Below are 72089 nucleotides of genomic sequence, written 5' to 3'. Positions count from 1 at the left end.
TAAGAGGTTGACAGATGCCCGTACGATATTGTTGACTACAATGTTAGCAACAAGGGGAGGTCTAGCTGGTAAATCCTTATTTTGCTATATCTGGTTTTGTGTTAATTATGAGTTGATAATATATACTTTAATCTTGGGTGCATCACATAGTGTTTTTTTCTTTTTGTGGTAGGAGATGCACCATCTGGTACACTGCCAAATGTGGATCATAGTGCATGTATTGGTGATAATTCACTGTCATTTCCTGGAGCTACCCGTATTTCTAGCACGGGAGCTATGTAGACATTGTTGTTGATTGACGATAATGAATCAATGCCTTTGAAATGTCCTAAGATTCTAAGTACTTTAAATAATATTATTTTATATTGTAATAAGGATTTTCTTGCAAGACATAAACATGAGAGGAAGTGGTGAATGCAAGGGCTTTTGATGTGGAGTGATGCCTCATGACCTTCTTTAGTATGTTGTATTGTGCAAGTTGTTTAATTATTCTAGAATTCCTTTTTATTAGGGGTTTGGTAGGATCATCTAAATTATCAATGACCTTTTGTCTATACCAGTAATTCTCTAATTTAGTAATTCGGTACATTGCAATTTCATGCTTTTAGTAGAAGATACTAACCAATTTTTTTATAGAGAACCAAAAGTGGGAGTCTTCTTTCATATTCAATGTTCAGTTTTCAATGATTTCCCACATCATTGCTATTTCCTGTTAGAGTTTTAGAGAGCTCACTTTTAGCTTCATTGTCTATTTTAGCAATATTTGTTTTCCATAATATCCCAGGTACAATCAATGACAACATCAATTAAGAATGACAAAAAATGAAGGTCATGGCAAGTTATATGTATTATGCACTATATTGTTTTTCAAGGTATACTGATTAATATAGTCACCATACATTTTTTTAGTTTCAGAACATCAACAACAGAACCCTGGTAGAGTTTGACTGGTTTTAGATATTTTAAATTTAATTCCAAACTTCTTTTTTGGTCAATTTTGGTCAAGTTGATCCTCCAACCCTAAAATAGATCACTAAAAAGATGAAATGTATCTCAGTTTATGTATTTGTTATTCACTATGAAAAGTATTATTTGCATGATTCATTTTAATGGTTCTTACTATTAATTATCCGATGACATTTTTTGTAGGAAACGATACATTTTATAGGAGGCTTTATGACCTCACACTACGAAGATTCGAGCCCACCATACGTAAAAGGTGGAACATCATAACTAAACTAATTTTATCCCACTATTTTTTTTCATATCATTAATTGGTGCAACATTTTTCCTTTCATTCGGGTCTTTTCTTATACTAGCTATATCTAACAATTTTGTGTTTTTTCTCAAAAGGTGGAACTACCAAGATCAAAAATTAAAAGATGAGCTCATCAAAGTTATAGAGCATGAGTTTGGTAGTAATATTTTTTATCATAAGAAATTGTTACAAAAAGCTTCCAGACATCTTAAGGTTGTGAGGGACACATATAGAAAGAGCCTCATCCTAAACCCGAAGTACAAGCATCTTCCCTTTGTTCTAGTGAGGGATTGAAATGAGTTCATTTTGGATGCAAAGGAGAAAAGGGAACGTCCAAAAGAAAGTACACCAGCAAATCCGAAAAGGTATGCAATAGTATTAACTGCTAGTACATTAGTGAGCAAATTTAGGGTTCAACTTCAATATCAACAATTTCAACTAGCTCAATTTAATCTATCTATTGATGAAAGGTATGTAATTCATATGCTAACACAATTGCTTATAAATCTCAATCTCAATCTGGGCATAAATCCTACATAAGATATAACTGACACAACTGCTTATAAATCCTAAATTCATATGCTGACACAATTTCTTATAAATCTCAACCTCAATGCTGACACAACTGTATATATCGCAATCTGGGCATAAATCCTACATAAGATATAAATAGTGTGCTTATAACTTCACATATAGCTATATTATGTCTTGAAAATATAGTAATGCTCAACTAAATGTACCATAGTTGTATGTGTTAGCAGTATAGGTGATAAATGATATTCAGTAATTGTAATGACAAGTACAATTTTTTTGAAAAACTTTGCAAGAATTTTACTAATGGTCAATCTCCTAAAAGTAATAAGCATCACGTTCAATGCCAGAAGCACAAGTTAATGACAACAATCACATTCCTATCTTTGAGGACTGACAACAACCCTTGTAGATTTATATTTATTGGTATTGTCGAGAGATGATCCAACCTACACTAGGTAAGACAAACTATTTGAGACTTCATTTGGATGACATGATGTATGTTACCTATAGACCATGGCTAGGCATAGAGACATAAGATGATGTCTTCTCCTAGCTAGGATTCATGTTGGTATCTTAGCCACTGAAGGTCATTCTTCATTGAAGATAGAGAGATTTCCACTAACCCATGTCTAGAGACAGTTCGACTATCAATACAGTATATCATAGGAGTATTGTAGTTACACCTACTTCACCAAAGAGGTAAAGAAAGGTTGTTCTCCTAGATTGGACCCAATTAAATGTATGGAAGATGTTAGTGGCCTTGCCATTTATAGGTGGGACTACTTTCTAGATGTAGTGAATGATGGTGTCACTCCCTACTACATAGAGCATTTGGCCACACATTCATTTACTCATATAACTAATCCTATAGGGATAGTTAGTCAGGCACCACACCCTGATGTTCAGCAACCACAAGAACATCCTTTGAGGGAGGAGAGACCATTATAATGGCCACTAGTAGTTCTTGTTACAATTCCTTCTCATACTATTAGATTGGATCTTAGATCGAGCAACAATGAATAGGCACATAGGCCTACTCATGTGAGAACTCATAGAGAGCTGAGCACCATGGGTGTAGCAGGAGGTGATGCCAGGAGATATAGGGTAGAGGAGCCACCACAATATGATGTGGGTGGAGGAGGGGATGATGACATGCCAAATTAGCCTCCATAGGTTTCACCCATAGGAGATTTATTAGCACAGACTCAAGATTCTCTATGACATGTGAGGGAGAGATTGAGGACTTCTCAGAGGTAGGTGGGAAAGTTAAAGGTGCAAGTTATAGTTAGAGATGCATGACTAGCTAGAAGAGGGGAACTGTGAGATAGTAGATCTATGGTCTGAGATCATAGAGCTAAAGAGATAGATAGAGTTAGAGAGAAATGAGACCTGACATCATACCTCTCGAGCTACTCATTATTATGTAGTATATAAAAATGCAGTACCTCTAGCTCAACATGCCTCAAGGTTCTTTGATTATGCTTGAGCTTCTGATGTTGTAGTGCCTCTTGCACGTGCAGATGTTACTCCTCCTCCTCCTCCTATTGATGAGGGGGAAGGTTATAGTTAGGTCCATGCTATCTTTTGTTCCTTTTTGTATCTTTATATTGATCATGAGATTCATTGTATATTTGATGTATCATTTTGAGACTTGAGATATTGATAGTGCTCTATATAGATGACATTGGATGTGAATTGTCCACTCTTAGAAAGCATTAGAATTATTGATTGCAGTTTGCCCAGTAAGATAATGGTGAGCTTCTATTTACCTAAATGTCTCTATTTGGAAACTGACACTCAACTTCTAGAACATTTTGCAAAAGTGAAATCGATCAGGAAAATCAATTGTTCTGATGATGAAGATTTTGCAAATGTCAAAGTTCTACAATGCTTTCCTTATTTGGAGGAGTTGTGCATGCATTCTCCATTATTGGTCGTGTCCCCTACAAGTGTAAGCATTTATGTTATTTTAATCTGCATGAAAGCATTTGTTTGCAAGCATTTAAATTTATGAATTTTTTTTTGGAAAACTCTAACCCAAATTTCATTCTTATAAATAATGCTGATAATTTATGCTATTTCTTTCCACTCTATGAAATTTACTGTTTCTTAAACTCTTATACCTTATTTATACGATCAAAATTATGTGGCATTATTAAAGTGAATGGTTTAAACATGATCACATACTAATTTTCTTAATTTCTATAGTAAAAGTGTTAAAGTTGACTTTTTGTTTTTTTCTATCCTTAATTCTCCTTTTACTATGTGACTTTTAAGAATAGTTGAAGCTTATCTAAACAGTTTTCTATCCAACTGTCAGCTTTGAAATCATTTGTTGTGGATGTAGACTATACAAAACATCCTCCAAACTATGATGTAACATTTCTGATCTTCTAAAACATATGGAATGGTGCTCCACTGCTAGAAGTAATCAAAATAAACATAGATTAAGACAAGTCTTAAGTCGTGAGTCTTCTGCTGGAACAATGCTAGGTAGTTCCTGTTAGTTGCTAGTTATCTTAGCAAATCAGTGGGGATTTTGTTTCAGTTACAACCACCATTTATAAAATCAGTTCCATGTAGTGTGGAGGCTAAAGAAGCACTTGATGCACAAAGGTGATGTCTTTTAAATTGAAAACAAAAAAATACTTACTTTTCAACTACGGGTAAAAAGGAATGCTACTAAAACAATCTAAAATCTGACATTCACCCTCACCCTCAAGTTTATACCTATTGCAGCCTTGGGGATAAAAACACTTTGAGTGTGGAACCTATGGATACTATGTACGACATCAAGAACCAGCAGGTAATCATACCAAGGTAATGCTACCAAACTCATGCCTTTCCACTAAGCGTATATACTCTAAACTGCAGTTTGAACCAGTGGTTCCTCCATGAAGCGCGCCCCCCCCCCCCCCCAATTTACCAAATATGTTCACATCCCATTCAACTAAATTGACTTATCTTTGATGGAAAAAAAATTTAATCTATAAAATCTACTAGCTGTTTGAACTTTTAGCTTATCGTTTACATTGTGTGACAATGGATAATATAGACTGTCAAAATTGATGTGTAATTTTATGGAGAGGCATTTCAGAATATGGATAAATACTTAGCATGAACTCCATGGATAAATAGCATGATTACACATGTCAATTAAAGGTATGATGCTATAATTTCTTCCCTTTTTTCATATTTTTGGTGGAACATGCTACTTTATGGTAAAACCTTCATACCAATATATAATAATCCACTATTTAGTACTGATCTTTATATCTATATCATCTAACATATTTCAAACTTTTCATAGGTTGCAGGACACATCAAAGGCAACAAAGGTGAGGCTGGAAAAGGTTGGGCAGCATAGACTTGGCTCTGGGGGATATTCGAAAATCAAAGCACATATTGTAAGTAGCAATAAATTAATTGCAAAGAAAAAAATATTTATAAAATGAAAATAATTTTTTTAATTAATAAAAAAATGCAGGGTGCTGATTTTAATCTGGAGGCCACAGAAGAACACAAAAAAATTGCCTTCAAGCAAGCCTATGCAGCAGTGGCTGAATGCCTACGGCAAACTTCCATTGCCCCAACCGAACAGTCTCCTGCATCATGTGCACAGGTAAATATGCCAACATGTATATTAGAAATTGAATACGTGAGCAAAATTTTATTTGATAATAATGTGCATGACATTGCAATGCAGCTTGCTAATCATGACACAGATCATACGCAGCATCATGAAGCCCCTGATGTGCATTGTACTATCGATGGAGGTGCTCATTTTTTATTTAAAACTAATTATATAATTATTAATATAATTTAACATCTTTAATTGAACTTGGTGTAACCTTTTTGTGTTGAGGATATAGAATCATGTCGTGTTGAATGAGTTCCGGAGGATGTTCAGACTGATCAGCAGGTAGATCATGTCGCACATTTAGGTAAAGAAAATCTATGTTTTGTTCTTTTAAATTAATTTTTTGATTTATAGTTCTTTTACTTAAATAAAAACTCATAATTCACTAATATAAAATGGTGTGAATTTAACTCATGGAGTACTTGTTATTGTAGTGGACACCCCTTTGGTGCAACCGCCTCATGATGTTCTTGAATGGATGAGGAGGAGACATGTGTTAGAACCAGTAGAGGAGGGGGATGATGAGGACATTGATATTCCTCTTAGAAATTTTATGAAAAAAAGAAACGGAAAGAAAGCAAAAAAGATATGATTATTCATGAATGACTTACTCTTGAATATTGTTAATGAATATTATTCATTAATGTTGGGTGTTAATGAATTATTTATGAATGACTTACTCTTGAATGTCGCGTGTTAAAGAATTTTGTGTTAATGAATTATTCACAAATGTTGTGTGTTTATGAATTTTATGTGTTAATGAATGTTATCATGTGATTATAATGATTGAATGTTATATTTCAAAAATGGATGAATTGAATGTTATTAAATGTTAATGGGGATGACGAGGACATTGATATTCCTCTTAGAAATTTTATGAAAAAAAGAAACAGCAAGAAAGCAAAAAAGATATGATTATTCATGAATGACTTACTCTTGAATATTGTTAATGAATATTGTGTTAATGAATTATTCACGAATGACTTACTTTTGAATTATTCATGAATGTTGTGTGTTTATGAATTTTATGTGTTAATGAATGTTATCATGTGATTATAATGATTGAATGTTATATTTCAAAAATAGATGAATTGAATGTAATTAAATGTTAATGCGGAATTTGGAGTGATGTTGAGGGGGGGGGGGGGGGGCGCAAATGAGCTTCCACCTTCACGTGGTTGGCCCTGTTAAGTAGAGAATATTTAACTATTCTCAAAACCAAGTGAAGCTCAAACTTTAAAGATAAGCTTATAATTAATAGTGACAACCAATTAGCAAGTTGAAATTAAGTTCTTCGTTACATGTACCTTTTTAGTTTTTAAAGCATGATATCATGTTTTAATATTGTATAGTTTTTTTTCTTAAGTTAAAGTATTCTTTTACTACAACAACATAATTTATGACCATTTTAGTAACTATTCTAACATCACTTTATGACAAATCCTGTTTTGGCAAAGATGGCAATACGTGGTGTTGTCTATTCCTTGGGAGATTGGATTGCATAGGTCTGTATCTCAACATCAACATGGCAAATGGTGTGAAATTGCACTTTCCTTAGTCATGGTTGCATACCTACTGCACTCTTTCATTTGAAAAATGAATAGAAATACCATATCTAGTAGCTTCTCTATGTTGTATTCATTTATTAAGTAATGATTCAATGTCATGCCATTTGATGGTAGCTTCTAGAGTTTCATTTAGTTGTAAGGTGTGTCTTATCTTTTCAAGTTTGTATACTCCATTTGGTAGTTTGGTATTAATTGATGATGTCTGGGATCTTCTACCTTCACTGTAGTCTTCATCATCATCCAACTTGTTGTTTGGTATTTTCCATGTTATCCTCTAGTTCCATGGTCTTCAGCATGGTTGTGTATTTTATCTATCTAGTTCAAAGACTCTATGCACCTAAGGTGGAAGCCATTTAGAACTAATAGTTGGAGAGATCGTGTTTCCCCCTGTAAAACTAGAAAATGTCACGAGTTTAAGGTCAAGAAGGAAGAAGTCGTAACATTTTGAGTAGCAAAATATGCTTAAAATTACATATTTAATTGATTCTTTGGTGAAGTTTCTTATTTCAATTCAATTGATTTTGGTTGCCAACCAAATTCCTAACTCCAATGTATATTGTATTTCAGTGCTACATTTTCATAGGGATCTAAGTAAAATGACAGTTGACTATTATTCATATTTGAGAATTTGTGTTGTGCCTTACTATGATCCTCTAATAATAGAGGAGAAATCAATCTGAATTTGTTTCTCATGTCCCATGTTCGATGCTTCTTCTTGTGTAACTAACCACTTTTGATGTGGGTTATGAACTCTAATGCTAGTATGCTATTACACTGCCATTTGTTATAGAGTAGATATAATAAGTATCTCTAAATATACTGTAAGGGTCTCTAAACATGAGTAAAACAGTATTACATAACGTAGATCTGAACTCAAAATTCATGATGTTTTCCACTCTGGAGAAACAGGGGAACTTAATATACTCATAATACACCCCATCAGAAGAGATCCATTGGATGGTTTTTGTTGCAGTTTGACTCTCCTGGTGTAGCGCTAAGCTAGGCTTCTAGGTGTTAGGATATTTGCTCTTGTTGGTGGTTCTAGACCCGCTGAATGCTCTAGATAATTATCTGTCAAATTTTGGTTGAAGGAGCTATGCTTGGGTTGTCAAGTCTTATGCAAAGTTTGTCCTATTTTGTGGTGATGACATGGACTTTTATCAGTGCAAAAGTATGGTCTATAAATTCTTAGAGTCTCTAGTGCCTCTAAGATTTACACCATTGGGTGACTAATTCTTTGAAGTCCCTAATGTTTGGTGACATTAGGCTATACCTATGTGAGTTATGTTTGGGTTTTCCTTCCTCATCTTCATTTCACTTTTGTGAGTTGTTTTGCCCAAGGCCATTGGAAATTCCCTTTGCTAGTTCCTAAAATTGGATGGATCTAGTACAATTTTGGGCTATTCTATGTTTGTATTCTAGTTGAAATAGAGATCTCTCCACTTCAATCATGGTTGATGAGAGGCCATGGGTGAAGCATTGAATATGAGGGTTTTCCATTTTGTTGTAGAGATTGCATCTATATAGGATACATGCCTAATGCTTGCCATTTTGTGTTGGATAAGTGTTGTCACTTGATGGAGGGCCATGAAAAATGACCATTTGACAATTAGAGCTTCTAATTCTATTTTAGATTTTCCTTTTGAGGACTTGTTTTCTAATGAAGAAGAAACTTTTTTTGATTATATTGATGCTTTGCATGCTGTTGGTCTGAGCTAGACTTCTATCACTTCCATTCTTGTCACAAATTTGGATGTTAGACCGTATTTCAGGTGCGATGCCCGCTAGCCTTGTGGCCTATGTTGTTGAAGTTACTGCTCCCACTTTTGTTTTGAACAAAATTCTACTAATAATGCTGACTCTTAAATAATTACTCTTGGGCCTTATTGACAGGTTGTAGTGGGGTTTCCTTTGTTGCAATCCTAACAATAGCGTTGCTTAGAATTTTTTCCAAGTGCATAGGAAAAGGTTTTTTTTTGTTGTGTTGTTGATGCCCTATGTTTATGCTTTCATCCCTTATTTGTGTAAAGGTTAACAACCCCTTGTTTTGGCTATTATAGAAAAACAACATATCAATATCATCCTTTCAGATTGAACAATACTAGACAAGTAATGATACTATCTTGAAAAATACAAGAAGCCAATACGACAATATACACTTGTTTGATGAAGCAAATAAAATCCTTCCAACAATAATTAGTCAGAACTATCAAAGTGAATTTTTAGGATTGTATAAACACAATTGGAAAATGGATCAAGAAGATTTCAAGTCTTTCTCATGGCAACTTTGATGGGTAAAATTGGCCTCATTCTTTTAACAATTATTTTCATGTTATCCATAGAATTTTTTTTATCATTTAAGTTTCTTGTTCTTGCAAGATGAACTACGAGATGCAATGTTACTAGTGTTTGCAAATAAGTAGGATATTCCCAATGCAATGAATGTTGTATAGATCATGATAAACTTGGGTTGCATCCTCTTAGGCAGCGACACTTGTGAGTATTACATTCTTTATAATTTTCAGTATTAAAAATTGTAGATACTAATCATCTATTATGCTGCACTATTTCTACTTTGCATATAGTTTATCATCACTCTAGTAAACGAGAAAAAAATTGGAATGTTTAGTGTTGCTTGTGAAACAGCTTGTATCATGTCCTAAGGTATATACAAAGCATCTATGATAGTTTGTTAGAAATAAATCCTTTTATTTTAGTTCTTATGTCTTTTGTTTTATTTTGCAGGTTTGAAAGATTACAGTGGAATAGGGTTCAAGAATTTTGTATTACAAAAATGACTTATTTCTTTATTGATATAGATAGATTGAGGAGGTAAAAAATCAGTTTTTATGCATACTCATATGTAGGATGCAAACTTATTTTGATGTGACATTATGTGTGTTCTCTTTCACATTTTACTATCAATTTTCTATCCAATTTAATGACCCAAAACTATTGAGAAAAACTGTGAAGGTCACAATTGCTATTAAAATCTTGTACTACCTTTTTATGTTTATCGCTTACCTATTGGCAACTCCACAATCGATATTGACAGTCTCTTGCCCTCACTGTGCAACTAAACTACTTTAGTTTTATTGATGCAGCTGAACTATGAGTGCCTTTTGTGTTCTAGACAAATTGTAAGCTTTCAACTTTTGTGAAGCCATTATAGATGCAAATGAACAACTGGTGAGGTGTCAATTTTAAGGCAATTTTTTGTTTCTATAATGTTCAGTTCAATTGCTAGAAATATTTCATCTAGATTGTTAATTGATAGATTGTTAACTTTTCATGTCATTTTCTACTTTGGTTGGTTAGTTCTCCTTGCATTTGTAAATCATAAATCTTGCTGCAGTCTTTAGCCTAATGACAGTTTGGTATTACATCCAAGGGGATAACATAGCTGACTTAAAACTTTGCATTAAAGAAAACATCAAGGGATAATATTTTAATTGTGGATATTTGTAAATTATGTTGGTTTTAGACATATTTATAGTTATAGTTATATATGTGCTCTTATGATGATGTGATTGGGACTATAAGTTTTTTTGTCACATTTATCTGTTTGAAAAATAGATGAAATTATTGGCTTTCATTCCTAACAAATAATTCTTTCCTAATTTTATTCTTCCTTGTAGGAACCAAAATTTAGACCCGCTATGCCAATTATTGCAAAGGCTTTGCTCTCATAGGAACCTTTTAAACTGCACAAAATTTGAGTTGTAAAGCATAATTGCTCGATGGAGACTCAGGATATCGTGCACATTTCTTCCTCCTTCCCATTGTTTTGTATGAAATAAATCATGTGACGAACAAAACAATGGTGTGGAGGTAGAAATGTGCACAATACCTTGACTCTCATGCACTGAGCAATTATGCTTTAGAATCAAGTTTTGTGCAGTTTAGAAGGCTCCTATGAGAGAAAAGCTTTTAGAATAAATGGGATAGCTCGTCGAAATTTCTACATATCTTGGTCTCAATTTTGACACAAATGCAATATTTTGGTCAAAATTTTGACACCAAACTGGTCACCCTTGGCGTCGTGTGTATGGCACTGGCGTAGAAAAGTAAGTTGCTTTCATCGCAATTTCGATGCCAAATTATGTAGGTTTACGTCAAAATTTTGACCGGCATCGCCCACAAATGAGGAAATACCAGTTCGGCTTGGACTAGGGAAATTGACAAAATTCGTGCCAGTAAGTCCACCTTTATGAAGTCAAAATTTTGACGCAGAATGTATTTGGCAAAAAAATTGACCAAAAAACATCGATAGCAAGCTTGGTCGCCTTATCAACCTACTCTTGTCAAAATTTTGACCTTTTCACGTCAAAATTTAGGCCTAAATTTACTAGTGGGTGATTGCCAAAGGAAAGGGATAGTTAACATGTACCATAGAGAGAGGTTTTTTGGACTTTCAGAAACCTTGTGGCCTTATGATAGTTTTTTACTACCTTTACAGTTTCATATTGGGTATATATTTCATTTAACTTACAGAGGTTGCCTTATCAACAACAAGGTGATGTTGAAAAATTTAGAGGAGTTGGTGGATAATTTAGAGAAGTTGGTGGTTGAGATGGGTGGTGGTATGGGCACCAGTGATCATATTGAACCTATGGGAGTAGAGGCTTGCATCTGCAAGAGTGAAGTGATGATTGTTTATTTGTGGGAGGGTGGCTTATTGCCTTTTATGGAAGGGACTAAAAAACATGAGGAAAACATCTCTATGCAATTTTTCAACTCATGGAATGACATAAAAGTGACCATTAATGGGATGAGTTTTGAAATCAGTAAAGAAGTTATAGCTAAGGCTGGTGGGTTTCCTATGGGAGGCAAAAACTAGTGAAAGCAAACCAGTCTATAGAAGTTCTTCAAGTTTGATGAGGAATCAATTTGAATGCATGGTGGGTTTTCAAGGAAACATCTTCCAAAGCCCTAGGACATAATATGTTATGCTACTATGAGACACATTACCCTCAAGGATTGGTTTCAAGTACTTTATTCCTACCATTTCCCCATCCTCAACCATTTCATAAATATGGATCAAATTTCCTTTTTGTTCCTCTTGTTGAGTTCAATGGAAGATAGTATTTTCAAGGATAGGAAAAAGGAGGGAAAATACTTTTATCTCATCCACCAAGGTTTTATGAATAAATTGTATATTCGCCAACTTTCCCTAAACCTATCACTCCTAGTCAATCCATTGGCTACTATTACTCCCTAAGATTCTCTAGACCCTGACCTTGGCCCTAGCCATAAAAAAATCAAGAAAAATCCCATCCCTAATATTAAAATTAGCCTCACAAATTGCAATATACACACAAGGAAGAGAAAGCAGAGTGCTCAGAGAACCAACAAAAATCTCTAATTAGAGAATTTTAAGTCGCCCCCACCCAATCAAGCTTTTAGCTTAGAGTCTACTAAAAGTGACATTAAACCCACTAAGAGGAAGAAACCCCACCAAGACATTGGTAATAAGCTTGTCTCTAGCCCACCTAGTCTCTCCCACATTTTTGATACCCTTAAAGTTAACCCTTCCCCAATTAGAAGTGGGGGGGAGGACATCACCTCCCCCATGAAAGGTACTCCTATAGAGGGGGGGAAGGGAAGCATAGCCATGGCAAGGCTTAGATTGATAGGCTGGAGTAGTCAATGAAGGAGTTGGTGGACAACCACATTGGCATCTACCAAAAATTTGAAACTCTAGTAGATTTCTCCACTAAAGTCATACATTTCATAACCACTACCCTCTATTTCTTGTAGGTAAATAAGGATGTAAAGGACCTAGGAAAGTAGAGTGAGACTACCCGCTCCTTATGTGGCTTCCTTATGGAGGATTGGCTGAAGACTATCCTAAAGAAATCTATCAAAGAGGAGGGGGTGGATGTGAATAGGGAGGAGCTTAAAGTGAAGAATGATGAGGAATCTGAGAAGAAGAAGGGAAGTTAGCACTACTATTATTTTCTCTTTTTGTAGATATCATATCGATTACTCTGAACTTGATGCCCTATGCTGATTTATTTTATATGTATAAGTTTAATTGTTGGACTTTTAGTCATAGTATGTTTCCTTACTATTGGAATTCTTTTCCTTTTTATCTACTTATTAGTAGTAGGACTAATGTCATTAGTGCAGTGTTGGATCATGTTTTCCTTTTGAAGTATAAAACTAGTATCAATTAGATAATTGGGAGGTAACCTTTAGCTAATCTCTTAGCCTTTTTGTAATCTGGGGTCAGTCCCCCGTCTTTTTGGATTCTATCTAATACTTCAAAAACTATTAAAACCAAGGATAATAATGTGATATACTTAACATCACTTTATTGATAACAATGATCACCAAAAAAATATAAAAATAAATTAAAAATAGGTTTGACAAATATCTTTAGCCAATTAGGCTATTTACTATGGGATTCTTGGCCAAGAATTTTCCAATCCAAGTCATAATCCCTATTGAAGTGTCAAGTAAACTATTTGGCTTTGAAATAGTGCTCATGCAGTTGAGATTGACACCAAGCTACTTTCACAGTGCATCTACCATAGATCTGTTATAGCCTTAGCATTGTGGCAAATGAAATTTAGTTTTTGATGTAGTGGTAGATGGATAAACACCATTTTATTCTGGTATATACTCATTTGGATTTTGAAAGACTCCATCTCTAGGTTGGTTTACTAGTTTTCTCCACTCCATTTAATGTCTTTCCATCAGTTGTCTCAATGACTCACCTTCCTTGGACTATCTTCTTCTCGTCTGTATTGAAGCCATTGTTGTAGTTGAGTAATTGTGCATGTTGAAAATACTTTATAAGGTTCTCAGTATACACGCATGGTCAAGATGGTGTAGAGCTTGGAGATTTGGTGAGACTAACAACATCATAAGAGAATGCATCTCAGAAGGGTGGGAGGGGGAAACTGTGCATGCAGGCTTGGATAACACCATGTTGAGATCAAGAAGCTCTTTCCATTCTTCATGTTTGTGGCTATGGAGGTTGGGAGCTTGTTGCATGACTTGATTTTTCTAGCCTCCACATCTTTGTATGCACTAATCTCTAAGGTGACTGGGATTCAAATTCTAGTTTTCATTTCCTTTTTCAAGCTCAAGACTCGGGGAATTGAATTGATGTTCAGGGCTATTTTGTAGAAGTTGTGCATTGAGAGACCTGGCAAGTGGTTAAATAATTTGGGAAAACATATAGTGTGACTATGAATCACAGTATCATGGTGGATCCCTTTGTGAAGAATTATTTGGTGGCAGTCAAGATTCTATGGATAGAGCTTGAAGTTTCCACATTGGGGTAGGCCACAAGATTTTTGAAAAAGCTTGGGGTTTTGGTAGGGCAGTGGAAGAAAGAGGCTTTGGAGGCTAAATTTGGCCCAGATGCTAGGCAAGACCTCCACATTGGTGATAATGAGATGAATCATCCTTTCATGTTTGTTACAAGGTGAATAACTTTAAATCTTTTTGTTTCTTTCAACATGTTCTATTCTTGGACTTTAAAGCCTCTCATTTCTTTCATGTTGCCCAGTTCCTTGGCATGTGAAGAACTTGCATCTTGTTTATTCTCTTCCCTCTCCAATGATAGATTAGATTATGTAATGTGATGTGTGATGTTGATAAAAAAATTATTTAGTCTGACATGTTTTACAAATCCTTATGTCATTTAAAGCTTTTCATTTTTTTCATCTGTTGGTTAGTGGACCTAAAGAACTTTCAAGATTATTGTTTCTTTCACCCTACCCTATCCTTGGACTTTTGAAGAGCATCAAAACTTTTTTCATCTGGACTTGTAAGGGTTTGTTCATAACTTCAATTTTAACTATTGAAAATTCATGATCATTTGGAAATTGGAATTAGATTCAAAGGCTTTTAATTTTCACTTGGTTTTATGTTTTTTTTTTTTTTTCATTTTGTGAGAAAATTGATTCCCTAGTGGGCTGCAACAATTTTTTTTTTAAATTGTCTTTTACAGTAAAGCCAAATGTTTTGTTTCTCATTAGCATCTATATGGGGTGTGGAATGAATCTAAGGATCAAATGAGATCAATGAGTTGTATGGAACTCCCAAAATGTGTATGGAAGGTAAGTTCATGAAAGGTTGAAGTTCTTTGCAAATCTTTTTTGATGTATGTGGTATGTCATAGAGAAGACAATAACAGTAATGGAAAGTTTGAATTTTTAATAAAACGTTAATTTAATGCCAAAAATATAACTTTGATCATGATATGAGTTGGTAGGTATTTTTTTGAAGTGTGTTTGGTTTCATGTGTTGTGGTTATGAAGATTGAAGCAATGCATGGATAGTGAACAAAGAGTTAAGAGTTGCATTTGTCTATGTTTTACCCTATAGACTATTGTTGTTATAAAACTTAGAAGGATTTGGAAGATCACAGGACCAATGAGGACTGTGACAATGTTCATTGTAAGAAGACTCATGAAGATTGTTAACCATTGTTGACCACAAGCTAGAAGTTGTCATTATGATCAATGTCGCAGGTTCTTGAGGGATAGATGGATTGGTGTAGCCTAGCTTAACTAGCACACTAGAAGCTTTGACTACTTCAAAAGGATGGTGTGGGCCCAATGATATTTTGTCCACTTTCTATTTGCCATTAATAATAATGCTTGAACAATATGTATCGAGGATGCATCTACGATATTCACTTTTCACTATGATGCCTATCTCTTCTATCACCATTATGTATTTGTTTCAAATATATATTCTCCCGCTCAAAATTAAATGTTTGTCCTAGTTAAATATAAAAAAATATAAAAATAATGTTGAGGAGAGCAGCAATTAAACCATGTCACTTACACTTGACAAGTGATTAAGGATTTGCCAAGGACATTCTCAATGAATGTTCCCTTATTTTTGTGGAATATTTTCTTCAAATTTTCTTTATTGTTTGAAAATGGCTTATCATACTTTAATTGTTTATCCTTTGAATTGTCTTTACGTGTAATAATGTTATATGTTGTTTAAACACTTTTTGGCTATAATGGACGCACATATTGATTTAAAAGAAGATATTTCATTTTTTGTTAATTGTTCCATATATTTGTTGATCGAGCTCCATGAAAATTTTGTCACACAAAATGTTTTAGTTTTTAGATTTGTAATTATATAATTTTTATAATAAAAAAGTTCTATTTTATTCATTAATTCTAAGATTTATGAATAACTATAATTACTTATTTAGTCTATATCTAAATATTTCTAAATCGCACTAATCAAATTATACTAACCAAATTATGATTTTTCCAACCTTTCTCCTTATAATATAAATAGGAAATGCTTTTTTCAGCATCCTTAAAATCTTAATAGGCATTAAATGTAAGTAGAGACTATTGAATTAGAGTTTTTTTCATTTTTCAAAATTATCTAAAGTTAAATAAAACATAATTATTGCAAATTAATTTTATTAAATGAATTCATATTTAAGATAAATTAAACATTTAGTAAATTTTATTATTTTCATTCACATAATGTAATTTATTTACATTAATATTTTTAAATTTGATTAATAATTTTCTACATTAAATTAATTTTTTTAATTAGATCTTGTGATCAACGTTTATCACATTAATAAATCACTAATTATATATTGTCTTTCTAAGAATAATATGAATAATATTCATTTTTTTCAAAATTATCTAAAGTTAAATAAAACATAATTATTGCAAACTAATTATATTAAGTGAACTCATAATTAAGATAAATTAACTATTTTGTAAATTTTACAATTTTCATTCACATAATGTAATTTTAATTTATTTAGATTAATAATTTTCTATATCAGACCACATATTGTGCTTTTAAACTCTACTAGAATTGCTCAGTTCTACCAAAAGCAGGATGCTTTGCATGGATTGCATTAAAGAACCGAATTTTAACTAGTGATCATCTTCATTGATTGAACATTTTTTTATCCCTTTAACTATGTGCTCTATCTGCAAGTTATAGAAACAACAAATCACCTCCTCTTAAATTGCCCTTTTGCCCAAGATTGTTGGAATTTTGTTCTTAATATAAGCTTAATTTCTATATGCAATTACCTAACACTCTATGGGATTTATTCTAGGCATGGTCAATCTTATATTTTGAATCAATGTTTTCATGTCTTTGGAAGTGCATCCTTGCATCTGTAGTATGGGCAATTTGGTGAAAAAGAAACAAGAGAATTTATAGACAAACATCATCTCCAATCCCTCATTTTATGGAAGGATTGGAGAGATCAATTGTTGAGCTTGTTAATGCTTTAATAAGTAAATATAAGGGTAAACATATTTTTTCTCATCGGGATGGCTATGTTATTCATCAATGGAATGGTTTACTTTTTCCTCATCTTCTTGTCCAATTGTGTCCATCCAAAATTCCTCTTATCCGAGCACAAACCAAGTGGATTCCTCCAAGTGAAGGTTATTTCAAACTCAATTTTTGTGGGGCCTCTAGAGGAAATGCAGACAACTTTGGCTATGGCATAGTCATTAGAGACTTCAAATATGTAATTGCAGTAAAATCATCTCCTTTCCCTCTATGTACTAATAAAAAAGTTGAGGCCTTGGCCTTTCTTTTTGGTTTGGAACTTGCAAAATCACTATCTATATCTAAGTTACATATTGAAGGGGATTCATCCATTATTATTAATGCATGTATTAAATGTCATGTTTATAATTGGTCCATATAGTATATATTGCATCAACTATGGTCTCTTCTTGATTCAATCTCTAAATGCTACATCGTGCATACTTATAGAGAAGGTATTATTTTAGCTGATTGTCTAGCTAATTTTGGTACTGATGGGGTTTATATTAACTCTTTACTTTCCGCACTTAACCTCCTTTTTTTCCCTAACTTGGTTAATATTATGAAAAAAGAATATGTATAGAATAATGTTGACTCCTTCTCATATATTATTTGATAGTAAATAACAACTTCTCTATGATTTCACATGTTTTTACTTTTATGGATCTCACTTGTTCTTTTGAGATATTATATGTATTTCAGGGTCTTGGATTGCACTTGCATCAGATGGCTTTCTAATATCATGATCTCAATTAGAGTTTTGTATGAAGATCAATTATGGAAACTTTTATGCTAATTTTTGGCTTAGCTCTTGGTTTTGTCTCTGACACCAAACAATGAATTGTATTCATATGATTTTTGGGTTCTTTGTAATCGCAATATTCTCAAATTGGGAATCTCAAAGACAAGATTCATTAGTCTTGATAGATATTCTCTCTTGATGTAGTATTTCTTCTTTTGCATCCTTTTTGTATCAGGCAATGACCAGAGTTTTTCTTTTCTAGTTCTTTTCTCTAGGAGTTATTTTGAACTAGTTATTATTAATATAAATATAATGTTTCACCGAAAAAAATTCTATATAAAATATTTTTTTTTTAAATTAATTAGATCTCATGATCAATCTTTATCACATTATGTTGCCAAGTTTTAGTCTTGCCCTTGCTTGAATTTATTGGTATTTAAGTGAGTTTGTGCTCAGTGTGATGTCTAAGGATCATTTATGTTACTTACTTGTTATCTTCCCCAAGTCCCTCTCTTTCTTTGTTTTCCAAATCTCCCTTGTATTACCTATACCTATTTCTTCTATGCGGTGTTTCTATTTTTTCGATGGGGATGGAGTCTAGGTGATCTAGGTATGGTTGGGATGTGCTCCAGCATCCTCCCAATGAGAAATAAGTTATCCATGTTTTACCATTTGCTAGCTTTCCCTATCATTCTTTTTCTTATGGATTCTAAGCAATTGAGCTAGTTTTCACTTTAGCTACCAAAATCAAGTGCATATCTGAAGAATGAAGCCATGAAAGTGATTAACAAGCTATGTATAAGTTTATTTCATGAAGGAAAGACCCATGAGTCTGTGAATCAATGCTAGGAAGAAGCTCATTCATGTTGCAGAGGAAAATTCTACCTTTAGAAGGAAAGAGAGTATCTATGAGTTTTTTGTTGCGCACTAATGGAAGCAAAGTTATTTTCTTATGCTTCTAAGGCTGCAACAATTTATGTGATATCCAAGGCTTTACATACAAGAAGTAAAGGCACAATGTTGAATAAACTATTGCGAGCTCTTCATCAGTGAGGCATGCTCAAGATCTAGCTTTGAGGCCATCAGAATGAGGTTAAAGGGTAAAGTGTTGTTAGCTTTACTTCATTCCAAGAAACATTACTGAGAGAGGGGTTTTACTTCATTCCAAGTAATGAAGAAGGCCACTTCTCTGAAAGATATGAAAACAAAAAGAAAAGCCACCTTAAAATGTGAAGATTCTTTGGAGATTCTTGAAAGATACTTCCAAAAAAGTTAGTAGTGAGAATGGGACCCCGATATAAAGGAAATGCAGTGTTAAATGCTTAAGGCAAAAAGTGAAAGAATGAAGTTCTCAAGAAAACAAAGGATCACTCTCCATGCTATTATTTTGAATAGAAGGAAAGTTGGTTTGTAGGAAAGATAAGTTTCTCTTTCTCCCTCGTAGAACTTAAAAGCTTGTTTTAAGTGGTTTTTAGTATTAGTACTTTACTTGAAGTAAATTAATAGAGCTTCCAAAAATACAAGTTTTTATGTGCAAATGGATAGAAAGTTTAAATAGTCAATGTTCATTGAATTAAATACAAATCTTGTTGTTATAATGATTGCCCAAACTTAATTTTATTCATGTGCTGCCAATGTTCTAATTCCTAAACCTGTTTCATCAGAATGACTTGCGATTGATTTCTTCAAGTGTATTAAAATGACTATTTATTGAGAATTGTGTCATGTGCAATCATAACAAATGGAAATCAAAGCTATTGTTTATGATAAATTAATAGGCTTGGAAAGTGAATTGAAATAGCTAATAGATACATCATTTAAATTATATGATTTGGGTCATCTCCATAGGAGACTCAATTCTCAGCCAATTCACCCAATCAGTCAAAAGCTTAAGGAAAGTGGATTGGTTGACATAGATGGTTTTTGAATGGTAGTGTGTGCACCTGAGCTTGTGAGGGAATGTCTCAAGAGATACAACCCAAAAACAAAGAAGATTTTCCCTGACCAATCAATCCTCATCTATATCTACACGGCACTGATGCAATATGCATTTAGAATTCCCATGAAAGAGGAGCACTGTGATGCTGATTTTGGCTCTTCCACATCTATGTCCAATGAAAAGAATACCCTCAAATGGGAAGAAATGTAGAGGACATGGTTCCAGACTACTCACTTGAAGAAGAGCAAAATGCCCAAGACCCTGTTTGCCACAAATTTGAAAAGAGAGATAGTAGACATTCTTTCTCTACTTGTTAGATTAAAAGGAAAAGAGGGGATCTTGGAGTTCACTGATTACCATTTCTTCCTAGTGCAATCTATATGTGCTGAGAATATGTAGACTGACTAGGTATAGATTACCTATGATGAGCTTGCCTCATGGTTAAATTTGGCCAAAGGGTTTAAACAATTTTAAATGTCCTCCTATCTAATTTATGCCTTGGCTACTCACCACTTGTGGCCAACCTCCCTAACATCCATAACTACAACAAGCACACTAAAGTATATGATTTCTATCCATGTCTGCAATTGTAAAGAAGTTTTGAGGAATATGTGGCTATAAATGATTCCTTCACAATGAGATTATGTTAGGAATTACAAGGATGCCATCAAAGGAGATTTTCACTAGAGGAAATTTTGGCCATCAACCAATTTATATGCTCATTCATCTAGTTTTTGAGGTTCTCTTATATTCAGATAGGATCTTATGATAGCTTTCCTAAGAGGCTTCCAAGGTATCTAGAAGACAAGGTGGTTCTAATTGAACTATATCGACAAATCCTTGAAGTAAACACCTTGTGTTCTAATGTAAAGAAGATAGTCAAGATTCCCTTCCCTATAATGGTTGGACCATATCCATGTACTTCCAGATCTAATGCTCAGAATCTAGTGAAAATCTTCAAGAAAAAAAATCAAATTGGTAGACTATGAGGTACTCAAGCCTCATTATGATCCAGTCAACTTTGTAAGGGATCACTTGAAGTTGGGATATGCCTATAGGCATGTTCCAAATATTGAAGAGTTCTAGTCCAAGTGTCCCAACAAGGTCAAACTTGGGAGAAATTTTGTTCACGATTAACAATTAATGAGATCAAGTTATATAACAAATCTATTGATGTTTTTGACCTTGCAGATGATGTAGCCTGGATGCATCCCACATCCTATGAGAAGATCAAATGCACCCCAATTTTGTCTACCCCACAAGTAGGTCCTATCATAGACACTATGGAGGTTCTTATGCAGGGAATAATAAAAAGAATAGATAAGTATTGGGTGGAGTGGACTCAAATGAGGAAGAAGAGAACTAAGATCACTAGTTCTATGATTGGAGTGTCTTTTGGAGCTGCCTAGTTCAACATAGCTACTACTTCAACATCTGCAGGCCCATTATAATCCATTGGTCAATGTGGAGACTAGCCTCTAGAGAAGAATGTCCCAATTACTCCTACCTATGGAGTTTGATCTCTTCCAGACACTGGGAAAGTTGGATTAAACCACGGACATAAATAACAATTACATGCAAATATAAATAATATTAGAAAATAATAGATCACATAGAAAAGAACACAAGGCACCAAGATTTCACATGGTTCACCCAATCCCTGGGCTACATCCACCAAAAAACAAGTCCAATATTTTTATGATCCGGTGATTACAACCTGATTACAATTTGTAATCCCTTATAGCTCAATACCACCATAAGAACCAATTTTTGCATCACCTTATTAAACAATCCCTAACCCTAAGCCCTTTTATACAAGTATTAAATCTCTTTAGGATTATAATTAAATAATTACATGTCGACCCTAAATCTCGATAAAATAGGGCCCAAAGAATTTATGAAGTATGTAGAGTACTTCCCTAATCAGTCACCACAAAATAATAGGAAGGAGAACATGACAAAGGGAAAGAACAAGAGAAATTAGTGGCCAAGCCATCTTCCCCTATCCAAATCATCAATTTGGATGGTGACAACAACCCCATGGATGGCCAAGAACAAGATGCATCTTACAAAGGGGATACTTTGGCCCTCTTAGTGACTAAGGTTATTGCCTCTCTATTGCTTCACAGAGCAAGCAAAATCCCCTACTACCAAGGAAGCTATTTGATCCTACTACCCTGCACACGACTATAAATTTGCTCTCTACAAATTGATGGCTCAAAGAGACCATTGATAGGAAGAAGAGGAGATATGAAGATGTAGCTCCATCAAAGGTCTTGATCATGAAAGCCGCCTCTTCTCAATCATCAAAGAAGACAAAGAAGTAGAATAAAATTGTTGCATTGGCTACCGATTTGATAATAGGCCATATGCTAATAGAGATTGTTGAGCCACAGATGAAAGGAAAATTCCATCAGGTTTCCAAAGATGACTTCTAGATCAGAATAGTAGATCTTGGTAACCCTATTTATAATTCCATGGTGAAAATGTAGAAGTCCATCAACAAGAAAATTGAAGATAAGTTGGAAGAGCTTAGAGAAGAGAAGGAAATCCTGAAGGCCTCAAATTGGGACTTGATGGAGTACATAAGGTCTACACTTGGGAGCACTTCATCAATTCAATTTGACCTTGAATGTAGAGGAGAACAAAAATATACTCCTAAAACTCTAACAAGAAAGGCAATTTGGGCAGGTTGGCCGAGCATGGGTAGACCAAATGAAAGCTCAAGGTCCCCCATCAATTGAAAACTTGGGAAGTTTAGTGTTCAATGCTCACAATCTCAATAAGGCAGCTTCCAATCATTAGACCACCATACAAAAGGTGCTTAACAAACTAACAGAGCAGTTGACCCTTCTACAAGAATTTATCGACATGAAGACTAATGTTGCCATTACTCATGGAATCCTCAAGACGGGCAATGAGTTGTTGTTTCACTGGAAATAATCCTTGGATTTTTTTATAGAAATCTCTATGAGGTCCACAAATGAGATCAAGGATGTACATGACCTGGTGCAAAAGGTTGTTGAGAAATTATTTCAATATCTGAAGATATTGCACATAGAATCCTTTGTGTCTGCTAATGGTTAGCTTTTGGATATTGAGAGGATGAATTCAAAGTTCTTGGTATTCATTGACAAAGCTATAGATCCCCTAAATTCCCAAATGTCAAAGATCTAGGAACTCTCAGTAGCAGACACAATCATAAGGAAAGAATTGGAGAAGTTCCAATCGAGGCTCACCAGAATTGATGAATTGATTGATATGTATGACTATTGGATGATTCAAGCTCACAACATCATCATTCCAGATGTCAAAGAGCTAGACAAGTAGTGGAAGCCATGAAATCTTATAAGGCCAAAGTAGTTACTACTAATAAGACATGATGTTCTAATGCTTTTCTAGACATCTGACATTCTCCCTCTTCTCTTTCTTTTTGTAGAAATTCATGGCATTTTGTTAGTCTTTGTAATGGACAATGATTCAAGCTTGTCCTATTTTAAGTTTATTTTGTTCAAAGATTCTCTATGTAGCAATGATCTAGTGTAATAGGCCATTTTGAGAAGGCCTATATATGTAACTTTTTGAGAAGTTAATAAGATCATCAAAATTACTTTTGGGCAAATCAAGTAGTTGGGACTACTGTATGTGACTCTAGGTCCAATTTTAATTTTGTTGTTCATTTAGTTCCAGTATAGTGTATAGTGCGAATGTTTTATTGTTGAGAATTGAATGAATGTAAATGAACTTGGTTTTGTTTCCTTCGTTCAATAAATTGTATGTCTTACTTTCTATAAGTGTCTCTTTTGTTCTTTGTGTTGTATGTCGTAGGTTAAATATGTGTAGTGTAGTTAGTTGCATAAGAGTTTTTGAGATTGGTTAATGGAGTAATTGAGAAACAAACAATCTGGGTATTGTCAAGACATCAATTACTTAGTAATATGAGAATTACCCATTGTACCATCTTTCCCTACTCTCTCAGTGTTATAGTTATTCAAGCTTGTTTTTGTATCTTGCATTCATTTTAGAATGGATTGCATTCAGTGAGTTTTTCCCCATCTTTCACTTGCCTAGGTTGTTTAAAGTGTTGAGCAATTTGGTATTTGCCTCTTCTGCTCTCTAGTTAAGAGCATACCCCCGAAACCCGAAAAACATAATTCATTGCAAATCTTGCATGTAAAAGGGAGTTGTACCTTTCAATTTAGGGGGTCTTTGATAGATTACTACATTGACCCTTTATTTTGCTAACTTTTTTCTTCTATAAACCATTGGGAAATTTAAGAGTCAAGGAATAAACCAAAAAGATAAGGAAGACAAACTGTTAACCAACACATTAAGAAATAACTAATTATATTTTGTCTTTATATGAATAATATTCATATATTTAATTTGTGAGGAATTAAACTTAATTTTTTATTCAATTTAGAATAAATAAATTATAAAAATAATTTATAGGTGTATTTATTTCAATGTAAAGTTATATTTTCAAATTTTCTTCATAAGAAAATTAAGAAAATTAAATTGTTTCAAAGCGTGGATAAATAAAAAATTAAATTAACATCTTAAAGATTGTTATTATTAAATACAAAGTTGAGAAATCAAATTAGTTAATGGGTAGTTGTGCCTTATAGGAAAATATTAAAAAATAATGAAGAAGTTGAAAGAAAAAATTTCACAACCATAAAACTAAATATAGTTTAGGACTTATTTATATTTTTATTGATTATATTTCTTTTAATTAATAAAAATATTTCTCATACATATATATGATTCCACTTAGAAAGAAAGGGAAGAGGGTTTGATAAGAAAGTTTGAACCCAAAACCTCTCTAATGAGATACTCACAACTTACAATGCATTATAAGACCTTGCCTAAATAATAATAATGATTAATTAGAACACATAATAATAATAATTGATTTTAAAATTATTTTACTTAACAAAGAATATTATAATCTTAGTTTTTTAATATAAATACTAGCTTTATACATGTGTCTTATATCACTCTTGCTTAGAAAAATATTAATGATAAGATAATTTTACAGAAAATTTAGATAATATATTATTAAAAATCATAATAATAAGCACTCTACTATAAATTTCCATGCACGGGACATTTTTCTAATATGGAATATTTTTTAATAAAATTATAAAATAAATAAACAAGTACATAAAATAAGGAAAAATGAAGATAAAATAAATACCTTTATTTTTAATACATCTATTGTAACTAAAGAGTGGTTGAAACATCTACTAATACTTTTTTGAGATCAATTCAAAAATTCAAAAGAAAATGATCAACAAAAATAGAAGTCCATAGTTATGAGAAAATCAAACATGGTCAAGTTGGGAAAGGCTCTAGAACTCCTAAATTGCTTGTCAACTGTAGGGGAGAGGACCCATTACCTAAGCACGTTCCAATGGTTGTGATAGGAGTTGTTAACTTAACACCCACACTTGCAAATTTAATATTCAACATTTTTTACAAGATTGTACCAATAGTTGTAGAGTGGTTGAAACATCTACTAATACTTCTCTGAGATCAATTTAGAAAATCAAAAGAAAATGATCAACAAAAATAGAAGTCCATACTCATGAGAAAATCAAATGGTCATGTTGGGAAAGGCTCCAGAACTCCCCAATCGCCTATCAGCTATAGGGGAGAGAACCTAGTACCTAAGCACGTTTGAATGGTTGTGATAGGATTTGTTAACTTAACACCCACACTTGTTGATTTAATAGCCAACATTTTTGACAAGATTGTACCAATAGTTGTGACTTTAAAATTGTCCTTACTAATGATGACTACCCATAATTGAATGAAATATTTCCATTTTCCCAAAAAAACTAACCTATAGTGTGATGTCACATCAACTGCACAACTATGGGGGTCTCTAATGTACTATGATTGGTCTCACTTTTTTTGGGTTATTTTTGGACACCTTCGCAAAAAGCATGTTGACATGGCATCGTATTTGATGACGAGGCTTTAAAACCTTAGTTATAAGCAAGGGACTTGCCAAGTAAGCTATTGTTAAAAATGAGAGTGATTTGAACTTTCCACATAGGACATTGAGAAGCGTGAAGTCAAGGCATTCAGCTACTTGGTCCTCTACCCTAACTGATATGGTGTTATTTTCCTTGCTCTTCTCATGAATATACTTTTTTGTTGTTTTTAAATTTTTTGGAGTGGATAAATTATATTTTATGTTTTTTAAGAGAATGTACATAATGGTGATAGCAAAGATAGACATCGTATTGACAAGTCATGCAAGCATCCAAATAGTAGATGCATGAACTAAAACACATTGTTATTAACGACAAATAAGAAGTGAAAAAAATATCATTGGGCCCTACGCTAGCCACTTGAAGTAGTCAAAGCTTCCAATATGTTGTTTAAGCTAGGCTAATGGATGGAGCAAGTGGACTCTTGAGTTTGGTATTATGGGATACTTGCAAGATAATGGATAATGATTGGTATTGTAGAACAACTAGCTTATGGGCCTAAAACCTTGAGATAAAGATCAAAATATAGACATGATCTTGAAACATGTAAATCAAATGTTGTTTTATGAATATACAAGTTAATTGACTAGTAATCTTTTGGGTAAAGATGATGCTTTCAATCCTAGCATGATGAAGGGATAGAGTGAAGATAATTAGGTTGATGATCAGTTTACACTTCTAATATTGATGAAGTTGGTGATTACATGATGGAATTGGGAATTGTGTTCAGATTAATGAAGATATGGCATTCATATTATTATGATCATTTATTGTTGATGGATTTTTTTATGAAAGTTTTGAAGTGCACTCAATGATCCAATGATCCATCAATTACACAGTATGAGAACTCACCAATCCATCAATTACATTGTGTGAGCACTCAAAGTCTAATATAGTGTGATCTAAAACATTCATGCAATAAAAAACTTGCACTTTATAATCCAAAAGAAAATTGGCAAAATTAGAAATATGTTAGGGAGAAACTATTATCAATTTAGCATACTTCCTAAATTGTTATGTTAAAATTGTTTATATACTATGCTATGTGTTTTAAGTTGTTGATCATACATATTACATAATGCTTTGGATGCAAAATATGAATTATAGAAATCAACAAACAAGAGAAATTGATCATTTTTATTCAAATTACATACAAGTACCAAAATAGTACACTTTTATTGAAATATATTTTAGAACTATTTTATAAGTTACAAAATGTTCAAATTTTAGACAGTACTTGATGCAATGCATTCAGATACCACACAAGTCGTGGCAGCTCCTAATACACTATCTGAATAAACACATTGCTTAAATAGAAAAGTACTGGAGAAATAAGGGGAAAAGCCTCCATTGCCTAAATGGAAGGGTCGTTGATCTGAATTTTGAAGAATATTTGAGCTAGCATCTCCATCTTTGAATACACCTACAAAATTTAAAGAGGGGGGTCAGTTCATACGAACTAAGCAATGGAAACCATTCCAAATATCTCTGCACTACTTGATGTTCTTACAATATGATTGTTTAATAAATGCATTAAAGTATGCAAAGGGAAGAGAAATATCTTAAAGCAAAGCAGGTTTTATGCTAATAAGTTTGTTTCATGTGCAGATACAAGTATGAAGTTTGAGGTTGTTGAAGGATCATGTATAAGATACACACTTGGAGCCTTTCAACTATGTCATGTAGGGGCAAAGACCTTGGGGAGACTGTTGAGGGGGCATACATATGTTACAAGTATGGGACCTTCTAGTTGAACCAAAGCCACTAACTGAAGATTTGAGGAGATTGTTAAAGGGATGTACATCAATTACAAGTATAAAACTTTTCAATCAAATCATGAAGAAGTTGAGGAAAAAAGTAAATAGAACTATTAAAGAGACGTATTCATTTATGAAACCTTTAGCTTCTATAATATATATGCTTTAGTAATTACAAACATCAAAAAATAAAGACACTAAAGAGACATGTTATTATAACTTGAAACCTTTTGTTTCAGAATTTACCAAAAAAGGAAGTTAATGTTCCAGCTGAAATTGTTCAACAAAGTGCAAGTGTGTTTTAAAAGGAGTTGAAAAGAAACAATGAATGCTATAGCCAAGCCCATATCAATAAAAGTGCAATAGTGGGCAGATTTCAGCATTCTAGAAGGGAAATGAATATTTGTGCAAGGGATAGAATGAGCTTAATACTATGATTCAAAATCATGATTATAGTTTTATGTAAAATAAATCAGATATTCCCATTCCCCAAAGCATTCATTAATGGGTGCATGACTGATTTCTATACATCTACAGGACACATTGAAGAGATGCCATATGGGAAAAGTGCAAAGCATATACATAATAATGGCATGGTTATCTCATCATAAATTTCAGCATACCTGTGAATGAGAAAGAATGCTAAAAATGAAAAGCAATTTCAATTTGTTGCAACATAATGCATGTAGGCACCATGAGATCAGCTCATTACAAAAGCACAAGGAATATGCAAGATCAAGTTTGGAGCACCCACAGTGTTAATAATTTCAGCGTGCAAACAAATTTCATGATGTAGGAAATGCATCCGTAGGTGTAATGCAAACAACAATATAATGATGCCAAATGCCTTATAGGAAGAACAAAAAATGCACCTTGAAGATAAAAAGATTTTCACATTTGCAACATGTCAATCAAAGTATGCATGAGAAACATGGATGTTTTTTGCATAAGGAAAAGAGAAAAGTGCAACAATGTTGTAAGTAAATACAAACTTATCAAGGCTAGAGTATATGAAAAACTAAGTAAAAGGATTGCAATGAGTGACTAATGTATGGATACATAGATAAATAGACTATGAGTTACAATCAACAAGAAAAGTTAGTCAGATTGCATGGAGTTTTTTGGGCAAATGAGAAAGAATCTCAAAAAACAAATTATGGGTTATGTGCAGAACATGGTTTTTAAGGTTCGTTGGCGAGCAAAATGCTAAAAATGTCAATAAGGGAAAAGATACTTATAATTTTCTAAAGGTGACAATTTTAGAATTATGAATACAGCCTAGATGCATATAATACAGACCAAGCATTCATCTGCATATAGCATTTCCTATGCACTGATAACCAAGCCAATCATAAGGAATATTGAGCCATCTATGTATTTAGCCAAATACGGATAATTATCAAACACTTATATAAAAATGATCAAACATTTTTTCAACACAACTATAATATGTTTAAAAGGAAAAGTAGTGCAATTTTCACATGCCCAAATATGGCAGTAGAACCATAACAAGTCAAAATCTGAACAACACATCTTGGTTGAAAACATCAAGTGGAAACCATGAACACAAGCAAGTAGTAAATAGTCATGGAATGAAATATATTAACAACTACAGTAGCAACAAAGACCCAGTCACAAATAGCAACAAGTGTCTCATAGCATGGAAAGGAAATTCATGTCATAACAGTAGGGCAAAGAAAGAATAAGAGGAGGATAGAAAAAGAAGTGTCATATCATCAATGTTAAGCTAGAAAAATAATAATGAGCAATATGTATGTTTATTTCAACATGAGTAACCTTACACCAGTGAACAACATTTTGCCATAGTTAAGCACCAATACTTCATTTGAAATTATTGTACGATCTGCAAGTAAATACAGTCTACGTGATATGGATGACCACAATGGAGATTTCCAATCTCATCAACTATTTTATGCTCTTCCAGAAAAATATTACATCTTCAATCATTATTTTTTTCTAGACATAAACAATATTAAGAGAGTTGAATAGCCATAGTAGGAATCCATTCCAATTTCCAACAAATAGTGAAGGAAAACATAACTTGCAACAGAGCCAAGAAATGGAGTAACCCTAGAAAATAGAAAAAATTCATAGCAAGGAGAGATATAGTACCAACACTCATAACTACAAGGAGAAAATAATGATATAATGGATAACACTTAAGGCATCAAGCAAAGAATAAACCCAACACTCTTGGCAAATAATAGGAAAGAAATGAACTATGAAATGAAACAACAACATAAAGAAACCCAGATTATAACAACAATGCAAGCACTTACATAAAAGAATCATCAAACAAACATATAATGTAAGCAGTCACAGCTATAATCAAAACCAGTAGCTAATCATGAAATAACATACCTAGCACAACCCGACAAGTACTAATATAGCAAAGAAGGAGCTCGTGCCATGGAGAATGTCATATAACTCACGGTTACAATGAAATCTATAACCCAGAGCCATGAAATAGTAGGAGTAATGGTGTCCATGAGAATATAACAGAAAATATGGCTCCAAAAGGAATAACCAATCAAACCATGAAGGAGAATGGCATCCGAGCAAGAGACAAATAGTAGAGAAAAAGCCAGAATACCTTACATTTTGGCTTAGGGTTTCTTCAAACCCTATTTCTTCTCTTTCCATATATTGACAAGTGAAAATGAATGAAATATCTAAATTTTCTTTGTTATATATTCCTATTTGAAATTGAGTAAAATTTCGGGTCTGCCCATATGAATATAGAGGAGAAAATAATGTTTATTAACATAAAATATAACTTTACTTTTTGAGAGTTATATTATGTTAATAAATAGTTTTGATTTTATTTTATTCTAAATTTAGAATATGAAATTCTTATTTTATTAATTGGTTTATATTACCAATTAATTAATAATAATTTTTATTTGAATAAAATAATTTATTTATTATTATTTACATCAGAAATATGTAAGTAATATTAATAAGCTGATAATAATAAATGATTTTTTTAATGTTAAGTTAAATGGAATAATAATAAAAAGGAGCTTAAGTCATTGATGGAGATGCTCAATGGTTATTTTTGGACTTGCAGTTCAGACTCGTGATTTTGGAGTCAATTATGGAGTTATTTTGGTGTTTTCAAAGTCTTCTTAGACTTGTCTACATACATGAATGATCAAGGTACAGTTTGGAGTGCATTTGGCATGTTTTTTAGCAGTGATGACCAGTTTCAGTTGTAGTTTATTTTGGGAGCCTTTTATGCATTTTTGCATGGATATTGATGAGATTGACATGCTGTGTTTTAGCTTGACATTGAAATTGGACCTAGGGTTTTGTGCATGATTTTGATGACATAAAGGTAGTTTTTCAGTTGGCTATCAGTTGGACAGGTGGTTGAAAATAGTTTTCAGGGGTTTCTTCATAGTTTGGATTAGTTTTGACTCATTTTTTCCATGCATGTTTCTCATATCCGAATTAGGATTTTGAGCACTATTTATTGTACATTCACCTCATTAAGGGAGAATCTTCTTTCTGGCTTAGATTTTTTCCACATTGCAAATTTTTGAGTTGATTATAGGAGCACTTTGTAGTAGAGATTTCTTTTAGCATTGATTATATAGATTCAATGGTTCCTTCTCATTGATTCTTGTGCAATATTGTGGGTTCTTTTCATTTATGTTGTGTTCATCCTTAATTAAAGCTATATTCCTTATTGCATTTTAGAAACTAGATACTTGTAATTGTAGGTCTTTGTTTGTGTCCTTATTCTTTTTGTAGAAAATTGGTAAAACCCATGTTTTCATTTCAAAGCAAGAGATTTTGGTTCCTTGCATAGAATCACTTTTGTAGTTACATGTTTGTTTGGATATTGTGAATCATTTGTATCTTGGGTAATTGGTGTTAATTAAATTAAAGTTGCATACAAGTCATTGATATATCACCTCATTTAGGTTTAGTATCCATTATTTTCTTTCACTTTTTATCCCTTTTTCCATATACATTTTAGGTTTTAGGTGATCACTATATAGGAACCAACCTAGCTTTTAGAGATTTGTCTCTCATTTTAGGACAATCCACCACCCAAGAGAGTTTCCATGTTTCAAAAAGATAGCTAGATAATTCATCTTGCTAAAGACACAATCTTGATTGACAACAAAAACATCATGTGATTAAAATACGAGGTAGTGCAACTTTCTGAATTTGGAATACTGTGCAAATATACAAAACAAATGTTACAGGGAGAAAGCTATAAAAGAGAAAAAAAATATACAGAGAAAATATGGAAAACATATCAAAAAAAATATAAGTGATAAATTTGTTACAATATGAAAAGATGCCTCTAATCAAAATGGTTAATGACCCCACATAAACCCCATAATGCAAGAAAACTTGTAACATCCACATGGTAAGTTCTTTCAAAACCTGAAAATTGCAAACTAAAATTTGGGTTCAAAATGAAAAATGCTTCTAAATGGCCAAACCTTGCTACAAGAGCCAAAATGCCTAAATTGTGGCATATATGTCCTAGATTGGACACATTCAAATAATTTTAAAAACTAGAAGAAAATGCGAATGGAATTTTTAAAGCAAAACCCAACATCCTTTGTACTCCATTTCAATGCCAAAATGGGATTATCCATTGTATTTGTAAAGAGTTGTAAGGTGACCTATCTAGCACCAATAATATATTGCTTTTGTCCCTCACAAAATGTTATGTATTATGACAAAGCTGATCAAAATTTAAAAGACTTCATAAACTCTAAAATTTTATGTCATAAATTGACCCTGCTATGTTTATCTAATGACTCATTCTAGTTTGGATGGGGAGTTAATTTTGGTGTGGGTGAGAATATTGACACTGTATTCATGTAGAGAGACACGTTGTAGGTATCTATGAAATGGGGTATGTTTTAAATATCCCATTTGTGCCTAGAACGTATGGATCATCATATATTGATCACAATCTTGTGTTGTTTCTTTCATCAACCCCTCAGAAATTCCAAGTGATTACACATGTCTCAAATAATTCTCTTTCCTTTTCAACTTCTATGTCTAGAATCAGCAATGGATGTTGTAGATTTATTTTGTTCAATATGCTTTTCCTCAAGAGTTATACATCCATATCTAGGCTTGAGGAAGTGTATGAACACATAATTTCATTTTAAGTCATGGATCTTCACAATGAATGTATCTGAAGGCAATATAAATTTTTAGTTTTAGCTTTTGGGGCATCCATTGTTGATTGTGATTCTTTCACAAAAAGTCTTAGTAAAAATGTGAAACCACCCATATATGATTATACCAAAAAATAAAAAATCTTGATTGCAAACCATGTCTCTATGATGTAAGTCTTTACAAATAAAATAAAAAAGCAAGCAATGCTTTAAATCATTTGAAAGTTCAGACTTCTTACTTCTATGTATCCTATACATGGCATATAGTCTAGATCATCAACGTTAATCGAAAAAACATGCAATACTTGTTAGCATGAATGTTGAAGATACTACTTTGGGGGAGTATCCTAAGCATTGCAGAGTATTGACATGTATTCATGACTATGCTTGTCATTGATGTCACAATAGTATGGTTTTTGCAAAGATTGACTGAGTGGAAGACATAGATCTTAGTCATGCGAAAAATAGTTTGATTGTCTAATGATGTACGTTATGGAAATACTCAACACACTATCCTAATGATGTGGTTTAGTGTGCAAAGTCTAAGTCAAAGACATAAGGAAGTTGTACCTAATTTATAAAGTGCAATTCAGAGACAAAGAATTTGGAAAGCAGTTCCTAATTTTTTTTCACTATCTTACATCTAAAATGTAATGAGAAGATGTGCAATGAGGTAATGATAGAGGACAGTCTATTGGTGATGTCAATAAGTGTACAAGCCCTAGTCTCGCATGTGCGAAGTTTTGTATAGACTACGAGCCAACAATGCTATTGTAATTATAATTAATTAATTATCTTATTATAATTAATTGGGAAAGCCTTAAGGCTGACTCAAAGAATTGTTTTGAAGATATGGTATAAAGGAAAGATGTTTTCCTTGTTTGTAATATGTTGTTATCATGGTATCAAATGCAAAGTGCAAAAAGGAGCATAGTGTTTGAGGAATGCATGTAAGTGGTCCAAGGGACTATTGGATGTGAGATTTGTGATCTAGTTACAAGATCAAAATGAGAAAAGGGCCAATTGATAGGACATAGGAAGAGGAAGGAAGTAGACTTCATTTCTATTATTCTACAAGAAATAATGCGAAGATCATTTGGATAGTAGGTTCATTGGTCTTGCCCTTGAAGCTATTTGGACAATGGGTCCAGTTGTCTTCCGCAACTCCTAATAAGAATTCAAATTCTCCTAACAAGGACTCATATGTACTGAATGTATTCATAGACTCCTAACTAGGTCCATCCTCTAACAAGGAACATTTATATTAGTACATTATCTTGTGGGTACCATCCCCATCAAGATTCTCCCTCTGATCAAAGTTTTCCCTAGTTAACATATCTGTTGTTATTGTGTATGAGTATCTTGTTGTGGTTTTTTATTATATTGCTCATATAGTTAAAGTTTAATAAGGTTGATAATTATGATATTAGGTGGAAAATTGATTCACCCTCCCTCCCCCGCCACCCCTCTCAATTATATTGGTGGACTATATACTCTAACAATACTCTCGCCTTTTGGCTAAACCATTTTGGGTGCTGATTGTTGGAAATGATAATTGAAACCATCTATTGAGTGAAATTACTTCACTAGTTATATGATGGTAATTTTCAATACATAAATATCTTATCAACTTTATTTCCAAAACCTACCAATGACTTAAAGTGCTATCAAGTTACTACACAAGCTATTCACACATAATTAAAAGTGTTGTGAGTCTAAGCATCACCTTAAAAATAACAAATAGCAAGTGGTAACCACAGAACTCTTACGACACCAAACTTTATAATTATAAACCTTGAAACCAATGATTATTGAGCTCTCTGATCCATTGTTATAAATCTTGAACAAATTTTGTACTTTAAAAAGGTCAAGTTGGATTTTCTCACCATCAAGTTTCCATAAAACTGGCAAATACTTATGAGACTTCAAGTTTTTAGAATAAATCTAGCAACATTGGGAGACTATTGACATACTTTTTCATTATCTTTAAAGTCATCATTCATTCCAATCACTTTGATTATTTTAGGGAAATTTGCACATCGCATTTATCGCATCACGAAATAAACATTAAATATGTAGTATAACCATAAAAACACTCATGCAAAGATACTAACCTCTCAATTATGATTGATTTGTGATAAATTTGTGATTTCTAGTTAAATTATTTATGGTCACCATAATCTTGTACAAATTTTTTTAGAATCTAAACTAAAATTAGTTTGGTATTTTCATTGATGCTATGTTGTAGTTGCATTTTTTAGTGGATTAAGCCATAGAAACAAAAGTCTTTTGGGGAAGAAATTGGATTTTCAATAAAATAAAAGAAATGAAACACAATATTTTAATTAGATTTGTGCAAGAGTTTGCAAAGAACTCTAACGTTGACCTAAAATTAGTGGATGAAGTTAGGTCAAGAATATATAATTAAATAATATGAATAAGAATGTAATTAAATAATGTAAATAAGAATGTGAATGAGCTATAGAGGGGATTCATGTCTATAAGAAGGTAAGTTAGATAAAAATAATGTTGAATTAAAGGAACAAGGTATATCTTGATCTCCATTTTGAACCATGACCTAAAAAATATCAATTTCACATGCAAATGTTATATTGTACATGGGAACAACCATTCAAGTATGTGGGACCAAAATGGTATAACTCGATCTCCAATTTGAACCATTACTTACAAATATCAATTTCACATGTATATATTGTATTCTACATGGGAACAACCATTTAAGTATAGTGGGACCAAAATATATAAGAAAAACTATCCATTAAAAACATGTGTAGAGAAAAATTATGAGGGCATCTAATGTTACTCTTGCAAAAAAAGGCAAAATTGTAACTAAACTTGTAAAAAAAAATGGTAATCTGATGGTGTATAGTAGGGGTAGCATGGTGTTAGCACAACAAAATTTAAGGGGAATGCATAATAGAGAAATAACTAACCAAATTTTGGTCACCATTTTTACAAACTGACACAAACGGGGATGCAGAGATTACCTGAGTTACAAGTAGTTGTAGATTATAATTGAATACAAATGAATAATCAACATCATGATTTTGGTATTAGAAATCGACATGACTCTTGGACCTATGGGGTACAAGTGCTAGTTATACTTTTGTTGCATTATCTCAATTGTATCTCTATGAAGAAATTTCTATTTCCATTTTTCTTGAGACAAAATGAATAATGTTGATTCAAGTACAAATGAACACTTACAAGAAGTAGATAAACATACTACGGTTAAACCAATAGGAACAATACATACGTGAGCTTATGAAATGATGCACATTGAAAGGAGTGTACAACTATTGAAAATAAAACATAAACAACTATATGTGGTCCGCTCTTTGTGGATTGTTATAAAGATGGGTTGGAAGACAAGGAGTGGCAAAGAGTTTGAGAGGAACTTTCCTATTAATCAAAACCTCATATATCTCACCCATGTCCAAATCTTGAGGTTCTTTACCGGCTGAAAGCAACCAATCAAATGCATGAATGAAGCTTGCAAGTGCAAAATGAATCATACGCAGCCCCAGATTATATCTTGGGCACATTCTTCACCCTGTACCAAACGACAATATTTGAAAATCTTGTCCATTCAAATTCATCGGATTCTCCACAAAACAATCAGGATCAAACTCTAGCAGCTTCTCCCATGCTTTCGGATCTCTTGCTATGCTCCAAACCATCACATGTGAATTTGGTGGAATGTAATACCTATTATTTCCTTAAGCAAGGGTCCTATTGGAGGGGCTTGGGCACTATTTTTATGGAGTTGGTGACCCCATGATAACATTTTAAGGGGGGCTAAAAGTTTATTAAGAATCCCACTGGGGGGTAGGGTATGTACGCCTCGTTTGTAGCGCCAAGCGCCTCTCGAAAAAGAGTACGAGGTAGTCCCATATCACTGTCACCATACGTAAACCCAAAAACTATGGCATAGTGTCGTGGACTATAAAACCACCTTACCTTTTTTCCTCTAAAATAGGAGCCCCGACTTTTTAGCCCTCTATGTTTAAGGGGGTGAAAATGGGGTGGGGCTGGAATTAGCCCCACCAACTTAGGTAACAATTTTGCCATTTGTCAAAAACCTCTTTAGCTTCCCACCAAAATGAATTAATCTCTTTATTTTTTTAATTTATGAGACAGCTAGATTCTTTTATTTTAAAAATGATTCAATTAAAAATTTCATGGGACCGCTTCCCTCAAAATATTCCTAAAAATCTCAGCGACCCTTGCTCTATTTTTAAGGAAAAGGGTACCCATGGGAATCCAACCTTAGGAAAATTTGGACATGCATGTGGAATCATCAACGACGTTGGCGGATACAATCGAAGTGTTTCCATCACAACAGCTTGTAAATATTTGAGGTTAACAAGATGAGATTCATTAACTCTCTCTCCCATTTTAACAACTGAATCCACTTCTTCTATTGATTTGTTCATCAGATGAGTATGTCGGATTAGCTCTAACATCGCCCATTCCACCGTTTGGGTTTCCGTGCCACAATCATGTTTTGCAATTTATTAAAAAAAAAATTAAATTTAATGTTTTCACATATATAATGTTCACCACATAATGATAAATATTGAGCCTTTGGTCGGAGAGGTCTTAGATTTGAATCTACTTATAGTTAATACACAAGACTAATTAATCTTAACAACAATAATAAATAAATAATAAATAATCTAAACTTGTGCATGCAAGCAAGATCCCTTCGATATTAGCCTTGAAAAGTTGTGCTCCCTCTTCCGCACAAGAAGTTTTAAGTTCATAAGAACTTGCAAGAAGTCCTCGGTATCATTTTCGTGATCTCTAGATAGAATGAGGCCCTCGTGTTGTTCCGTCTTCCTCATGAGAAAATTGGTCAAGGCGGTCCTTCAAGATATTGGCTCGATGAAGAGAACCGCCTAACCCGATCCAATCTAATAAGGAACAAAATCCCCAATCCTTTGACAAAAAACTCCTGCACCCTGTGCTAAAAAGTCCTCCATCAACTCTCTGAAATGAGCCGCCTCTGTATTATTGTCGTCAAACAATCTCATCCTGAACGTCATCTGCCCAATGACATTGGAAGCGAAGACATTAACAAAATCTCCGACGTCTACACGATTAGCTCCCTGTTTGAAGACGGAGGCGACACTACTACATGATAGCCCTATTCAAGACATTAATTAAAGACAAAAATTCACTTTTGTCTTTAACTCAAGTTTTATGATAATCTTAAAAACAAGTTAAAGTTAAAGTTAGTTTTTAGATTTTTAATTGTCTTGAATGAAGACAACCCGAAAACCACTTCAATATTTATAACAAATTAGTCTCTAATATGCTTTAACAGGTCGGATGATAAACGTTTCATTCTTCTAATATTCTTCTCATCTCAGTCACAACCCTCAACTCGTGGTTTTGCGCCTGTGGGAACTGATGGTCTTCTGCTTGTCTCCATTTCCAGTTAGTGCAAGGATTGAGCCATCATCGGCTGCACCAATGGCGGGAAGGATATCCTTCAACATTTTTTCAAGGCATATCGGTTGCACAATTTGCTGCTTCAAGGGATCGCCGCATCATCAAGGCATCGGATGATAATATTTAAGAGAATCGGCTTCATCAAGGCATCGGTTGCGTGGTTTTCTCTGCCCTACCTACATTCTTCAATAGTTCTCCATAGACCCGGAAGAGTGACCATTTCAACCAGGCTTTCCATCGATTCAGCTATTAGATCTGCACTTTAAACAAGTAATAGATTTCCCCACCGACCTGTAAATGTCATTTCTTTTTACCTTTGTAATGTGGGTGTTGTATAAATTTTTAATAGCTTTTTAATCTGTGGCTCGAATCATTATGTGGGTGATGCAACAGAAGAAACCCTTTCATTTTCATTTTGTGGGGGATGTTTAAAACCCTGTTATCTCTGGCTCGGTTCATTAAGTCAGTGATGTTTAAAACCCTTCAATTTGTTTCCTCTGTTGATGCTACTAATCTCCCTCTATCACCAAAGCTAAAGAGATGTATCAGAATAGTTTTTCCAAATGGCTCAAGTTTGTATTCTTTAGCTCCAGTTTCACCTCATCACGAGGGCATTGTCAATAAACTGGAATATGAGACCATTTTCTTCCTTAAAAGCCTCTGTTAGTTGATCCCAACCTCACTGACAACTGTTCAACCGGACATTCCCTTGGCCAAACAACTCCCTCAACATCTGCTGCAGAAGCTGCTTGACATCATTGCTGGAACACTTTGCATCCATATTGAGTTTGCAGGTTTCGTAAATTTGAAGGTCTAGATTCTTGAAGACTGCAGATGCCAGAGTTGTTTATCCAATTCCATCAAACCTGTAAATTAGAACACCTATCTTTGAATCATCGGTGGGATCCACTTTTAGAAACTTAATGAATTGATCTTAAGCCACTTCTCTCCCAACTAAAAAGTCCACTCAGGAAAAACAAACATGGCACATTTCAGATATAATACTACAAACAATATAAATAGAATTGATGTACAATTAAACCCAGATGGTCATTTACAACCCATTATTATGTTGTATTAGTTTTATATAATTATTGTCTTCTCCAATGCTCAAATGTTTTTCCCTCTGTTACACGTGTATGGATTACTAAATAAGTGACGTTAGAAAGAAAATTTAACTTCGTAGAAAATAACCCAGAGATTTGTACAAATTTAAACGGACATGTGATTTCAAGTGAATTTGAAATACTACCTCGTGGAGGATATTGTCCAGGGGTTGGAGGAAGAAATTGAGGAATGATTTTTAAAGCACCATTTACATCCCAAGGATGACATGTTTGTGATGGTGAGAAGACTGCTATAATTTTTTTGAAGCATACGGAAATCAGAATTATGAAAAAAGGCTTACAACCATATAATGCATTACTGTTAGTAATCTCTGAAGTTCCTTGTTCAACTAAGGAAAAGTTTAACAAGGCATATGTGCCATGTCGAGTTCGGTCAGTAACTAGTTTGCATCTCTAGTCAATGCAGTATGTTAATCCTCAAAATATATGTATCTGATTTTTTTTAATCAAATTTTACCGTGGTGCACATAATGCTTAGCAGACCCAAATCTATAAAGAGAAGAATATAGGATAGATTTGAATGCAATTTACTAATTCCCAGTACGTATAGCAACTCTTAATCAACATTCAATTTAGTCCCTGCATTAAATATGAAGAGAAATTAGAGATACTGAGTGCGCTGGTTATTTTGAATGATTAAAATCTTTTTGTAATTTCTCATCTCTAATCACAGTGGACCTGTTTTTGTTTTGTAGTTGACATTTTTCAAAAGGATTCAGTCCCTTTTATTCCAGCTTATGTTAGGCAAAAGCATTATCAGATATTATTGTTTTAGGAACTCCTTCTGTATCAAGGAAAACATAGATAAATTTGGTTGTGTGCGAAAAATAAATAATGCCATGATTTTAAACCCCAGTTGGGTTTCAGTTTCTACAGTTCCTCTGTAACTTGTTTCCTAAATTAAAAGCCATTAAGGGCTTTATTTTTCCCCTATATTTTCGTTCCAGGGCTTCATATTCCATGTAATCCTGTATTCGAACTTGGAATAAGCAGAGGCAAACAACTTTAGTACTAAAGAGGATAGGGCAGGAGGTTGCGTTTGTGGTGGACTTTAGTGTTGAGAGGAAGTCATCCCGAAAACATTAGTGCCAGAAATTGTTAGTCTTCATAGGAGGTGATTGATGGTGTTTTTGCACAGATTTTTGGTGGTTTCAAAGGGTACACATACAATTTCTACATATATTTTCTTTCAGGCCTTTATTGGATTTGCCAAAGCTAGGATCAAACACAATCTAAGAAGCCGAGTTCTCTCTCTGTCCAATTTTTTATTTTAAAAAATGTTAGAAAATCCTCTACAGAACAACTAGTGGGAAAAATATTATACATAAATCACTAGGCCACACTGTACCTTCTTCGTGATCTGGATATGCTAAACAATGAATCTTCTCTATCAATTGAGGGCTTTGCCTTAGCTCATTATAATCATCTTCATCTGTTTAAATTTAAAATGTTGTTTTAGGAATGGGTAAAAAGGTTGCAGCGGATTGCAATAACCACAGTTTCAGCTAAAGGCCGAAATTTCATTTTTTATCTTGGGTTTTGGCCCATGTAGAGTTTCTTTTGGGTTCTCTTTTATAACAAACGTCCAAATGGGCTTTGGCTCAGAGTTCTGATGGGTATCTATTTTCCAAAGTTGCACTTACAAGGGATATTGAACCTATGAGAATGGAACACTAGTGACTTCCTTAGGAATCATATGCCGCTAGTCGGTCTACTGGCTAGGAAGGCTTGATTGCTAATTGAGTAGGGCATAGGTTATTTTGTATTCTTTTATTTGGAGCTCAAGCCTGAACCTGTCTAATGTTACCAGATTTGGATTTTGCCTTAAGTGGGTAAGAATTTAATTTCAAATTCACCTTAATTAAATCTGGCAATGAACCATCAAGTTCAAGAAAAAGTGAATGTATGAGTGATTTCTATTATTGAATCAATGTTGAGTTTTAAGTGCAAATATGAGGTGTATGCATTCTGCCAAACTTGTTTCACTAGGTTGAAAGAAAAATGGTAAAGAATTATCTTTGTTCGTGGAGCGAGTCCCCATTTTGTATTTTAAATATATCTAACATATCTGCAATATAAAAATCCATTTTCCTATAACATCTGATTGATTTATAGTTGCTTACCTTGGTTATATTCAGAATGAATGGTGTTCTAGCCAAATTAAACTTCCAAAAAAGGAATCTAATAAAAAATTAACTATGTTACAATGTAAGGCAACACTACTACTGTTACTAAAAAGCATGGCTCCTCATAAGATTTAGAGGCAAGGTATAAAAATGTAGAGACAAAAGTCTTGAGCAATCTTTCTCACGCTCTTTCTCTTGCTATAACTATGTATAAGCTCCACTCATGAAGAAAAATAGTATAATTAGTACTATCAGCTTCCGTTCCCCGAGTCATCAAATCCTTACAACTCAAAGTTGTACCCTACATTGCTCTTTTCACTTAATGTCATCAAAGACATAGTCCTGATTCTATACCAAACAAGGACTGATTGCATTGCCATCCTATAATTGTCATGAGCTTTTTACCCATATTGTGATTGCCATGATATTTTTACCCATACTGTGATTTTTGTGAGCTTTTTAATCTTGTTACTAAACTCGTTAAAAAGTTATCTTGCCAATACATCCTCTAATCTGGTGGACGAAGCCCTATACAACTTGTGACAATCAAGACCTTTTCTTTATGTGACTGTCCCAGTCATAGTTTCACCATTGACTTATGTGGAAAAGAGTGCACGATTCTCCTACAAAGCCTTGAGAAGGTCATTGAATCTTCTCCAATATCCTTGCACATGTAGAGAGTTTAATTATTAAAATAACCTTCATGTTTCTTTTTAATGCTCACTATTATATCTTATTATATCTCTGTAAATATTAGAATGTTTCTAATATTTAGGTGTAGTCTAGAATAGAATGTTTCTATTCTATTCGACTCCCCTCTTTGTATATATAGATCAGTTTGATCTCTGATTAATTCATTCAAGTATTCCGCCATTTACATTTGTAACATGGTATCAGAGCTAGGGTTTAAACCCTTTGTGCAAATCGATTGAAAAATTGTGTCTTCAGCTACTGGCATTCTTGGAAACCCGTAGCTTAGTCTGTAAGTCACAAATCTGAAGGTCGTTTTTTCAAATCCGGAGGTCGTTTTTTCAAATCTGTTCACATCCAGATCTCAAAAAGTGGGATTTTTTGGTTGTTTTTTTCAAAAACGGGTCTGTCTATCCCTGTTGGATATTCTGCTCGCATTTCAGCTGCTGGGTTTTGTTTTTTTTTTCACCTGCAAACATCTTTTTTCTGCCTTTTTGACCTTTTTGGCCGCCGACTGTTATTCTGCTCGAAACCCTAGTTTTTGACTTCGGAAAAATTTTCTGAGCACATATTCTTGGTGGGTTTTTTGAAATCTCAAATGGGTCTTCATCAGATTTTTGTGGGTGCCTCGTTTTTTGTGCCTCAATTTTCGAGCCAGCAGATCCGGATTTCGACAACATTTTATTTCTGGGTTTTTCGAGCTCTTTTCTGGTTACTTCTCCAATTTTTCTGGGTCTTTCATTTTCTCACCTCGAAGTTTGTGCCATTTGAAATATTCACATATTATAAGCATCTGTATCAGCAGCATCAAAAGTTGGACTCAATTAAACAGCACGCCAATGCTGCCCAACACTCAGAGCAGAAAGAATCTATCTACCATGCCTTTATGGCCAGCATACTTGCAAATCATGTGAAATCTTCTGCTTGGTACATCGATTCTGGTGCCTCCCGACATTTCACTCATAGGCGTGATTGGTTTGTTGAATTCACTCCCTATTCTGACTCAGTAATCTTTGGAGGCGATGAAGAATACAATATTGTCGGCAAGGGCAATGTTCAAATTCAGTCTGGAGGAAGAAAACTCATGTTTCTCAATGTATGTTATGTTCCTGGCATGAAACATAATCTTCTGTCTGTTAGTCAGATTATGAAGCACTCTCCTTAGTTGGATGTCGTTTTCAGTGGAAATAAGTGTTCGATTATTGATCGTGTTTCCCGCACTACCCTTGCTTTCGGTCTTGAGGATCATGGTATTTATAGGCTTGTAGATTCAGGCGATTCCCTTGAGCATGCCTTCATCGCCGAATCATCCGCTCTCAGCAGTCTCTGGCATCAGCGATACGGTCATCTGAACATTCAATATCTAGCACAACTTGCTCGAGATAATTTAGTCCATGGCCTACCTAATATTCAGACCCAGAACCATCGCGTTTGCGGAGCTTGCCAAGCAGGGAAGCAACATAGGACACCATTTAAGAATGGTGAATCATGGCGGGCATACAGAGTACTCCAGCTAGTCCATGCTGATGTATGTGGTCCTATGAATACTCCTATTACTGGGAACAGGTATTTTTTACTCTTTGTGGATGATTTCAGTCGCAAAATGTGGGTATATTTTCTTAAGCAAAAATCAGATGCCTTTCTTGTATTTCAGCAGTTTAAAGCTCTAGTAGAAAAAGAGTCTGGTTCCTCCATCCGTACTCTTAGGACCGATAATGGGGGGGAATTCTGTTCTTCTGCTTTCTCTGCCTTCTGTACTACTCATGGCATTAGACGTCAGTTCACCACACCTCACACCCCTCAGCAAAATGGTGTTGTAGAGTGTCGAAACCGTACCATCACAGAAATGGCTAGGACTATGCTAGAACATAGAAATGTTCCCAGAAAATATTGGGCAGAAGCAGTATCCACAGCTGTCTACCTTCTTAACCGGTCACCCACCCTTGCAGTTAATCATAAGACTCCTGAGGAAGCCTGGTCTGGTCGCAAACCTAGGATCAACCATTTGAAAGTTTTTGGCTCTCTGGCATATGTATGGATTCCTAATGCCAAACGCACTAAGTTGGATTCCAAAAGCCAGAAACTTATGTTTACAGGATACAGTCACACACATAAGGCCTACAGACTGATTGATGTAAATACTGATCGTTTAATCTTCGGTCGTGATGTTGTGTTTCATGAGGAATTTGGACCATTTCCGCTCTCTGACTCCCCACCACATTCCGAGATTCAGTCTTCAGCAATCTCTGACTTGGGTTCTTCTATTTTATATGAGTCATCTGATGCTACTAATACACCACCTCAGTCACTTCCAGATAATACAACTCCTGCTCCTGCTTCTCATCCAGCTATTCCATCAGCATCTGATATTGGCTCCTTGACTCTTCGGCCAAAATGGTGGGCTCAAACGATTAGTGATCTTCGTCCTGATGAACTCATTGAGGGTAGAACCTCCAGAAATAAGAGCCTTCAGCACAACACAGTTAATATAGCTCTTATGGCCAACATCCACAGTATCCCTGAGCCCCAGATATATGCAGAGGCCAAAGGAATTCCAGAATGGGAACAAGCAATGGATTCTGAGCTTCAGAGTCTTCAAAAGAACCACACTTGGGTTCTTTCAGATCTCCCTCCTGGGAAGAAACCCATTAGCTGTAAATGGGTCTATAAGGTCAAGTACCATGCAGATGGTACCTTGGACAAATACAAAGCTAGACTTGTTGCTCGAGGATTCACCCAGCGCGAAGGCATTGATTATGAGGAGACATTTGCACCGACAGCCAAGATGAGCACTATTCGCATTCTTCTTGCAATTGCAGCTCAGTATGGTTGGAAAGTTCATCAGATGGATGTGAAGAGCGCCTTTCTCAATGGTGAATTACAGGAAGAAGTCTACATGACGCAACCCCCAGGTTTTAAGGTTGCCGATTCAGAACACAAAGTATGTAGACTCCAGAAGGCCCTCTATGGTCTTAAACAGGCCCCTAGGGCTTGGTACATAAAGATTGATCATTACTTGGTTGCTCAAGGATTTCAGCGTAGTCCGTCAGACAGTAATCTATATATTAAACACTCTGGTAATGATATTCTTTTTCTTGTTGTCTATGTGGATGATTTGATCATTACTGGAAATTCAGAACATTTGATTTCAGAAATCAAACAGGATCTATGCAGAACTTTTGATATGACAGATCTCGGATTGCTTCATTATTGTTTAGGTATTGAGGTTTGGCAGACTGACAATAGTATTTTTTTGTCTCAGTCCAAGTATGCCAGAAGTTTGCTTGATAGGTTTCAAATGCAGGATTGCATATCTGCCTCCACTCCAATGGAGACTGGTCTGAAATTGTCCGCACAATCTGTTTGTCCTCCTGTAGATGAAACACTCTTCAGGCAGCTAGTAGGTAGTCTCATCTACCTTACTGCTACTAGACCTGATCTCAGTTTTGCAGTCAGCTACATCTCACGGTTCATGACAAATCCCAAGATTGATCATTGGATTGCAGCGAAACGTGTGTTACGCTATGTACATGGTACTTTAGATTATGGTCTTCTTTACACAAGGAGTACTACTCCTCAGCTCAGTGGATTCACTGATTCCGATTGGGCCGGCTTAGTTGATGATAGGAAATCTACTTCTGGCTATGTGTTTAGTATCGGATCTGCAGCAGTTACTTGGACCAGTAAGAAGCAACAAGCACATGCACTCTCCTCTACAGAAGCAGAATATAGAGGAGCTGTCAAGGCAGCTTGTGAAGCAATTTGGCTCCGGCAGATGCTTGCAGATATGCATATTCCTCAAGCAGGTTCGACTTCTTTGTTTTCAGACAATCAAGGCGTACTCAAACTTGCCAAGAACCCAGTGTTTCATGAACGAACCAAGCACATAGAGCTTCATTGCCATTACATCCGACAATTAGTAGAAGATGGATCTATTCAGTTACGCTATGTTCCTACCTGAGAGCAATCAGCAGATATTTTCACTAAACCCCTTGGTCCTGACAAGTTTGTTAAATTCAGGGGATCTATTGGTGTAGTAAATAGATTGAGCATTAAGGGGGGGTATTAAAATAACCTTCATGTTTCTTTTTAATGCTCACTATTATATCTTATTATATCTCTGTAAATATTAGAATGTTTCTAATATTTAGGTGTAGTCTAGAATAGAATGTTTCTATTCTATTCGACTCCCCTCTTTGTATATATAGATCAGTTTGATCTCTGATTAATTCATTCAAGTATTCCGCCATTGACATTTGTAACATTAATTCCATGTCAATGAAAGGAAAACTACATTTCTTTCAGTCCCCTGGTTACCCTAGTTAAGAGTTTTATCAGTTTTCAAACAAACTGATATACCTCTCTGTATAAGGCTCAAAATACAATGGTTCCAACGTCAAAAGAAATTTAGTTCATACTATTTTAACCCCCAGACAATGGTCTTTCATAGAAATGACATTTGGTTTTCTGAAATGCTAAGAAAAGGTGACTGTTATTGGGAAAGAAACATAAAATCCAGAAAAAGCAATGTTTTATTTAGTCCAAAACTTTCTTACGTCAACTCCTCTTCCAGTTTGGTTGACTGATAATCAACTGCTTTGACTCTGTATAACTATAATGTTCACCTGGTGCTAATAATGTTGATTCAATGGTCCAACATTCTTTCCCTTTTAAGATCTAATTAGTGTGCTTCCAATTGATAATGAAACAGGATTATAATCTGTTCAAGATCTACATTTTTGCACTTCCATTTTGATGCTCATTATACACTCATTCCTCTTTTTATTATCCTCCACATCATCGAACATGTGTGTGGTATGTAACTGAGATGCTTACTGGGCTGATATATGATTCACTCGTATTTCTCCCTGATTCCTTTGTGCTTCCATAGATTCCTTTATACTTTGTGAAGAAGTGTGAACTTGGCAGACACATCCCTTACTCCGTAATAAAACTAGTAAGCCTAAAGTATTCGATATTAAAGATGGAATAGGGCCTGTTGAGCGGTTGTCAAACAAAGTAAAGGAGGTCAAGTGAGATGGCATTCCCAATTCAGGTGGAATGTGACCTCCAAGGGCAGTATATCCGATATGCAATATTTCTACATAGATTGTGACCACACATAGAACAACAGTGCATTTTTTTTTCAAATCATTAAATCCATTTTGCATAAATGTTTGGCTTAATCTACTAGGTGTAAACTCAAGAATAGTAAAAGTACAACAGCCATACAAGGTATTCGATTAGCTCAAACTACGAAGTCTTTGACACAAAATCACATTTACAACCATGACCAAAATGCTTAATTTGAGGTAGGACCGCTCAATAGGTTTCATTGTTCAACATCAAAGTTCTTCTCCTGGGATTGCATCAGTTCATGTGATTAAACATATTAAAAATTTAAAACTATACAAAAGATATGGTGGTCAAATGAAACCCATTAATTGCAAAGTTTTGATTGGCTCCTTAATAGTTTATCATAATAGACATTGAATCACTCCACTTTACCCCTGCTTCAAACCCACAAGATTAACATGTAAAACAAATGGAAGTTCAACAGAGTTTTTCCCCACAAGAAGAGAATAAGGCGTTATGTTCCCTCAGTATGTGCCAATGAGTGACTGATTCTGTAAACTTTTTTCTCTGATGTTTCATTGTTAGGTCAGATATTAAGAACTCTTGTGCTCATTGGCATATGTTTGTCCACAACTGCATAAAACTTAGATAGGACATAAATGTCGCACACTTATTTTCTTTTGGGCCCATCAAAGAATGGAGCCTATGAATAATGTGAGGAGGATGGGAATTAAAAATGGACAATGTAGGATAGTCATGATATACCGATTCTGTCATTTCTGTAAAATGGGTAATCAATCATTTCCATAAAGTAAAATTCTATGTTACATTGACAATCAATCTTATGAATTGTACATTCACTTCCTGCCACTGGTCCATTTGGTAAAGGAGCTAATACATTACTTGTAATTAATGCTGCTGAACAGTTACCCCAACAATCCAAATGGATTTTGAAGGTGACAATTCTTTCACATATTTAGCTTGTGGATAACTTTCTATCTTTACAATCCTATGTACATGTAAATTTCTACAAGCTATTATCAAATCCAATAGTTAAGCACTTTTCTTTCTTATAAGGATTAAATGACTATAGGTATTTTGCACGAATTATTATCTTCTTGAGAATCATTATCAGTTGATGTGATACTTGGGTACGCAAGTACCCAGTGTAGGGATGTCTAGGGGACAGGTACTTCGATTTTTGGGAGGGGGTGTGAGTCCCTGTGTTACACTAGTATTACTAGAAAAGTTATATTTTTCTAGAATTCTACATAACTAACCCTGAAATGGGAAAAGCACTCTAAAATTAGACCATAGTTTTCTATTTGAGAGGGCCCATTAGACTGATTGAAAGGACCAGCAAAATGTATTTTATAGTGTGTAAGGCATGGTGGAGATCTAAAGACTTGGGTTTAACAACAGTCACAAGTGAACAATCTGTGGTTTGGAAAACATGAACGCGTTCATCTTGTATTTGGTAGTAGTGCACTACAAAAAGGCTAAGTTGCCGGTTTGGATTCTGGTTTGGATGCAGGTTCGACATTCGGGTTCGAAATTCGATCAATTATTTTTTGGGCTGTGTTCGGGTTTGTTTTGGGTTCGTCTGTACAATATTTTATTTTAAAATTGCACAATCTGCACAATCTGCAAATGAAATCACACCAGTTTTATGTTACACTCTTCAACTTGTAGGCATATGTGTGGAAAGGCTGATGTAAATAATACTGTCGCTGAAAAGAATATAGTTTATTAAATATATATAGCAGGTATTGTTCTAATAATTATTTGGAATGGGTTTTGTCACTAAATATATACATAAATTTTAGTGGTGTGGAGTGTCTACTGACCATAGAAGAAAATCAACAGTTATTTCTTTTTTGAGTATTTGTCTCTAAAACAATTTCCATGTTCTTGAACTGAGGTATTGTGAAATAGTTTCAAACCTTTATTCACATAGTTATCTATAAGTATAGTCCTCTATTGTACAACTTATCATAATGGAAATAAAAGATCAGTATATGATAACTGTACCAACCAGTTGCTGTAGCCTCAATGTGTTGTGGTTTTCTAAGTAGTTATAGATCTTTTCTATGGTTGTTTTAGGAAGAGATTTATTAGTGGTAATCATGATCTGTTTATGTAGTCCACAATGGTATGTTTTGGTTTCAAACCTTATGCTCACAGGTGAGGATGGTTGCCACTAGAAAGTGTCAGTGGAGAAGTTTACTAAGCAAAGCTCCTTCCATAGCATGTTAATCCATCAAGTTGGCAACGAGTCTTTGTGGTGATCATGTTTAGGATATACCTCCAAATATAAAAGGCAGTTGTAAGTGGGCATCTGTACTTCTGAAATAACTGAAGGGGAGAGACTACACCTTGCATACTAAGTTACAAAACCTTACAGTCTAAATCTCCAATGAATTGGGTAACTTAAAAGCAATGCAGGTTCTCATTTTGTCTCAGAACAGTCTTCAGGGTACCATTCTACAGGACTTGGGGAAACTTAATGCTCTTCTACATTTGGACTTGAGCTATAATTCATCAAAGAGGCCCATTCCAAGGAAGTTATGGAGCTTAAGAGTCTTGAAGGGTCTTTATCTGAGCTACAAAAATCTGTGAGGCCTAGTTTCTCCATTGATTGGGCGTCTGAAAATATTGCAGAAGCTGGATTTGAGCTCCAATTTTCTCACAGGACACATTCTTGTAGCTCTACGAAACCTCAAAAGCATGGAGCAACAACAAATTTACTGGAAGGGATCCCCCTTGTTTGGTCAGCTTACAGAGCCTCGAATACTTTATAACAGAGAACAATTCTTTGCCAGCTGAATTTGGGAGCCTCAGAAGGCCTCAAGAGATGAGGCTTGCTAATTCAGGGTATAGTGGTCCAATCCCTGTGAGTTATTACAAACTATTAAATCTTAGCTCTCTTTCTTTGGAGACTAACAAGATCTCTGGCAGCATTCCTCCTAGTCTTGGCAATCTTTCTCACATTTACCACCTCAATCGAAGTGGAAGCATGTTGTTTGGGCCCGTGCCTTTCAGTACAAAATTCTTGAATAAATTTATCTATTATTGCAATGACATAGCCAAATGCAATACCTAGTGCAATGTAGCCCACAGATCCTTTCAAATTTAGAGTGGAACTACATCCCGAGTCAATGATACTGTTGTTTAAACTGCAGACTATTTTGGAAATGCCAAAATCTACACTGTGTGCTATCAGGTCCTTGTCCATAAGAATGTTGCTTGGTTTTATATCATAGTGAGTCATGATGGAGATGCTCTAATCCTTGTGATGGAGCCCAAATTTTGGCAAATTGGGGCTTCCATTCAAGCTTTCTCTCCTACTGCTTTTATACAAGTGGTGATACACTTATTCAACTATATCACATCTTTATTACAGAATTTAAAACAAAGGAAAATCCTGCTTAGTATGGAAATTGTCAAACCAAGGTCCACAACGGATACTGAATCAAGTTTGGGATGATGAACAAATATAGTGAGATGCACAAGTTTGATATAATATTTTTGACTTTGCCAGTTATCATTTGTTTTTCTGCCATTGGTCTTCAAATCTGGACAATGAGGTACTCAGGCCTGACACTCACCAAATGGATCATAACCATATGTGCTAGCCTTCTTGTTGGTTGTGTGGCATATATTTCGTATTTCTGCAATTATAGAGACAAGCGTATATATTCTACGATCACAGAAACAAAGTGCACACACTTAGAAATAAGGGCTAGCCTCAATTTTGAACAATATCGAAATGAATGAGGACCCACATTTGAAATTAGGCATCCATTAAGTGTCATATAAGGTCATATTTTAGAAAACTAACATGTGCCCAAAATAGTCCTTAGGTAGTACACTAATTAAGTGCTTACAATTTAGAATGGTACCCAACCTATGCAATTGACTTGAACATTTTATGAATAGAACTGAGGGGTTAATAAAAATGTCATCTCTTTGCAAGTTGGTTTAAGAGTTCTCCATTTTGAAAATAGGGTGTCTTAAATGTAGCACCATATGTATCAATTAGAATATACAAATGCTTAAATTTTAATAAATATTAGTCAAATATATAGTAAATGTGACATTTATTATAAAGATGCACTTTTTTCTAAATGAACATGTAAGATTTTCTTTCACAATCTTTGCTTTCCTAAAATTTACTTTAATAGGAATGATTTTTCATCCATATAGATATAGATAATAATTCTTCCACTACATATTACGACATGAATGAACTAAAATATAGCATACCAAAATAATATGAATATCTGTTCTCATTAAGAAACAAGGGCTTATTATTATTATTATTATAACATGACGAATCACACTAGAATAAATTTCGGACATACGATTTAACATAAATTAGCATTACAATATTTAGTAAAACCAATGAATCCCTCACAGATTCCCTTCGAAGGTTTTTTTTTTCCCACTCAAAACTTGCTCACCTGTAAGTGAATATATGCCAAGGCTTATCAGTGGCATTGGAAAATAGGTAGACGCAGATTGAATAATCCACTGCACATGTTTACTATTCTGGTTACAACCAGAAAATGTCATTGCCATCCACTTAACTCAATTTCATAGCATTATGTAGAGGCCAGTTGAAGGATGCTCTGCTTACCACACATTACTCCCCTTAACATTACTACACCCATTTTCTGTTATTGCAGACCTGTACTCTCAAGAACGCGTTTTCATCGGCGAAGATTTGCGTTTGCCACCTGCAAAACTTTTCATAACAATCTTATTTGCATGTATGTCAAATGCGGAAGTTTGTTAGATGCACGTCAAGCGTTCAACTACATGAAAGAACAAGACTGCTTTTCATGGAATATGATTATTGCTGCCTACAGAAAACATGGGTTTCCTCACGAGGCAATTAGACTGTTTGGGTATATGAAAGAAGCAGGCATCCCACCCGATCAGTTCATATTTTCCAGCTTGCTCCCAGCCTGTGCCAAGATAGGAGCTTTGGAACAGGTTATAGATATCCATCAAAGTCTGAAGGGTACAGAGATTTTGAAAGATGTTGTAGTTGCAACTGCCCTTGTAGACATGTATGCAAAATGTGGAAGCATAGACAAAGCATGTGAATTGTTTGATGGAATGCCTTAAAGAAATGTGTTCTCGTGGACAGCAATGATTTCAGGATATGCACAAAATGGATTTGTTGAAATGGCTCTAGAAACTTTCAAGCAAATGCAATTGGCAGGAGTAAAACTGAATTCCACAACCTTTGCTAGCATTCTCTCTGTCCGCGCCAAAATGGGAGCTTTGGAACAGGGAATGGGTATCTATAAAGCCATAATGGAGGGTGGATCTTCGTCAAATATCATAGTTGAAGATGCTCTGGTAGACATGTATACAAAATGTGGCAGCATAAACAGGGCAAGTGAACTGTTTCACAGAATGCCTCAAAGAGATGTCTTCTCGTGGACTGCTATGATTTCTGGATATGCACAAAATGGATTTGTTGAAAAGGCTTTACAAACATACAGGGATTGGCAGCGGTCAAGCCGAATTCCACAACCTTCGCCAGCATCCTCCCTGCCTGTGCCAAAATGGGAGCTTTGAAGCAGGGTATGGACATCCATCAATGCATAATGGAAGGGGAATTTTTGTCAGATATTATTGTTGGAAATGCTTTGGTAGACATGTACGCAAAATGTGGAAGCATAGAGAAGGCAAGTGAGATGTTTGACAGAATGCCTCATAGAGATGTCATCTTGTGGAATGCAATGATTGCAGGATATTCACAAAACAGGATCTGCAATGATGCTCTCAAAATATTTGAATTAATGAAGCATTTTGGAACATGTCCTGACATGATAAGTTTTACTTGTGTCCTGTGGGCATGCAGCCATGAAGTTTTAGTGGATGAGGGCTGTACATACTTCAATCTCATGACTAACTCATATTGTATTATACCTGCTGTCGATCATAATTTGTGTATGGTTGACCTCCCAACACGTGCTGGCTATCTTGATGACTGCCTAAACTTCATCGTTAAGATGCCAGTTAAACCCATGGTGGTTGTGTGGATGTGTTTTCTTGGTGGCTGTTGATTACGTATCAATACAGTTTTGGGAGAATTTACCACAATGTTACTTTCTGATTTGGATTCTAAAAATGCAGTGACTTGTATTCTTCTCTCAAACATCTATGTAGAAGTGGGTAGGTGGGGTGAGGTTCAAATGGTAAGGATGTTGATGGAAGATAGAAGAATTAAGAAGATCCCTGGTTGTAGTTGGATTGAAGACCATGAAAAGGTACATGCTTTTTGTGTAGGAGACAAATCACATCCACAAACACATGAGATCTACAGAAAGTTGGATAAACTGGCTGTGGAGATGAAAGTAGCAGGGTACGTTCCAGACTCAAAACGTTTGCTTTTTGATGTGGAGGAAGAGGAAAAAGAATTATTTCTTTATCAACATAGTGAAAAGCTGGCAATTGCATATGGTTTGTTGAACACACCCGCTGGAACAACTATTAGAGTTGTTAAAAACCTTAGAGTATGTGCTGATTGTGACACTAACAAACTTTTTTTCTAAGATCGTTGCAAGAGAAATCATTGTGAGAGATGTAAATCGTTTCCATCATTTTAAACAAGGACAATGTTCTTGTGGAGATTATTGGTGATGCAATCTGAAAGATAGGCTCGCACAACACTAATTGAGGAAAAGACAAACTGATTCCTTAGAATCAGGAGATTTCTTGAACTGTGTTTGCTAAGTTTATGAGTTTCTGAATAACTTGTTCCTTTCGAGAAGAACAGTTACTTACTGTATCTTTTTGTTGGAGATAGGAATATTAAATTGAAGCCATGTCATGTTGAGTGATGGAGGAGACATAGGATGGGTTGGCAATGCTTCTGTAGTGTAGAGACTTATGTAAGCCCTTCCTTTCTATAAATACAAAATATTTTACTGTTATTTCCTCACACACTGTCTTATTGTTAATGTTTTTCCTTTCTCCTTGTCTAGTGTGGCGAGTACCTCCAGACTCCTTTGCCCTTGTCTCACAATCAAGTACTCTCTGCATCACGGTCTGCTGTAGTATAAGAAAATAATTTAATGTTTTCATAGTTTAGCCGAGGAGCAGACCATCTCCATCTGTTGGGTATCAAAGCAAACAGATCTTATGAGAGACATTTACTCACTGAGTTCTATTCTCAGTCATTCTTAGGCAGAAGCAATGTAGTGAATCTGATGCGAGTCTGTGCTGAAGACGACATTGCCACTATCATTGGATCCTACCAAACCTTGAGAAGAAGATGAAAAAAAGGAGATTTGATAAGTCCATAGCATAAGAACATAAAAAGTGGGATTATATAGCAGAAGCTGCAAATGGGATGAAGGAAAAAGTAAGGAGAAAGGAAGATAAATTGTTTGTGTATCTGTTTTGTGTAGAGACTTTTGTATGTTCTTTTATTTGTAGAGATATGATGTTGCTATTATTTTCTTGTTATAGTGTGTTGACAATGAGTTATGAGAAGAAAGTGTGGGGTATGTTGCAGTCATAGACTCGCATCAGATTCACTACATTGCTTCTGCCTAAAAATAACTGAGAATAGAACTCAGTGAGTAAATGTCTCTTATAAGATCTTTTTGCTTTGATACCAAACAGATGGAGATGGTCTGCTCCTCAGCTAAACTTTGAATATATAGGAATGGCCTATAGAATATATAGGAAATTTAAATATAACCAAAACAATCCTTCATTTTGATATAAAATATTGCTACAACTCATTTTTCACCACTACAAGCTGGTTTTCATCTTTGTAATAGAAACCATTCTTCTTCCATTTCCAAAATGTCTATATACTGTTATGTATATACTCCAGCACTACATAATAGTCATTAAAACATGATGGCCAATGTTAGGTTGAAGGTCCACTTAGCATACATTGTTATGATAGCAAACTATGTTTACTCATGATGATTGTAAAACGGTGCAATGATTTTTATAAGACTGTGGAACATCAAATTTAAGTAACTGTACAGTCATGACAGAATTAACAGATCTATTGCACTAGGCACTTGAAGCTCCTGTATAAAGGTGAAATATTATTAAAAAAAGTACAAACAATTGTATCTAGTTTCATTTTAGTGTGGTAGTTTTTAATTTAAAGTGGTATTCAGCCTGAACTGAGGAAGAACAATCTATATAAAGAGTTCAAAGGCTCTGTTACTTGTATTTAGTTGGTAACAGAGCCTTTGAATTCTTTATATATAGCATGTCTACTCCATTTTTTTGCAAGTTGAGATACACACAATTTGTGCATCATTACCATTTTTGCAACATAATTGTAGGGGATTCTATAGAAGAGAATGCAGTTATTTTCTACCCATTTTTTTCATCAAATTATTGAGGTTAATGGATATTACATGAGATAAATGTAATATTGAACTATTCTTATTTAATACAGTTATTGGAAGAGATGAGGTGGACCAGGTGTGTTGGACTTGGATATGAAGTCCACAATGACTGGTGGTGTGCAAGATATCAATGGAGAAGATGTTGCAATTCAAAACCACATCTTTACTCGTTGGAGTGTCACTATTGTCAGGCAATTTCGTAATCACATTTCTTACTGCTAGCATTATATTATTTTAGGGATCTATGATATATAATTTTGCTGATTCTGAATTTGATTGTCTTGACTTGACAAGAGATCATTACTCCTTGGAGTGTTACTGTTTCTAGGTAACTTCATCATTAATTATCTTTCTGCTAACATAATCTTAAACTTAGAGATGTCACCATTTTACTAGATATGTATATTACTGATTCTGAATTTGATTGTCTAGATTTAGTTACAGCAATCAGTTCCCTACAATATATAATTCTTTTATGTAATGTTAACTTGATGTGTGTATTTATCGTTGATATGGACAAAATATTAACATGAAAATGTTTATCAAGCAATCAATGGGCATGACCAACATAATTGTGGTATCTTTAGTATTACCAGTAACTGGATTATCATAATTTACACACTATTAGTTGGGATCAGCTTTTCAATATTAAGATCATATAGCCTAAGCTTTATACAAGACTTAGACATCACCCATGCAAGCTCTTTATATGCTATAATAGGAGAGTTGACTAGGTGGTATATCACACAGACCCATTCAATCATATATTAGATTCACCTTTTTGTTTTAATGTTTACTGATATGAACTATGTGTTATATATTTTTTAGGATATTCTATCTTACATGAAGGCTCCACACCTGTCTTTGTGCCATGTGATCGATAGGGCAGAGTGTGAAAGCTCTTTTATATTAACATCGTGATAGTCATAAAATAATTATTTCCTTTTACTGGCTTGAACATCATAGAAGAACCAACATGTCTGTATACAAGGTCTGTGCAATTTTGCATGGTTTGGGATCAGTAATAACTTTATTTAAAATGATTCTCTACAAACCTTGTGCTTCCCATTGTCCAAGTCAATGGTGAATGCATGAAGCCTTTGTGTATCAGATTCAAGTTTATCAACCAATGACCAAGGAGATTAATGTTTTAATGATAATGGGGAACTCTTGGACTGATTGAAACTTGGAGGCACACTAAAGTTATCATGATCTACCTATTCAACGAATGCAAATGCCGCACCCATGACATCTACTTCTTCTAATACAGGTGTGATGTGCTATGTCATCCCATGCTATTTGTCAGGTTGAAGTACTGCCTGCAATAGTAGGAATATGGCATTGACCCCTTTGTTAATTGGGCATTTGTCAACTATTTCTACTCAACGTGCTTTACTTAATTTGAGCTGCTGAAATGAGGAACTTTACATCTGCAAAAGCTGGGCACACTTCAGCAATGATCTCTTCTTGGTGTTGAGAAAACTGTAGTGATCACTGGCATCACAGAATATGTTTATTTGTTATTCCATTCACTTTGAGTAGCAACATGAGTTGGACAGTGCATAGATGAACCAACATATACATTGTAAATGAGGCACTTGTTGATTATATGCATCATGCTTTGTTTACTACCTTCGGGTGCTTCATAGGAGTAATACTTTAATTAATCAGTAGACTTTTTATAATGGCTCCTCTGAAACTATATTTCCGATCTTCGTTAACCGGTCTCAATATAGAGATATATGAGTAATGCCCAAGGGTTTGATACTGCATGTCTTGGAGTTGACAAACTCACAACTTCAATTTGAATCTGCATCGTTGAAGTTGTCAATGTTAACTATAAAATGTCACATCATAGACAAGGTGCATATCTTTCCTTTTGATAAAATGTGTCCAAAAGTGAATGCACAATGTGGGCACACTGACTGTACTTGACCTAATAGAAATAAAGTTTAAACAACCTACATATGCTGGCAAAGACATGCTTCCCAAATATAGAAGCACAGACAGGGCATCTGGACTGTTTATAAGAATCCCACCAGCAGTTTCATGGTCAGGATGGTTTTTTTCGCAAGTTTATAAATAAAAAGAAAAAATCGCCAAAAAAACATATCACCAGCAAAAAAAATTAGACCAATGCAGTAGAAAATCATTTTATATAACGTGATTCCTACAGACCATTTTGCTGGATTCAGATTGCAATTTGTTTCATTACTAAATTGTTTTCTTGTGGTTGTGGAAATGTGTTCTTTATAAAAGAATCCTTTTGCAAAGACAATTTCATATTTTCTTTGTAAGAAACTCTTCGCTTATTTACAGGTGTAGATCTAAGTTACAAATTGTCATCATCCTATATGAAGTTATTACTCTGATAGTGCCACTTTAATATGCAAAATGGTCAAATAAAATTCATTGGGTCAATAGATAGTAAAAATGTTGACCTGTCATGGATAGTTGATTGGTTGAAGGTAAATTGTGTCTTTGCAATTTTGTTTTCCAATGTTGCATTTTGATGTATTTCAGTTTTGTATTCTTATGTTTGTCATCATTGAAGATGCTTTCTTATTATTGGATCACATGCTTTTCTAGCTGTTGTGGTTCACTTATAAATTGATGTACTATAAATTGAATATTTTTTGTCATCTTGCAGGCAAGAAGAGTGTTGAAGGGTGTCTGAATAAAATCAACTCGCACAAGGTATTTATGAAATCAAAATAAACTTCTTTCGTTTTTTTTGAGAGTCTGTCTTTTGAAGAACACATCGTTGATTTCAAATAGTGACTTGCGGTTACAATAGTGTTAATGATAAATTTCATTGGTATACAAATTATGGTACCATTTTGAGCTTCCATCTAGTTCCATTCTTGATGAGGACCTATTTTATGAAGGCCTTGGTGACTGGAATTCTTATAGCGATGTAAAATGGTCAAACAACATTCATTATAACTAGTGCAAAAGATAAATTGTATTAGGCCTTAAGTATCACAGATGAATGTACTCAAGGAGTGTGAAATGCATTCCATTATTGGGCCTAAATTATTTTTATTCCTAGTTGAAGCAGTGTGAAATGCAATCCATTCATCTTTACGAGGAGAATTCAACAAATTCTCTTTCGGTAATGATTTTATGATCTCTATTTCAACATTACTAGGTGGAAGATATGTTATAGAAGCAAGTAGGATTGTAGCTATTTTGAAGTGCTGGAAGTTACTCAAAATAACGTATGTGTTTCAACATTACTAGGTGGAAGATATGTTATATAAGCAAGTAGGATTGTAGCTCTTTTGAAGTGCTGGAAGTTGCTCAAAATAACATATGTGTTCATCTGTTGCATTTACTGAAGATTCATGTCAATATCATGCCTTTATAATCTACTGTATGTGTTCTCTCATCTCTATATCATCTTGGGTTTGAACTCTGTATTCCCAATAGCATCATATTTTAAGTTATCTTTCAGTAAGGTATGTTCCATAGCTTCATATTTTAAAACATATTTCAATGACATTTGTTCAATTCTGTTTCTGTTTAATCTCTGTTCCTAATACCCATTATTGTGAAGATATCAGATCTCTGTTTATTTGTGGACCGATATATAAGTCCATTTAGTGCTCTGAAGCCCACTAACTATACCCAATGAACATTAATGAATAGGGGTTGCCTGTGGTAGAGAAAGAATGTCCGAATCTCAAATCATTTCTTCATGTTATCCCTCTTGCAGCCAGCACGTGGAAAGTAATTCAAGCTTTACGAACACTTATTGCATCTATTGGAAGTGAAAATTTAAATTCCTTGCAGTTAGCTCCAGACTATTGTAACTAATGTAACAATTCAGAATTCATTCCATTACTCTGTATTTGAGTTTATCAATAAATCTGAAACACGCATCCATCTCCATTATGTGAAAAGCACTATGTATTGGTCTAAAGGAAAAACTAAATACCCCTAGAGTGGTATTTTGGGTCAACTATAATTTATCAGTCAGTAAAGATGCACAGACAATAAATGGTCAGATTAATAAATTCCTGGAGGTTGGCCATTAGTCCTCTACCAGTACACATCTGCAAACTATTTGACAGAATGTCTTCATACTTATATTTAACATCACATCATTTGATAAAGCTAGTACATTGATTTTTCCACGAGTATAGCCAGTCCCGAATGGACTATAAGATTTATTGATATTTGTGGCTTCTTTTTAGCGTCCAGTTTTAGCACCCAAAAACTTCTGCCTCTCTGAGCCTGCCAAGTCAACCAAATGGAGATGTCTGTATAGTGTCTTGTTCAAAGATCCATTCTACAATTACGTAGCAATACATTCATTCAAAGTGTCAACTTCACGTTGTTCATTGTTGTGTTTCACTAGCCTGACATCAACTACAACATATCACCTCTAATTTAATTTAATTAAAATTTTTAATAGTCTTGTTTAATAATGTCAACTTCACGTTGTTCATTGTTGTGTTTCACTAGCCTGACATCAACTACAACATATCACCTCTAATTTAATTTAATTAAAATTTTTAATAGTCTTGTTTAATAATGTCTCTCAGAGACAATACTTGGATGAAAACACTATTGTTCCTCTAAAGACACTAGTTGGGATTAAAGTAAATTGTCTCTAAAGAGACAAAATTACTTTTGTTTCATATTGACTTATAGTGACAATACTTAAAGACATAATTTAAGACACTCGGTTAAAGATGAGATGTGAGACGATACACTACTTTTGTATTGTCACAAATTAAGACAATTGGTTAAGTAATTGTCTAAAAAAAAGTTTTATACCCCCACTATGTAGTAGTGCGAACAAGAGTGCCATCTCTTGTTCTCGGAACTGCTGCCACTTTTGGAGAGATTTGGGGGTCAAGAGGTGGGAAATGCATAGCTTTCCGAGCATGGGGCAGTGGGACTGGGAAGACATGATTAAATTGCTTCTGTTGTAGAGAAGAATATCCGTAGTTGCTCCCATGTTTTTCGGTCTGTTAGCAAAATCGAAATCGAAGGTCTTGAGAATGGCAGTTGCGGCTTCCTTGGAGGAAGCGATTATGGCCGGTTTGCTCCCCTGTTTGAGAAGCATGAGGCCGTCATAACGCTGGGATCAGAGCTACGGTTAGGGTCACAAATAATGTTTGATACATGACCATCTTAGTATTATCGAGCTATATCAAATACTAGTAGTGAGTAGAAACAAGAAGCTATGATCAGAGCTACGGTTAGGGTTACAAAAATTGACAATACGGAAGAAAGATATGAAACAAGCACTAAAACACCCATATTGCAGGCACCACTTGTAGTTCAAGATATTATGGTCAGTTGCAGACGTACTGAAGCCTCACACGAATAAGAATGGGACTACCGAATATCAACAATTGTTGCTCCGCTTCTTCTTACACACTTTTAAGCATGCACAAGTATTCCACATAATGCAACGTACGAATGATGCTTGGATACTATTTTTCCAAATTATTGAATTTTCCAAAATTTTATTGACAAAATAGTTCAAATAGACCAAACAAATGTTATTTAGTTACTGCAATTTTAGGGCCATCCTTAAACATCACACGCTAGGAAGAATTAAGTTTGGAAAAAAAAAGTCAACTTTGATTATTTAACACTTTTGGTCTAAGAATTTAGCTTAGGGTGTGATGTTTAACTCATTCCCAATTAGAATTCTAGAAAGAAGAAGAAATCTCTTGTGCTTGGATAATATTTTTTAAGTCACATTTCTTGGTACGTGTAAATTTTTATTGACAAAATTGTCCTAACATACCAAACAAAGGTCAATTTAGTTAGACAATTCTAGAGGTAAGAAGAAATCTCTATAATTGAGAAAAGTATGGTGGGAGTTTTACTTAAACTCAATATTATTTATTAAATATATTTTCCCTTGGTAATTATTTACTTTAATGTATAATGATTTTAGCTTTTTAAGATAAGAATATGGTATATTAGTTTTAAGGAATTGTCATTTATTAGTATTTAGTAAGAAACTATTGTATTATTTATATTTATAGCTGATATATTTATCAATTTTTACAATCACTAAAATCTTAAATTCCAAAGTATGTAGAGTTTTATTGTTTATATTTATTTTTAATCATTAATTTCTATTTTCTAATTGGAAATTACTAATTTTGCAACAAGTTTGATTGTTTTTCAACTCAATATAATAAAATAATAGAAGTTATATAGACTAAGATCAATTAATTTCATTTATTAACAACTGAAAATGACTACGTGATGTCATATCATTTTTATTTTATTTTCAAGATACATAATTTGCATGTCATTCTTGTAGAAGTCATTTTTCTACAATGGACATTGCATGCTGGTTATTTAATGCACATCATTGTTAATTTTTAAGATAATTACAAATGTAATGGCACTGTAGATGTTTTTTTGTGTTTTCCAAGTTCATATTTGAATTCATATGCATATAATAGTAGAAGAGACATGTCCCTATGCTAATCAATATTAGTTATTGTAAGTTTATTTCTAGTTGACATTATTAAACAATTGTGTGTGTGTGTGTTTGTGTTTTATGACTAAACAAATGAAATATTGTTTAACCAATAACAATGGGAGATTAATCCAAGTACTTTCAGAACATTATAGTCCTTCATTTTGCGTTAGACAAGAAAAGTCTTGGCTCTGGTTTCTCAGTACAAATTCTTTAATTTTTTTGAAGTTCGTGGGTGCTATGGCTCTAGAGATGAAAGAAGGGGTGGATGATCTTATTCTTGATCTTAGCAGAAAAGAACTTATGGAGAATGCTAATACCCGGACTGAGCCACCTAGAATTGGAGAGGCCATTAGGAAAGACAATGGGGCATGGACATATTTAAAGGAAAGTGGGATAATTTCATTTATGGAGAGCATTGAATGGTATGATGAGGTGACCTGATAGTTCATTGATTCCTAGAAGATCCAATAGGTTAGTATTAATGGTACCATTTGAGTTAATAAAGGAGTTGATTGTTAATACCACTAGCTTGGTTATAGAGGGAAATATATCGAGGAAGCAACCAATGATTGCAAATGATATGACTTCGCAAAATTTCTTTCAACCCAACGAAGCCCCTGCTCATTTCCATGGGGGATTTCCCCTTGAAAAGTTACCTAAACCATGTGACATGGTCTACTATTTTATCATGAGATACATAACCATGGAAGACAGAGTTAAGGTGTATTATTATTGATATTTCCCCATCCTTAACTATAATGTTCCAACTAGCTAGGACAAGAATACGTGCAAAACCAATGTTAAAATTTATACAATAACAAATTATATTTCATTATTCTACCCTCTATCCTAACTCAACCTTAACCTTAAAGACATCTCCACATTAGGATCAATAACCCTCCTGAGGATTCTTAGATCCCTTGTTACTTCTTTGTCTTCTATGAAGTACTCCCTTTAAGATCCTTTCTAGAGGAGACATTCTCTATTTGGGACCCTTGACACGTGTGCATATGTTAACATCTCTGAAATATTCTAGCCTTATAACCATATTAAGATCACTCTCTTCCCAAAGATACTCTCTTGATCTTAATCTATTAACCATATTAAGATCATTGTCTTCCCTAAAAAGGGACTCCCTTTATCTTAAAACCTTTAACCATTATGTCATGTGTGTTATCCATTTTGAATTCCATATTTACATATACATGTGTATGTATAAGTTATCCACAAGTATGATTCATTAATATAAATAAATTCATAAAGATATAATAAAACAAAGATAATCCATAAACATACATTTGTTTCCTTCCTCTTTGTTTCATCCATGTGGCTCTATCCTTAGTTGACCTTTTAGTGAGTTATTCCTTCTAGATTATCTCAAGTCTATATTTACTTTTTAAAATTCTTCCTTTTCTAATTATAAGGAAAGGATAAAATATACTTTTTTATTTCTTCTTTTCTAAGAGTCGCAACATTTCATAATACAAATGCTTTGAAAAGCCACAACACTTCATAGTTATAATCCTTTCGAAAAGTCACAACATTTCATAACCAAAATCTTTTGGAAAAGTCACAATACTTTATAATTACAACATTTTTCAAGAGTCACAACTATTCATAATTATGACTCTTTGAAGGTTCACATCTTTTCAATATCATTGATACCTTTTCAAAAAGTTACTTCCTTATTTTCTTCATATTACTTTCTTCTTCCATTTTTCCTTTTTGAACTCCTATCTTCTTCTTTTCTTTTTCCCTCTCTCTAAAATAAACTCTTCTCCTTTTTACATCTTAATTTTAAGGAGTCATGTATATTTGTTAAATGTCTCTTGGCTTTTCATTAGATTTAGTTAATTTATATTATTTTATGTTGTATAATTTATTTACTTACTTATTTGTGTTCATTATTATTTATTATTAAATTCTATTTAGAAAGTTAACATACTTTCTATAATATTGTCTATTATATTTTATATTTTATATTTATTTATTCATTGTAATTTTATTATATTTCTAATTATTTAAAATATCATACTAAATATTATTTCATTGATAATATCAATTAAATTATTATTATTTCTTATTTTTAATATTTTAGTATTAATTTTAATATAACTTTATTATCATTATCTATTTAATAACATTGTATTATCTAATTATTATTAAAAATTTATCTTAAAATGGGGATATGACATTAACAACTTTCAGAATATGGAATCTATCTCCTTTTCTTAGTTGTTATTGCATTCTATGAAAGCTTTTGTGTGGAATAATTGTAAGAAGAGAGAGGAGGGCAAAAGCTATACCATCTACCATCAAGCCTTAATATTTTGCCTGTACAACTTTTAAAAAGCCCTTCATCTATAGATTTAGTGTCTGAGCCCTTCCCCCTTCAAAATCACTAAGGTTTTTTTAAAATATTGTCTCCCTCTACCAAAACCTAGGTTGATAGGAAGTCTTCTACTACTAGTAGAAATTTAAAAATGGAAAATATCAAGCTACTAGATGTTGAAAGTACTAGAACAACTACTAGAAAAGGCACTACTAGGTTGAGAAAAAGAGTGTGAGAAAAGAAACCATTGGCCACCCTTGGTAAGGAAAAATCAACTAATTATGAGTCCATTGATAATTGACGAAAGAAAATTGTTCCTAGACCTAAAAGTAACTTTTCACTAGGAGGAATTATGGTGAACAGGAGGAGGACAAGACAACCAGTGAAGTGAAAGAGGAGGAGGTCTTAGGAGGGGAACATTATAGCCCTATGCCCTTTTGGGTGTTTGAGAATTTTAAAAATGAGGCCAATACTCCAAGTTCTAGGAAAGAAGGGGTTATGAGTGAGTAGGGCATAATTACTTCACCTATTAGAATTGTTAATTTGGGAAGCTGGACTCAAGAGGAGGTTCTTGTGGTAGGTGACAAAAAGAAAGATGGGAATACAATGGAGGTGACATTCAAAAAGAGGGAATCAATACGGAAAAAATTGATAAATCTCAGGGTAACCAAGATATTTCCAAGTTGGAGGAGTCCATCACTAACCTGATTAGGAAGAATGAGGATTTGGACGATAAATTTGATACGGTTGCTAACATTTCTATGTGCATGATGTATTCAGCTATCACTACTATTCACCTATTCTGGGTAGGCAAGGAGGGCACTAGTGACGCTAAGGAGATGGCAATGACCCATTTGCTATACAATTACCTAGAAAATGATTCGATACACCTACTTCTACAAAATCCAAGGAATTAGAGAAAGGGGAGTTAGCTCTTGTTGTTGTGCTTTCATTTTTTATATTTGTTATGATAGCTAGATTTCTTTTTTGCATATTATCATCTTTCATGGGAAAGAAAACATATATGAAAATTTAAAGGAGAGTGTATGGGGTTTCATCAATAGTTAAGCAAACTCTTCTTATAATCCCATTTATAAAGCCTTCACTAATTTTTGTTCCTTATGAACCACTCATTTTAATACCCTTAATACCATAAATTCATGAGAAGGATATATGCTCCACAACATGTTAAATTATGATATTGTTATCAAGATTTAACTATAGTCATTTTAGTCAAACTCATTAACCCATATTTCATGAGTATTAGTTTGCATGAACCCATATCTCATGAGATTTAATGCAACACTTGTCTCATAGAATCTATGTAGTTCTCATAGAGGTAAAGTATTGAGACTTATCACAAGATCACCTATCTTAAAAGTACTCTAACACAAGCGCACTTAACAATAGAGTTTCCTCCATGATCAGTCCTACTCTTGACAATAGAGTTTCCTCCATGACCAGTCCTGCTCTTCATCAAACTCCACCAACAAAACCTTCAAAAATATTATTCTTGGTGAACTATTCATTATAAATCCCCTTAACATCATTAATTAATGATCAGGAGATACATTCCACAATAACTCATATTATGACACTCTTATTAGGACTCAATTATGTCATTTTCTAGTAAGAATCATTTACCCATGTTCCATTAGTAGTGACTCAAATGAACCCATCTCTCATGAAAAATAATGTAACACTAATCACTTGATGCATCTATATTATTCTCACTTAGGTGAAGTACCAACACTTCTAGAGAGGTCGCCCAACCTAGTACTACTCCATCTTGATCATGCTTAACTATATATTTTCTTCTATGATTCAAGGTCTATTCTATTTGAAACTCCACTTTAAAACCCTTCAACAAATATTGTGACTTATAAACCATTAATTAGAAATCCCCTTCATCTCAGTGATTGATAAGGAGGATATATTTTTCACAAAAAATTAAATATTGATATTGCTCATAATATTTGTCTATGTAGTTTCTTGAGTCAAACTCATTGACCCTTGTATCATGAGTAATTTTTCATATGAATCCATCCTTCATGAGAATTAATGGAACACTTAGAACTCATTACATATAGGTGATTCTCATAGATATGAACAATAATACTTTGTGGGAGGTCGGTAATCCTCTTACTACTCTAGCTTGAGTGTGCTTAACTATAAAGTTTCTTGTATGGTCAAACCTAGTCTACTTGCAACCCCATTGGAATAAATTTAAAACAAATTTGTTCCTTATGAACCATTCATTATAAATCCCCTTAAGCTGATCTGTTAATGAGTAGGAGATATATTTTTCAATAAGTCAAATTGTGATATTTCTATCATGATTCAATTCAACTGTATCTTTTTGTGCCAACCTCATTGGCCTAGATGTTTCATGAGTAGTGGTTCACATGAACCCATCTCTAATGAGAATGAATGAAACACTTAATTCTCATTGCATATAAGAAATAATCAAAGATAATTTGAAGGATCAAGACTTCTTGGGAGGTCAACCATCCTAGAACTACTCTGTCTTGAGTACACTTAACTACAAAGTTTCTTGCTCGGTTAAAACCACTTTTCTTGCAAACTTAGTTGCAAGACCTTTAGAAAATAATGTTCCTTATGTACTAATCATTAGAAATATCCTCAAACTTGTCAATTGACAAGCAAGAGATATGTTCCACAATAAGTCAATTTGGTATATTACTATCAAGAATCGACTATATAGTGTTCTAGGTCAAACTCATTTACCCATGTTTCATTTTGGGTAGCAATTGAGGAGCTATGTTCCATTTTGGGTATCCTAACCCACAAATAGTTGGATAATAGAATTGTAGCATGGGATTTCATTAAAAAAAATAAAAAATAAAAAATCATGATTTTGGAAATTATTGGTATATATATATTTTTGTTATGGGCTATGTATTCTATACATGGATTGATTATTCATATGGGGATACACATATATTTCTTAGGGAATCATATATTGTTAGACTTTTCTTAGAATCTAATAGAATGTAGGTCTCTTTCTTTTGATAGAATACTAATATTTTCAATGTCTAATAATATTTGTTTTTCTACTAATACATTGAATTGGCTATAGATTAGGTTTGTTATTTTTTGAATGGTATACTTAGGGTATATCATATGTTTTCCATTTTACTTTACTATTTATTGTACATATATATTTTATTGAAAGTTATAGAAAGGCAGTAATGTGTTTCACGGTGCAATACATAGAGTTAAAAAAAGCCATGGGTCTCAATATAAAAGAAGTAATTTTATTAGTTGTTAAAGTAAACTTATTAAGAATCTATTTTTATATATGTTTTATGGATAATATGGATAACCCATCGGCCATATGTCGTTACATGCATTAAATATATGTCACATATAGTTTTATGGATTAAAATATCAATCACTTTGAGTTGTATAGGTAGATTAATTAGTTTTTCTATTACTCACAAGTTTTATATAGTTCTATCAATAAATAAAACAATGACATGGTTACATCGGTGGATTTTTTAGTTGCGTATTATGTTGAATGTTATCGATCCATGGTGTTTTTGAGTTCCATGATTAAATTTTGATTTTCATATTATTTGACACAATAAGTTATCCATGAAATTTAATAATTGTATACATGGGTGCATTACTTGATATTGTATGTACAAAATTCACTATTTTAAATTTTATTATCGTTTTGTTCTTTGCATGTGTGTGGGTGAGGGTGAAAACAGACAATGATATTGAGAACAATTTGATCTCCTAATAACAAAATTTATTATTGTTTGTAAAGGATTTGATGAGAACAAATCCACAGATCTAGTAGAACACTTGTATGCAAGAACATGTTGCTGAGAAGAAAAAGACAAGAGAAGGCAAGGTTTGGCTTTGAAAATATAGAAGAATATATTATCAGACTAAAAAGAAAAATAAAAAATACAATGGTTCAATCCCTAATAAAGGACATCATAAAACCCTAATAGGGAAACCCTAAAAGGAAAATGATATTTAATAATGAATATTTAATTATTAAATGAAAATGCATGTGCATAAAGTGAAATTTTAACAAGGGAGTAAAGGTAATTTAATGAATTAAATTAAATTAATTCTTTACTCTAACACACACACACAACCCCCCCCCGCCTTAAGATGAGAAATAGTGGAGCTACAAACAATGTAAAGAAAGAAAGGAAAATACAATGCTAAAAGCATAGTTGGGTCCTAGAAACAAGTCCAAACTTAAAGGAAATGTGAAGATGTGTGTGTTAGGTACAAAAAAAAACCCACAAGCTATCTGTATAAAGTGGAATCTATTGTAGGATTATTGCAAGTGGTAGATAAAACAACACTTGACTGAAAGTGTGTGGGAGCAAGCTTGCAATCAAGCATGCTAAATCTCTAAAGCACATCAAGAGCATAGTTTTGTTGGAGTATGGCTATCCCATCTAAAGGCTAAACAATCTATAGGCCCAAAAAAATATTGTAGAAGTCCAAGGTCTATCATCTCAAATTGATCTCTCAAAGCTCACTGACCACTCTGAATCATAGAGGATGAGCTACCTGTAATGATGAGATCATCTACATATAGTACAAGTATAAATAACTCAGCCCCATGACGTTGAATCTACACTATATGATCAGAATGCCACTGAGTGAACTATGAAGCAAGAAAGAAGTAATCCATCTTCTCATACCAAGCCTGATGGGCTTGTTTGAGACCATATAATACCTCTTAATCTTGCATACCATAGCAGAGTCCTATACAAAACCATGAGGCTACTCCATATAGATTTCCTCATGTAGGTCTCCATGCAAAAAAGGCACTCTTCATGTCCATCTGAAATACTGTCCATCCCTGAGAAGCTCCAAGAGAGAATACAAGGCTAATAGAATTCATCTTGGCAATATGAGAAAAGGTCTCAGAGTAATCAATACCTTCAATCTATGAAAATCCCTTCATAACAAGATATACCTTGTACCTACCAATAGAACCATCTACAACATACTTGGTATGGTACACCCACCAACACCAAACCAACTTTCTTCCTTTTAGAAGAGGACAAAGATCTCATTTGTGGTTCTTCATCAAGGAAGAGTACTCCTCATCCATAATCCTATCCCACTCTAAGTTTCCCATCGCCTGTGAAAAAATCTATGGATCATCTGAAATGTCATGACTCAATAGTCCAACACTAGATGTTTGAGCATGAGTGTAACAAGAATCTAAAGAATCTCTTGCCATAGGTCATACTACATCAATAGTATCACGATCGCACTTGGGTACTCACTTAACATTAGGTGGAGGTGGTTAAGGGTGATCAACATTAAGATCTTCCTTAGAGGATACATAATCTTATAGAGAAGAAGAGGAAGTACTAAGTATAGAAGGAGAAGTTGGTGATGGAGGTTCCATATGAGGATAACACTCATCAAACTGGACATATCACCAAGAAAAAGACCTCTCTAGAATCAAGATCAAACATCTTATATGCCATCACACCCTCACAGTAGCCAAAAAAGATGAGCAGTAAGATCTTCCTCTCCATGGCTTTCCTCTGAGCATATGGGATAAATGCCCTATCTTCACTACCAAAAATGAAGAATGTAGAAATATCAGGCTTGATATGAGTCCAAGCCTCCTCAAGGGTCAAATGTCGCAATGCCTTGTGAGACATCTAATTTTAAATATAGTTGGCACAATTAATAGCCTCAACCCAAAATGAAGAACTCATAGCTCAAGATTGTATCATACAATTTGCCATCTTACGTAATGTCTTATTCTATCTCTATGCAACCTCATTCTACTGAGGGGTATGGGGATCTCTGAACCAATGCTATAAACCATGCTTAGTGCAAAAATATTTGAAAGACTGATTCACATATTCCTTGTCATTGTTAGTGCATATATGTCTATCAAAAAGACTAGACTACTTCTCCACAAATGTCTTAAAGATTCAAAATGAATCAAATACATCATACTTGTACTTCAAAAAGTACATCCATGTGAGTCTAGAGAAGTCATCTAGATGAAGGTAAGAACGTACCAACAACCTATAAAAGATGGAGCGAGGGATGACAAAATATCATTGTGTATCAACTCTAATGGTGCCTTAGCACGTGTGGATCTACCTATCGAAAATGGATCTCTATGATGTTTGGCAAGTGCACAACCTTGACAAACACCTTCAATGCAAGAGATCTGAAGTGGAATAATCACTAGCTGCTATGTACTCATCTATTGTAGATATCTATAGTTGACATAGCCAAAATGCTCATGCCAAAGCTTTCTCACTGTGTCTTCATTAGCAATAAGAGAAACACATGTAGAATTAGAGCTCTTAAAGCCATCAAATTGATATAAGTGAGACTGAAGATCAACACTCCCAGTAGAAACAAGAAAGTCAGGATCATGGAGATCTCGAATAACCACATCATGTAGTGAGAACTCAACTATCTTACTAGACCTAGAATGACAAATCTGAAAGGAGGTTCGTAGAAATGGCCAGAACCAAGAGAACATCTTGTAGTGAACCACCTTTGAAAGAGATAGTGCCTGAACCTAAAACTAAAAGTTGTGTGAAGTCACCAACTACTATTTGTGTAGTAACACTCTAAGCAAGCGAGTTTACCAAATCAAGTGAGTGTGTAATGTGGTGGAAAGCACCTAAATCAAGGATTCAAGTAGCTGATGAAGGAAATTATCGTGCAAAAAGAGCATGTCCCTTCCTTGAAGGAGGAGGTAGTGGCTCCAGACAAGTAGTAGTATGTTGTTGCATGTCCTCCTCTAAAGCCTCAAGGCAATTCCAACACCTGGAAAGTGGATGTCCTTCCTTGCCACAAAAACTGCAAGGAACACCTATAAACTTCTTAATCTTGGAAGAAGACTCACTAGGCTTAGAAGGTTTAACCTTTGTAGTGGAGTTTTGAGCATCTGATCTAGGAGAAGGCTTGGAGGAACACTCACCACCTGTTGTATATGATTTGGGCTTTAGCTTTTTCTTCGTCTTCCGTGTAGATTTCTGAGCAACCAATGCCTAGTTCTTTGGTCTTATGAGAGAGTCCAACTATGAAAGCTTGGCTTGCTCTTTAGTCAATCAATCATAGATACGTTGAAAGTGTGTATGGTAAATCTAGAACCCAAAGCATCCAAAGTGGAATGAAAAGTAAAAGAGGAAATCTGGAAGTTTCCTTGAAGCTTTGATATTATCAGATAAATACATGCCTTATCAATCTTCACTTTCACACAACCCTATAATAAAGCTCTATGTTTTTTAAACCTCATCAGAAAATCCTCAATATAGCGAAAAGCATCTAGTACAAATGATGAAAACTCTGCCTCAATATGGAGTGCCCTAAACTCATTGATGATACCAAAAAAGTCCCTGAACTTGGCCCACATTTCACAAGGGAAATTCAACCATCAAGATGAAATTGCAAGTTGTCTAAAACATTCAAAGAAATCAAACCCGTGGCATCATTAAT

The 72089-nt window shown here is 34.2% G+C and overlaps 1 protein-coding gene and 1 pseudogene across 4 annotated transcripts; one reads left to right on the top strand and one right to left on the bottom strand.

Annotated features, from left to right (window-relative positions):
- Positions 1 to 36254: 36254 nt before the first annotated feature.
- Positions 36255 to 61083, bottom strand: LOC149561747 (flavonoid 3'-monooxygenase-like; annotated as a pseudogene).
- LOC149561748 (pentatricopeptide repeat-containing protein At2g03880, mitochondrial-like) lies at positions 51775 to 59183 on the top strand. 4 transcript variants are annotated; one of them, XM_089825291.1, is made up of 4 exons: positions 51775 to 53792; positions 55860 to 56000; positions 58460 to 58506; positions 59053 to 59183. In XM_089825291.1, exon 1 carries the CDS (start codon positions 52037 to 52039, stop codon positions 52541 to 52543), a length of 507 nt encoding a protein of 168 aa, XP_089681417.1. In that variant the 5' UTR covers positions 51775 to 52036; the 3' UTR covers positions 52544 to 53792; positions 55860 to 56000; positions 58460 to 58506; positions 59053 to 59183. The 4 variants fall into 3 exon arrangements, with proteins under 4 accessions (XP_089681417.1, XP_089681416.1, XP_089681415.1 ...); XM_089825290.1 differs by having other exon boundaries at positions 58698 to 59183; XM_089825289.1 differs by having other exon boundaries at positions 58460 to 59183.
- Positions 61084 to 72089: the final 11006 nt, after the last annotated feature.

This window comes from Cupressus sempervirens, chromosome 4, assembly GCF_028749045.1.
Source record: "Cupressus sempervirens isolate cs-2001-9-10 chromosome 4, ASM2874904v1, whole genome shotgun sequence".
NCBI lineage: Eukaryota > Viridiplantae > Streptophyta > Pinopsida > Cupressales > Cupressaceae > Cupressus > Cupressus sempervirens.
This window is presented reverse-complemented; position numbering and strand designations above follow the sequence as displayed.

Coding starts and splice junctions, on each gene's coding strand:
- LOC149561748 (XM_089825291.1), top strand. CDS start 52,037: ATGCTCTGCTTACCACACATTACTCCCCTTAACATTACTACACCCATT.